Source organism: Panthera pardus, unplaced genomic scaffold (genome assembly GCF_024362965.1).
Source record: "Panthera pardus isolate Hobbes unplaced genomic scaffold, ASM2436296v1 HiC_scaffold_20, whole genome shotgun sequence".
Classification (NCBI taxonomy): domain Eukaryota; kingdom Metazoa; phylum Chordata; class Mammalia; order Carnivora; family Felidae; genus Panthera; species Panthera pardus.
This window is the reverse complement of record NW_026526766.1, coordinates 60,221,278-60,284,185: the sequence shown is the minus strand read 5'-3', so window position 1 is coordinate 60,284,185 and position 62,908 is coordinate 60,221,278. Positions and strand designations below refer to the sequence as shown.

The 62,908-nt window shown below is 50.7% G+C and overlaps 1 protein-coding gene across 3 annotated transcripts; it reads left to right on the top strand.

Moving 5' to 3' along the window:
- The first annotated feature begins 4,840 nt into the window (after nucleotides 1-4,840).
- On the top strand, nucleotides 4,841-58,552 carry CORO2A (coronin 2A). 3 transcript variants are annotated; one of them, XM_019454388.2, is made up of 12 exons: nucleotides 4,841-5,037; nucleotides 32,674-32,874; nucleotides 47,374-47,490; nucleotides 49,983-50,132; nucleotides 51,687-51,866; nucleotides 52,615-52,731; nucleotides 53,520-53,624; nucleotides 54,351-54,447; nucleotides 55,221-55,333; nucleotides 55,682-55,772; nucleotides 56,699-56,943; nucleotides 58,201-58,552. In XM_019454388.2, exons 2-12 carry the CDS (start codon nucleotides 32,674-32,676, stop codon nucleotides 58,330-58,332), a joined length of 1,548 nt encoding a protein of 515 aa, XP_019309933.1. In that variant the 5' UTR covers nucleotides 4,841-5,037; the 3' UTR covers nucleotides 58,333-58,552. The 3 variants fall into 3 exon arrangements, with proteins under 3 accessions (XP_019309933.1, XP_019309932.1, XP_019309934.1); XM_019454387.2 differs by having other exon boundaries at nucleotides 4,846-4,999; XM_019454389.2 differs by lacking the exon at nucleotides 4,841-5,037 and adding an exon at nucleotides 5,504-5,689.
- Nucleotides 58,553-62,908: the final 4,356 nt, after the last annotated feature.

Sequence of the window (62,908 nt, the reverse complement as noted above, 5' to 3'; positions counted from 1 at the left end):
TTTTGAGGGAAGAGGTTCCCAGGGAAAACCCCTGCCTGTACCAAAAGGAACTTGGTGTGGGTGTTGGGCAGAGAACCCTGGGTCAGGCACCCAACGGCTGGCTTCCCTCTACCAACTTCACAGGCCCAGGCAAGAAGAGTCACCTCTTCTCTGAAAAATGGGTGGCTGGAGGGTGAGGAAGAGGTGTTGAGAGGGACATAGCTATAGCCTGTCACCAAGTCAGGGCTGTCTCTTCTGGCACCCACTGCATGCAGGAACTCAGTTTCAGTTCTTCTGGGTTCTTCCGGGCCCTTCCTCAGCAGTCCGCCACCTCCCCCATTCCCCTCTAGGCAGGGAGTCAAGGCTGTATAAGTGATGGGCAGCCCATTTCTCAACAAACCCTTCACTGTGTCAGTACAGGCTCAAGCTGGGCAGTCTCTGGTAGGAAGGAGTGGGGGTGGGGGGGGGGCGGGTGTGTGGTTCTCCAGCAGGAAACTTCCAGCTCTGATCAGAGGTTCCTGTCACTGGGGACCAGGAACCGGCCTGCTCACCCACAAGTGTGAACTTAGAGGGACTGGTGCACCAGGCACCCAGTTCACCCACACCATGTACACAACTCTGGGGAAGAGGCACTCAGAGTTCTTTCCTCCCACATGACATGGGCTACTAGCCGACCCCAGGGCCCCGGGTTTCCCATTAACACTCCACATAGTGTCTTGATAACCTTCCTCATTTTTGCTGAACTTTTACCTTTGCTGAGATCCTTTCACCACCAAAGGGCATCTGTGAGGCGTGATGGTGGCCGGCGGGGGTCCTAGCTGCACCCCCAACAGGCTGGGTGCTGTACCCTTTAAGGGCTATCACTGGGGAGACAAGGGGTCTAGCCTCTCAGAGCTCCCAGGAGATGAGCTGGTTCCTGGCAAGAGGAAAGCACCACCAGCAGCAGGGAGTTGCCTTTTTATAGAAAAACTACCCAGAGGGCTTCAAAAAGGCCCAAGGCTCCAGGAAAGGCCCAGCTGGTCCTTCAGCTCCAGCCCTGAAATTCAAATTCCCTCCCCAGCCAGGGAGGGGCTGGGGTGGGGGGGTGGGGAACAATCCCTGATCAGACAGGGGCTGTCTGATAAATGGCACACCCCTCTCCCTTCTTCCCTTCCTATCTCTCCCCTGCTTCCTCTGCCTCTTTGCTCTCCCTCCCCTCTTCTCCCTCCTCCCTCCTCTTTCCCCTCCTCCTTCTGCCTGTTCTCACCCTTCTTCCTTTGTCCCCTCTTCTCCCTTCCTCCTCTCCCCTCCCCACCCCCAGGCAGAGAAGCTCTGCTCAGAGCTGGGCACCACACCTTGCCCCTCCTGGGCTGGGGGAAGGCAGGTGCTTTGCCATTGACCCAGCACTGTAACCTCTGGTTTACACCACAGAATCACCTAAGCAGCTTTTAAAGAATATTGGTGCCAGGCCGACACAGAGCCTTTTGTGGGGCCTGGGCATTCTGATACACCAGGAGGGTTGGAGATCACAGGACCGAGTCTGCTCCGGCCTCCTCCAGCCCTAAAATGAGATGCTGGAGCCAGGAATGAGAACTGCCTGTCCTGGAGCATTGCTCACCCCAGGCCAAACTCGGTTTAGGAATGAGGAGATGAAGCCTCAGAGGAGTTAACTAACTTGCCCAAAGTCACACAGCTGCTAAGTGTTAAGTCATGCTCAAGCCTTAGAGGTGCTAACTGTAAGACTAGGGAGGGTTAGTTCCAGCTCACCTCAATGTCCCTGGAGCCTAGAACACAGAAGGATTCAATGGAAAGAGCAGGCCCGGCCTATAGCTCCCTGAGTGATGTAGGGCCCTGTGGGATAGCTCCAGGCAAAGGAAGATGGAAGGAAGAACCGTCCACCTGACAGGGAGGCTCTAACAGGGACTGGTGGAGATGGGGGTGTGTGTGTGTGGGGGGGGTGACACCTCGAGAAGGGCTGTGGCTGCTGCTGCTGTCTTCCCTCCCTCCCCCTTCTTCCTAAAGAGCATTTGGGGCCCACCCCTGGTGTCAGATTCCTGGCCTCGCACCACAGCTGTCGCCCCCCCATCCCCAGGGGCTGCTGCCTTCTAGGGCTGGAGGATCTGATCCCTCACAGCCCCACCTTCCTACCCCAGGGGATGGGACCTCTCCACTCAAAGCAGACACTAGGCCCCAAGCATTGTGTAGAGGAGGGGACAGGAGTTACTCAGGGAACCTCCCTGGAGCAATATTGCCAAGAATAAAGGGTCTCCTCAAAGGAGAAGGAAGGGCCTGGAGGGCTGTTTGGAAGACTCCCCCCACCTCCACCCCAAAGTGGGGGATGTACACTGACTTCTGCAGAACACCTGCACTCAGGGCTACTATCCCCCACACTTGGAACCTCACCTCTCAGGCACTGCTCTTTGTTCCTTCATTCTTTTTTCTTTTTTTTTTTTTTTAAAGAAAAAGGTTTGTTTGGTTGGTTTTGTTTTGTTTAGAGAGAGAGTGAGTGCCAGCACAAGCAAGGGAGGGATAGAGAGAGGGGTAGGGAAAGAATCCCAAGCAGTTTTTCCCTCCATGCTGCCATCGCAGAACCCCGACGCAGGGCTCGAACTCAAAAACGGTGAGATCATGACCCAAGCAGAAATCGAGAGTCAGACACTTAACCAACTGAATCACCCAGGTGCCCCTGTTCCCTCATTCTTATTTCAATCTTCCAGGGCATGAGCCATATTGCCCAGAAAGCTCCAGGCAGGGCAGGTAGATGAAGAATTTGCCACCCTTCCTCACATATAGTCTGGTCCTTTACAAGGCATTTACACAACACAGTAGATTAAACAAAGCTGGCCATGCTGACATATAGGGAAGGAAGGGGGCATTGGTCTCCTGGCTATCCCAATCAACAATAAGGCCCAATGTAAGGTGCTGGCAGATGGGCCCAACTTTGAAGCCAAACCTACTGTGTGGTTTTCTAACTAGGGGCCCCTGGGCAGGCTCCCTTGCTCTGGCCTCAGTTTCCCCATGTGTGCAATTCAGAAGATGATCAAGGGTTAGCCTTCCTCAAATGGACCAGCGCTGGGGGAGGGAAGGAGCAGGAGAATGAGGACACCACCACCACCACCACCCCCTCCCCCTGCCCCACACACACACAGGTGCACACACATGCAGCATCCCCAGAAAGGATCCCAGGTTGTGTCTGTAGCAGAGGCTTCCAATGACTTCCTATCAGTCCATATGCCCATGGCCCCCAGGGGTCGCTGTCAAACCAGCCTTTCCCAAACAGTCCCAGCCACCCATCATCATGGCACAGGATGGAGGAATGCAGGCACAAGGCTGGGAGGGCTCATCCACAGGGCATCTGGGGAGGTGTGTCGGTGATGAACGTGGAAAGAAGGATGTGTCGGTTTAGACAGGGGGAGATGATACAGGAAGAGAATTCCTAGCAGAGGGGACCATGTGAGCAAAGACACAGAGGTATGTGTGGGGGAGATGGGGGGAATGCAGGTGAGATGAATTAGGACATTCAGATGCCTTAGCCTTGGAGAGGCTGTGGTGCCCACAACCAGGAGTAATTAAAGATAAAGGCAATATTGAGCCATAAGGAACTCCTACAACATTCTGGTTTCTCCATATGCTTTTCTGAAACATCAAATATCTTGACTCTCTTGCTGATACCTGAAGCACGCATTCCGCTGGACTACTGAATAGTCCAGCTCTGAGAAGCCTGGGTCAGGGCCACAGGGGGGTTGGCTTTGAAGGCCACACTGCAGGGGTGGGGGGGGGAGTGGGGAGGGGACTCTGGATGGGACAGTGGCCCAGTGAACTGAATAAGTTGCAGGCTTTGGCCCTGGCTATTCTTGCCAAGGATATATCCCCGAGCCCCGACTTACTTAGCCACTCTAAGTCTCAATCTTCTTACGTGTAAAATGGGGGTAATCATAGCGGCTAAATACAAGGGTTACTAGGATTAAATGAAATAATATATGTAAAGTACACAGTATTCTGTCGTTCACTCAAAAATTGAGCAGGGTACTGTTCTAGGTGCTCCGGGTTACACGACTGAACAAAACAAAGAGCTCTTCTCAAGAGGGCTGCTGTGGTGAAGTGGCTATGAGCTTGGACTTGGGAGCCGTGCTGCCTGGGGCTGAATTAATAGCTGCGTGATCTTAAGCGAGGTGCTTAATCTGTGCCTCAACTTTCTTATTTGTAAAATTGGTAATAGTGTAACCTCATAGGCTTGTATGACGGTGAGGTGAGGTAATTCATTTACGGTGCCTAGCACAGTGCCTGTCTCAGTAAGTGTTAGGTGGTAGTATTATTAAAAGGAGGGGCCTCACCATCTCCCATTGCCTAGTGTGCTCAGAACCCGAGAGCCAGCGGGCCTGGGCGGCAGCGCCCCCTCCTGGCTGCCGCGAGAACGGAGTCCTCCCGTTACAGAACCTCCCTCCCTGCTTGCTCTTTGCGTCCCCGCCGAAAGGGAAGCCTCAAGAATTTCTCTACCAGCCGGGGTCTACCAAGCGCCACCCCCGGGGGGGGTTGGGGGCTCTGTGCGCTCACTTTGCCGGCCGGTAAATTAAGTCGTCTCATCTAATTCTCAAACAGCACTCGAAGGCAGGAACAGTTACTGTTTCCATTTCACCTAGGGGGAAACGGAGGCTCGGGAGGTCGAGTCCCCTGCCCCGTGCCGTGAAGCGAGGGAGCGGTGGGTCCGCCGGGCCCCAGCCTCCGCCTGGTCGCCGGGCAGCCCGCCCCAATCTCTGCGGCGTGTGCGCGCCTGTTCTGTGCGCGTGCGCGCGCCCCAAGACCAGCCCCGCGGGCCAGGAGCGCGGTCCGGAGGGTGGGGAAGGAGGGGTGCGCCCGGACCCGGGGCGCACGGGCGGGGCTAGTGCCGGGCCCCGGCCCCGCCCATCGGCCCTGCCCTCCCGGCTGCCGCGGGGGGAAAGAGGCGGCGGAGCTGCGCGTGGGGACTCGGCGGGCGGTGAGGAGCGCGGAGCCGGAGCCGGACGCCGCCGCCGCCACCGCCACCTGCGCTGCCGTCATCAAGGTAGGGCGGCCCCGCGCTGCCAGCCGTGCCTTCCCGCGGTACGCGATGTGTGCGCGCTGCGCCTCCCGGCTGCAGCGCCCTGGGAGGGATGCTGGGCTGGGCGAGCCGCGGGGGACCCGGCGGGGCGCGGGGGACGAGACTTCCAGCACCTCCGCGTGAGCTTACAAAGCACCAGCCCTCTCCAGGCCTCAGTTTCCCCACTGGGATAGCGGGCGCAATGGTGGCTCCTTCCGCGCCGCGCCGTTGGGAGAGGCCGCCCTGAGGTCCAAGCTCCCGACGGCTGAGGGGCCGGGATCTGCACCGTTTGCACCCGCCCACCCCTCCCGCCCGCTGTGAGGGCCGCTCACCCTGGGTGTGGCGAGCCGGCCCCAACAGGCCTCCCTTGTGGCTTGGGTGCCCCTCTGGAACCCTGTCTGGACTCTCCCCCTCCTGACTAGGTGACCTGCAGGGCTTCAGCTTCCCCATACGGGAAACAGGAGGGGGCGACCGCCCGAGATGCCTATGGAGCCCGCCTGGGCGTGCAGGGTGGGGCGGTCAGTGTTGGCCCGCCAAGTCGGCCTTGCTGGGGGGAGGCCTCACTGGGGGGCGATGGGACCATCAGCTGCAGACTTGCCTGGGCTAGACCCATGAACCAACCTGGATTTAGAGAATGGAGTGGCACGTCCTCTTCCCCTTCCATTGCCCCACCAGGTATGCTAGGGCTGGATCACGTTGGTGGGGGGGGGGGGGGGTGGACCTCAGAGGCGTGACAGTGCCGAGAGAGCTGTGTCTGGGTGGGGTTGGGTCTGGGACAGAGTATGTGTATGAAGGACTGTGGCTCTAGGCTCTCCGGGTGAAAAAGATCTCTGGCCTCTGGCTCAGTGGCTCGGTAAGATCCCCTCTGGAAGGTCTTGCTTCCCCATTGCACACCTCTTATGATGGGGATCTTACTAGCTGTAAACAGCAGGAAGCTTCTCGTCCTGCTCTGGGCTTACAGATCACATCTTACTCCTCTTCCTCCACCCTGGGCGTATCATTTGGCTTAAATCTGCTCACTTCCAGGCTGACCAGCCCCAGGCCCAGCACTCTTTCTGTTGCCAGAGCCAAAGCGCGCAAAGGCAAGAGGCAGGAGCTGAGGTGTCTGCCCCAGAGCAAGTAGTGGTCAGCCTGGGGCTTGTTCAGAACCCACCTGCATCAGGACTGGAATGTGTCCCCTGCATTCCCTGCACTTCTAGAGCACCTTTGGGTTAGCAGCTGCCTTAGAGGTCTGGAGTGAGAGGAAGGGCCAGAGAAGCCCCCCTCCAGGCCTCCCTGCCTCCAGTGCCTCTTCCCCATCTTCTCCTGTTGCCTGCCCTGACTGAAGGAGTAGTTTCTGAGAACCACGTCTGGTCTCTCTTGTCCACTTCGTGACCTGCCCCCCGCCCAAGAGCTTTCTTACTGCCAAAAGTAGGGAGAGGCTGCCTGGGCAGGTGGTGAGCTCTGTGTCATCAGAGGTATGTGAGCAGAGACTGGATGAGCACTTGCTGGAGTTGAGCTACCTTTGACTGCAAGTCTGGGATTCTCAGGCCGACTGAGAGTGACCGTGACTGTGCCTTCTGGTCATGGTGGAGCCTCACAGAACCTGGAGCTAGACCACAAATGAGTATTATTACCCCCTTGTAAAAACAGACTAAGTATATGTGCTGTCACTCGAACGTAGCTCCAATGCACACGCTTAAGTGCTACCTAAGTCTCCTCTCATCTCTAGGTATGTATGATCTGGGCTCTGTTTTCCTGCTCAGCTAGTGCAAAGAGGCACCCATTTTGGCCTGATTTAGGGGCATGGCAAATTCTGGCTATTAAAAAGTCATCCTATGCTAATAACTGAAAATGTACTGTGGAATTGTGGAATATCCAAGCGGAAAGGGATCTTAAGAGATCATCTCTCCAAATCCCCCTTTGTCTAGATAGGCATCCCCTAGCCCCAGAGGGGATGTGACTTGTCAAAGTTCACACAGCAAACTAGTAGCCAAGCCCAGGGATCCTGATTTTAAGACCAGAGTATTTGTTTATTTGTTAGGAAACGCATACCATGTATATGGTAAGTGAAAGCAGCCTGTATTTATTCCTATAGAATTAGCAAAAATGAATGCAAAAGGTTAAACCTCTTTGTGGGGATTCTCCAGCAGCATTTAATTTTGCAGGGCAATCTGGCAGCCTGTTACAAAAGTCTGTGAAAATGATCCTAACTGCCCTTTGCCCCTAGACTTCTACTTTGAGGACTTTACCCCAAGGAAGTAACTATGTAGAATGATAAATGTAGTGCTGATATTTATAACAGTTTTCCTATAGTGGAGCTCTTGGTGTTTTATCTGAGGTTTAATAAACATTTCATTTGAAAAGTACAGCTTAAAAAATAGTAACACTAAAGCTTACATTGCCAGCGTCTGGCCAACGTAAAAGCAGTGTGGTCCAGAGGAGAGACCACAAGACTAACGTCAGCAGGCATAGATACCAGGATGAACTCTTCATGTACCCCACTGTGTGACCTTGAGTCAGTCCCTTTCCCTTTCTGGACCTCATTCTCCCCATCTGTGAAATGGGGTAGATTGAGGGATTGCTGAATTTCTTTCAGCTCTGACAACCTGCCTTCTGGACCTAACAGACCTCTGTAACTGAATCCTGTATTGGAACAGTGAACATGGTGATAACCAAAGAATGTTCTAGCCTTCCTCCCCCATCATTAAATGAATCCCCTTAGAGGTAAGCAGCTAGCCTTTTCCACCCGGGACGGGGCTTAATCCAACCTTAGACTTTTATTAGTTCTGAATGGCCAGAACCTGGATTGTTTTAGAATATAGCATAGCTTTGTTTTTATTTTCTTTGCCAGATATCAGGGGACAGAGATTTTTCTGGAGGACCAGGAGATAATGCAGCAAGATCCTCTGTTGGCTATTTTAAGTCTATAGGCTGTGACTGCTCTCCCTCAGACTGGATTGGGGGTGTTTGCAGTCCCACCTAGTATGAAGGGCCAGGAATAGTGACTTCACTTTTTGGACAAACATTTATGGGGTACCTACTGAGTACTAGGTCTTGAGGTGCCCCCCAGAGTCCTGCAGGCTGCCATGAGAAATATATTAGGTTGAAGTATGTGAAATGGCCAATATCTGCCTGCTTTTGACTTACAAGAAATGGCAATTTCATTCACTTCAGCCTAAATGGAAAAAGATATCATTGAAGAGCACTGTGCTCCCTGCCATAATTGAGAGATTGGCAGGATACCGTGGAGACTAGGAAAGTGTGATTTTGAGCTTGGAGATGTCCAGGAGGAAGGGCATGGGAACCTCGCCTTGAAGAATCAATAAGAGTAATAGCAGCTAGTATTTATTGAGTACTTACCACTGGCCTGATTCTCTCCTAAGTGGTTTATATTCATTCATTTAGTTATTCAACTGTTCTTTTATTAAGCATCTACATTGTGCTAGGTATTCTCTGGGGTGGGAGCAGGAGTCTTGATAGTAAATAAAATAGACCAAAGAATCTGTCCTAAAGAAACCTAAAATCTAATACAGAAAAAAGACACAATGAGCAAAAAGTAAAGCAGCAGGTGATAAGTGGGACAGGACAAGTAAAACACAGGAGTATGTTTCGAGTGTGTGACAAGGAATGGAAGGAGGGGGTTGCGATTTTAAGTAGGGTGGCTGGGGGGATCACTGAGAAGGTAACTTTTGGGCAAAGTCTGGAAGGAGGTGAGAAAGTGAGCTGGGCTGATTTCTGGAGGAGGAGCCATCCAGGTGGAGGGAACAGCCAGTGCAAAAGCCCTGAGGTAGCACCATGCCTGGTATGTTCATGGAAGAGCAGACTAGAACAGAGTGACAGAGAAGACAGAGGAGACTGGTAAGAGGCACCACTGATGGTCAGGTTGTGGACCCTGCCCTGTACATCAAGGAATCCTCTAAGTTTGGGGGGGGGGTGGGTATTGTTAAATAAATAGGCCTAAGTAAACCGTAAGGGTTTAACAAGTGGGGCTCAAACTCACGACCCTGAGATCAAGAGTCACATGCTCTCCCGACTGAGCCAGCCAGGTGCCCCAAGGGGGGTACTCTTTTACTCCTTTTTTCAGTTTAGAATACACAGATACAGAGACATTAAGTAGCTTGCTAAGACAGTGTCTCACAAAGGAGCTGGATCTTTTAGTAGAGGGCATTGAGGAGCCATGGGAGGCCAAGGCAAGAGCATGGCCAAATTTGAGTGTCAGTGCGATTCCTCTGGGGTACAGAGAGAAGGCTGTGGAAATAATCCAGACCCAGGGTGATGAGTTGGGCCCCGGCAGTGAACCAGTGAATGTAGGGGCAGAGGATCCATGAGCTCAGTGCTGGGAGTGAGAAGGGGGGTCCAGCCCAGGTGAGCAGGAGGAGGAGGAGGAAGCCAGGCTGGTCCTAGGCTTATTTATGTAATAAACATTTAATAGCACTTCTTATGCTCTAGGCACCATCTAAAATTTGACATACATTAACTCATTCAATCCTCAAAGCATCTTGGAGGGTAGATAGTCTCATTATTATTACTACTTTTTAAAATGGGCATATTATATCGTCAATAAAGTTAATTTACAAAGAAAGCATATTTGTTTTTTTCTATCATAAATACTTGATGGTGATGGAGAATTTAGAAAAAAAGGAAAACAGAAAATAAATTACTCATACCTTCTCTTTTCATCTCAGGTAATCAATATAAATATTTTGGTGTATTTACTTTGTCTTTTTTCTACCACTGTCCCCATTTTACAGATGAGGACACTGGAGCCCAGAGAGGCTGGGCAGTTTGCACAGAGTATGACATTTGAACCCGTGTCATCGGACTACAGCGTCCAGGGTCTTAATCACTGTGCTGTGCTACCTGGAATGTCAGTTGTGTGTGAGACACACACCCCTCCACTCACCCCACCCCAGCATATTTCACAGATGGGGAAAGTGAGGCCCAGTGAAAGGCAGGGCCTTGCTCAGCATCTCTCACCCAGTTGGGAGCAGATATGTGAGGTCCCATTGGAATAAGAAATAGGATGCTGAGAACTTGTGCAGGGTTGATGTGACAGCTGCCTTCAGCCTGGCCTTGAGCCCAGAGCTTGCAGGGGGCTGGCAAGCGGCGTGACCCTGCCCAGAGGGAGTGCCGAGGACTGCCAGGGCAGGCCTGTGTTCCCTGAGCTCAAGACTCTCATCCCTCCAGCCGGCCCTGGATGGGAGGTGGCCAGGAGATGGGGAGGGAGAGGCTGGGGCTGTGCCAGGCCTGCAGGCCCCCTGGGAGTTGTCTCTTGTACTCTGACTGTGCATTTATTTCTGGCTCTGGTGCCAGCAAACTCCTGGGGCCGCCTGCTGCTAGGGATGCAGTCCTGGCATCCAGTCCCAGCACAGCTACCAGGTGAGCCTTGGGCCAGGGGCTTGCCCACCCCGCCCCACCTGCAAAACAGCATCATAATGGTGCCAGCTGCAGGATGAAGTGAGGTGTAGGTGGAAAGTGCGGGCACACGGAGGTGCTCAGTAGATGGCCAACCGCTGTTGCTATTTCTAAGGCTACCCCAGGGTGTTGGCTCAGGCTGGGGAATTGAGCCTGCCCCAACCAGATCCCCCTCCACGACACTCCCCTTCACACCTGGCTGAACCAGGTAAGGCCCAGCCAGCGCACGAGGAGACGGAAATGAACCTCGGGCAGTGGCTTGGAGTCCAAGATTGCAGACAACAAAAGACGCAGTGGAACGAAAGAAGCCATACCTCTGAGGAGGGAGACCTGACCTGGCCAGTAACGTGCTCTGTAGGCAAGTCCTGACCCTTCTTTATGCCCCTTGTTCTCACCCATAAAGTGAGGAGAGTATTTCACCCCCACCCCCTCCTGGAAACCCAGGAGCTGTGGGCCCTCAAAGGGGCATCTGACCTAGCCTGGGGTGAGGCTGGAGGTGGGGAAGGCTCCTGGAAGAGGTGATGTCTGAGCTGGGTTGTTAGTGGGATTAGAGTCAGCCAGACTCTGGAGGGGAGGAAAGCAAAGAAGGTCATTGGGTAAATGGCCCACCTCTCTGAGCCTCAGTCTCTTCATCTGTAAAATGGCTCAAATGTCAATACCTGCTTTGCCTAATTTTTAGGGTGGTTGTGAGGCTCAAAATTGGGTAAAGAGCATGGAAGTGCTTTTGAACTATAAAATGCCCCAAGCACCTGTTCATTGTTCTTTATTGTGATGTCTGGAGCCCGCTGGGATTAGGAAGTACAGGGCCAGCATCCTTCGGGGTCTCAGAGGACATCTGGTCTGTTTTAACAGGCCTCCAGTCGAAGTCCAACAGGGACAGACAGCTTCCGTTTACCTCGCACCCCTTGATTTAAGAGCTCAAGAGTATTTCTGTACTGGGGTGTGGCTTTGCTTCCAGGAGGCCTGAGGGCAGCCGTGACCCAATCACAGCCCTTTCCCATGGAAGGGGGACAAGTATCTGCAGAAAGCCATGAGGCCATGAGCATGGGCCGGGCCTCGGGGACCTGGCTGAGGTGGACTAAGGCACCTGCCAAGGGAAGGGATGGAGGACAGGGGAGTGCCGTGAGATCACTGAGAAGAAACCCGTCCGTGTGGAGGGTGGTCTGCAAGGTCACGTTAACTGGAAAAGCAAGGAAGAGAACTGTGTGTGGGGACTGAGCCTGTTAGGGTTTGAATGTGGGAGAAGAATATATCTATGCACCGTGACTACGGATACAGATGGACACACATCAAGCTGGTTGATTATCACTCTCACTTTTGTCTTTTCTATATTTGAAATTTTTATGTGCTATTTGACATTCATTTCTAGAACAATTTTTCTGTATGTAATATATGTTACAATATAATGTAGATAGTATAACAGTCTGACCTCACCAGGCTGGAGGGTTTACCGAGGCACCCAAGGACTTGGATGAGGCCTGAATGACACCCCCCTGCTGGCCTTCTAGGACAGTTGAGAGCAGAGTCCAGGGATGGCTTGATGAAGGAGTCACAGAAGAAGAAGTCTCTGGGTTAGGTTCCAGGACTCTTTGGGACAAAGACTGGGGGTTTTAGGCAGCCGTAAGCACTGTTAGGGCTGTGACCAGACTGCACAAGCCAGGGACCGCAGGCTACATCAGCAGGAGCACAGGGTCAGATCCAGAAAGGTTAGGATTCTACTGGAGTTTGGGCCACCCCCTGAGTGGGACCGGGACAGCAGGGACAGATCCGGAGGGCCAGCTGGCTAGGGAAGGGCCTATCTTCAGAGTTTGTGATGCTTCAGGGTCCCGCCTCAGTATGCCAGACCCCAGCAGACCCTTTTCCCTCAATGATGCACTTTCTTGGTCTTTGGTCCATGGGGCGCTCACACACCTTCCCGTCTCTTTGCAAAGGAAATAAAGAAACTAAGCTATTGTCATGTTTTGTTAAATGCAGAGTACCTTCTGTTATGAGATATACCATTATTTTAAAATCCATTAAGAAAGAAAAACAGCAGACAGTTAAACTATAAATTGCATCCCAGTTTCAGAGATGTTACATGTTAAAAAACTGTGTGTCTTAGAATCAATTAGATATGACATGCAGGAGGCCCCAAACTAGGCTCTTAATGTGCATATATCCATTTAATCCTGTATCAACCTCCTGGCTAGATAGTTTTGTCCTCTTTTTACAGATAAGAAGACAGGGGTCCCAGAGAGGTTTAGTGACTTTTGCAAGGTCACACAGCCACTGGGATCTGAACCCTGCTCTAACTAGACTCCATTACTTTTTCCTCATCCCACCCCACAAAGAAAAGGCTCCTGAGTCCTGGCCCTTGAGAAAAAGAAAGTGTTCACACTGCAGAGTAAACATATTCCAGTTCAGAAATGCCCCAGTGGACTGGTCATTAACGCCCAGGGCTATGAGTGATGGGGGAGTCCTAGAGGGGAACTCAGGAGATAATGGACAGGAAAGAGCTTTGAGAGCTTTTTGGCTGGTTCATTAGCCTCATCCTGTTAAAACCATTACCAGGAGGAGTAGGTTGACCTATGGCCCACGCGCCTGGAGAAAGACCACAGAGACCTGCCCCACACAGATTATCCTAGAGTCTCACCCAGAAAGGCCCATTCGTTCATTTCCTACAAAGTTATTTTTCAATTAACTTTTTTAAATGAGATCTTTATTCGTGTATTGGTTACTGAGTGTGAGGGATACGGAGCAGAGCAAAACAGACATAGGTATTGCCTGGGTAGGCTCACAGACCAGAGAAGATGAGCAGTAATCCTAAAGTCCCACAAAACCTGGAACAGGTGCCTGGGGGAGAAGAGAGGGTATCAAAGCTTGCCGAGCTGAGAATGTGTGTAATTCAGGGTCACTGCAGAACGCTATTCTAAGGGAAGGACTTTTGAGCTGAGATCTGAAGGATGAATACGAGTAATCAGGTGGAGGTGGGAAGGGGAGCATGCTGGACAGAAGAAACAGCCCCGAGGCTGAAGGGGTTGGACCTTTGAGGAATTAAGAGCACTGAGTGTCTACAGCTCTGATTCCTGGGCACAGGAGGCTGGAGAGGTGGAGTGGGCCAGACCCTTTGGGTCCTGGCGTAATGGCCATGGAGTGGCATGCTCAGATTGACATCTTTGGGGGGAAAAAATGATTGGTAGGTAAGACTAAGTGTGCAGGTGAGAGCAGCTGGTAGCAGTGGGAGTGGAGATAAGTGGATGGTTTAAAAGGTTTGGGAGGGGTGACATTAGTGATGGATTTGGCTCTGAGTACAAGGAGGAGGAGGCCACACAGGCGACCCCTGGGATCTGGCTTGCCTGGCTGCACCCTTGCCCTCACAAGACCTGGCTTGCAGAGGAAGGGCCCTGGAGAGAGAAGAGCTGCGCTGGGAAAGCCGTCACCCCATTTGGCACTTCCTGTTTGGGTTTTGTCTGTTTTTTCCCCGGCCCTAAGTAGGTATGCTGGTTTGTCCGGCACCGGAGTTGTGCCGGATAATGGGGAAAGAAGTCAGTGGGTGAAGGTTTCAGGGTGAGGGTGAGGTGATGGGCCGTGGCACCTGTGGGAGGAGAGAGGAGGAGACAGGTGGGGAGGAGGTAGAGGGGGGCCAGTGATGGGTCGTCTCTCAGGTGCAGGCTGTACAACGGTGTCCCGCATTACTGGGCACAGGAAGCAGGCATCATGGCAGATGGATATCTCATGGCCCAGACACCATCCCGGGAGCTGGCCTTTCAGAAACGCTGGATCCAAGCTTGGTGGCAGAGTCAAGGCAGAGCCAAATGGCTTATGTCTCTCTGGAGAGCGGTCTGTGGTCCCAGGCTCTCTCCTTGGGCCTGAACCAGCACCTAACAGGGGTGCTGACGAAGGCCTGCTCACATCTGGCAGGTGACAGGAGGCTGAAGGTGGGGAGGTTGTGGCCAGCAAGGGGGCACCTGAATTAGTGACTATGGAAGCGGGTGGCACACTTTCACATGATGACAGAGTGCAGGGTATGGCCAAGAGAAGGCGTGACTGAGGACAAGGAAAGAAGGTCATTTGGAGATGATATGGTCCTTGTACAGGGGGAGACTGAGGCTGGAGGGGATCTGGGACTTGTCTGAGGTCACACAGCGAGGAAGTGGCTCTCCTGGTGTGCTGTGCTGTGGGTCCCAGATTTCAGAGGGTGGTTCCTTTCCTCAGTCTTCCACGGGGAGACTGCTGCTGAGTCTACACCCTGGGCTGGGTGTCAGGAGGCCTAGGCAGGGGGTCGTGGCCAGGTAGGAGGGAAGGTGTGCGGGAAGCCTCTGAAAGAGGGAGCAGCTAAGCTGAGCCTTGTAGCAGCTGAACGTGCAGAGAGGAGGGAGGGACTTTTTGGCAAAAGAAGCCGCACAGGCCGAGGGCTGGCGAAGGGGCGGATACTGAGCCTATTGGGGATGTAGCGAACATACGGTCCAGTTTGGCTCAATCTAGGGAATAGTATCAGGTACTGGCCAGTTGCCAAGGGCAAGGAGGTGGGAGCAGCCTGCCCTGGCAGGGAAGAGTGTTTTTTCATTGACACTGTTTAGAGTTGCAGGCATATCATGATAATAAAAAGTCAGACTTTTAGTCGGTCTTATTGTTTTTAAGTTCTCTATAGAAAATGCACCCCCTATTGTCTGCACCCAGGCATACTGCCCTTGTGCCCCCATTTTCTCTCCCCACCTTGCCCCACCTCTCTTCTGGGTTTACCCCTCAGATCTCAGCTTTGAATGCCCAACCGAGAAGCCATTGAAGGTTTTGGAATAGGGGATGCTTCCGTCTCATGGTAGCCCAGGGGGGACTCAGTTTAGGAGAAGTCAGAGAGAGGGATTAGAAGGACAGTCTGGAGGAGGCAAGAAGGTTATGGGAGGTGGGGAGGATGAGAGTAGGGGGGAAGAGAGCCGTAGAGACAGGAGCGGGATTTCAGGCACGCCCCAGAAGGCCCAGGACCCAGATCCACAGCTGTCTGCCACCACACCAGGCCTGGGCGGGCACACCTGGGGGGCCACTGGGCTGCAGAGGCTCCAGGTCCTGCTGTATCCAGGGCTGTAGCTAGCAGTCAGAGGCAGAATTCTCAGGCTCCAGATCTTAGCCCCCTAAACAAAACCTTCCAGAGTGTAAGGACAGAAGTAACACCCCTCAGGGGCTACTACCCAGCCTGCAGATGTCAGCAGGACCTCATGGGGTACCCAAACAGCAGTCCGTGAGCTGGGTTTGATGGGTCCCATTTCACAGATGCAGAACCAAGGCTTCAGAGTGAGACAGAGTAACTCCTGGAACCGTGGCCTGCCGACAGCAACACGTCCCTCCGTTGTGCCAGCATTTGTGACTTTGCTGGGACGCACTCCACCCTCAGAGCCAGCAAGTGATTCATGCCACAGGGGACACAGCTGCAGAGGGCTGAGAGGTGCAGGGACCTGCGAACGGCCCAGTAAGAGGCTGGACTGTGGCCAGGACAGGGAAGCATCCAGTGTCAGCATCTAGAACTAGAGGTTTGCGTTCTCTCTGGGATCTGCTACTGACCAGCCAGGTGACCTTGGACAAGTTACATCCCTTCCAGAATCCTTGTATCTTCATCTGAAAAGTGAGGTTAGACCAGATGATCTCTACCGTCCTATGCGGCCTGAAAATCCTCTCTGATAGTTTCCCCAGCTTCTGTTCTGGTGGCCTCCAAAGTGAGGTGTGCATGCTCATTGGGGTGCAGGAAAAAAATAATATCTGACGGGAAAATCACTCAGCTTTGCTCATGTTTCCCAGGCTTACACCTGCTGACGCCACTCAGGGTGTCAGCCTCATGCCTCATGTCTCCAGAAGTCTCGGGAGAGAGGGGGAAAGCCCTCTAAGAAAGGATGACCCCTACTCTTTGATTTGTTTTCAGCAGTTTATTACAATTAATTTAACCTGGTTAATGAATCCAGGTTAATCCAGACTAATTAATCCAGATTGGATTAATGGATTATACTAACCAGTTTTAACTAAACGAATCCTCACAAAATGGACAAGTGGTTTTAGAAGATTCCTATCTGAACAGTGGGTTGGTTGGTGGTGGTTCTAATAATACCAGTAAGAGCTGACAAGAGGTTAACCCTTGGGTTTCCAGCAAGATTCCATCGGCAGCCACAGATAAGGGGAAAAAAAACAATGACAAGCTAATCAAGTCTGATGAGAAATCAGCCCAAGGTGTTTTTAAATTTGAGGGACATTATTTGAAATTTGCAGTCACTCTGATTAATGATGAATCTTGCTGGGGCGCCTGGGTGGCTCAGTCGGTTAAGCGTCCGACTTCAGCTCAGGTCACAACCTCGCGGTCCGTGAGTTCGAGCCCCGCGTCGGGCTCTGGGCTGATGGCTCAGAGCCTGGAGCCTGCTTCAGATTCTGTGTCTCCCTCTCTCTCTGCCCCTCCCCCGTTCATGCTCTGTCTCTCTCTGTCTCAAAAATAAAAAACGTTAAAAAAAAAAAAAAGAAAGAAATACAGACCTGATTTAAAAAAAAAAAAAAATGATGAATCTTGCTTCATGTGTATGTTGTGCCTCACAGCTCCCAATGGTAGTTACTCGTGTATAATATAAAATATTGGCAGGGGTGGGGACTCATTTTTTTTTCTCTTTGAAAGGAGCATATGATTAAAAAAAAAAAAAGTCCCCCTGCTCTAACCTCCTGGTCCTTTTCTATGCAGCTGCCACTTCTAACAAACCACCACATTTGTGATCAAACTTTGTTCAAGTGGGTTGTGATTTCTCCGTTTTTCTACCCATTCCCAGGGCAGCCACCCCATGGCTACCTTTGAGCCCACAGATGCCAGCACAGGGTCTGTCTCCAGCTGGAGACATGGAAAATGTAGGGTGAGTCGATGTGCCCCGATTTACCTTTCCCACTGTGGGGCTGTTGCCGTGTTAACCTTTCTAGCAGCAAAGACTTGGGGGTCTGTCTTCTCTCCTGAACCTAAGGAGCCCCATCTTTCTTAGCCTAAACCACACACTGGAGGAATATAGCCCACGTTCCAAAAGTCTGACCTCCAGGAGGGTCCAGCTAGGGTGAATGACCCCCCAGCTTCACAATTAGATTTTTCTTCCCCTGTCATCCTTGGAATTTGTCCCTCTGAGGACAGCAACACAGATAAGAAACAAAATATTTGGTGTGGTATCCAGACACAGGACCAAAGGAAACTTTGTTTCATGTTTTAGAGGACTCTCCTGGGCTCAGGTGCCAGAAATCTGAATCCCATTCCTGGTTCTTCCCTGTATGGATGGCCCTGGGCAAGCTGACTCAGTTTCTCTTTCTGCACCCCATGAGTTCTTGGGGTCTGGCCAGTGCTGCTATTCTAAGAAGTGAATCTGGGATCTTTGGGGGGACCTGCTCTTCTGAGTGTTTCTCAGCCGCCATCTGGAGGATTTGAGTACAGTCTGGGCTCCGAGCTGGGTGAGAGATGGAGAGCTCCCCACTGGAGCATAACGGGGAGGTGACCAAAATGGGGAGTAGTTAGGAAACTTAGCCACACAAAAAACTCCCCAACCTGAGTAGAACCATCCCAGAGGCACGTGGTCAGGGGCCTCAGATCTCTGAAGGGTTGGCATGGGGCAAAGGCAAAGGATGTGGTTGGTGGGGCTCAAGGGATGGAAGAGGGCAGTAGGGGAAATTGTGGATTTCCTCTTTGTAGAAGGAGGAAGTGTAACAAACAGTTGAGTTGCTCTGTCCCCGGAAGGAGTGCGCTTTCCATCACTAGAATGGTACAAGCCAGGACCCTCAGACTTTTCAGACAGAGTGGTGTGGAAAGGGAGACAGAGCTGGGCTGGATGCCCACCTGGGTCCCTGACACTGGGCAGTCTTGAAATACTTCATCTGTTTTTTGCCCCAAATGTAATAAAATCATTTGAGAGAGGGAGTTAGTGTGCCTGCCTAAGAATTAGATTAGATAAGAATTAGAGCTTAGGACTCTAAATCAGCACGAAGCGGGTGGCAGAGAGACACAAGGCTTTCTCTGTTTCCAGACTGTGAAGATCTAATACTTAAATCTTTAAGTATTGCCACTTAGAGGAGAAAGAAAGGACACGGACACTTTGTGTTTCTGGTTTAGTCTGTAAGTCCTGTGCACCTTATTCATTTTTGCTAAAGGTTCATTTCAATCCCTCAATACAGTCAAATACCTTAGAACAGTGCCCAGCTCACAGTGAGTACTCAGTAGAAGTTGCTATTATTGCTTATTTTGAATTTATCTTGAACTTGCCATGTGCCAGGCAGTGTTCTAAGTACTTGTCAGATATGAACTCATTTCCTATTACCATCCCGCTTCGTGATGACAAAACCTGAGGCCTGGAGAGGTTGATGAGCCTGCCCAAGGTGTCCCAACTGGGTGTGTGGTGAGGCCTGTGTTCGAGCCCAGTAGGTGGTCCCCGACCGTGTCTGTCACCATCCCTGCTGCCTCTCTGTGTAGTCACATCGCGCAATAAAGAAACAAAACACCTTTGCCTCCACTCCCCCTGCAGAGCCTCCCCAAGGCCTCAGGAGGGTGACAAGCAGGGACACACATTCCCATTGCACAGACAAGCACCAGGGCCCAGAGAGGGACAATGACGTGAGTGGGGTCACACGGCAAATGAGGGCAGAGCATCCTGGAGCGGGGCCCCTGGTCTCAGAATGTCTGTGTACCTTCCCTGCACAGAGCGGAGCTCCCAGCTGAAACCGGAGGGAGTCCCGGTTGCAGGCACTGCCTCACAAGGATTTTTCCTTCACCAGGAGCAGCTGGAGCTGGCTCCACAGAGGGACAGTGAGCAGGAGGGAAGTGGATGGCAAGAGCCGCCCCTCTGCCCGGGGAATGGTCCTCCGGGCCCTTCTTGACAGCACCTGGGAGAGCCATGAGGCACCCTACAGCACCCCTTCTGCCCTGAGTGGCCAGGAGTGAAAGAATGTGACCTCCACTGGGGCAGGAGGACCAGCCCCACCCCCCCCACTCCCGTCAGGGAAGGTGTAGCAGAAGCAGAGGTGGAGCTGGCCAAAGGTGCACCGAGAGCCGGGCCGTGATACCTAGGTGCTGCTGGCTCTCTTCTTCCTTTTTCACTGTGGCAGAATATGCATAGCGTAAAATTTGCCATCGTAACCGTCTTCAGTTCTGTGACATGGAGCACATTCACACTGTTGTACAACCAGCACCACGAGGATTTTTGGTTTTATTTTTAATTTTTTTAATGTCTATTTATTTTTGAGAGGGAGAGAGACAGAGAGCGAGCGGGGGGGAGGGGCAGAGAGAGAGGGAGACACAGAATCCGAAGCGGGCTCCAGGCTCTGAGCTGTCAGCACCGGGCCCCACGCGGGGCTCGAACTCACAAACCGCGAGATCATGACCTGAGCCGAAGTCGGACGCTTAACTGACTGAGCCACCCTGGAGTCCCTGGTTTTTAAATTTTGACGTCACAATAGCCTAATGTATTCTTTGACGGTTTTGCTGACACGTATTAATGAAAAGTGTGCGTTAGGTGCTAAAATTATCATACTTGACAAAAAGGACCGTGTGTAGGAGCTTCCCCCATGCCAGGCATGGCTTTGAGGCATTTTAAATTAATAAATTCATTGAATCCTTGCAATTTCCCTATAAGTTAGGTTCTGTTACTGACCCCAGTTTACAGATGAGAAGACAGAGAGGTTTAGTATCTATCCCCAAATCCCTCCCTGGCTCTTGTCTGGGCCCTCCGGTTGCTACCGTTTATTGAGGACTCACTGTGTGCAAGGCTCACTGCTCTGTTCAGCCTTGGCCCCATTTCATAGCAACCTGGCAAAGAGGTAAGTGCCTGTGTGGTTCCAAGATACACAGAAAGCAAGTCTAGGTTTATATCTGGGTCTCTGACTCAGAAGCCTGTGTCTTGACCAGCAGGCCTCGGTGCCTGCTGTTGAGACAGTGAAGCTGTCATCATAATACCCGCCTGGTTCTTGAGTGCTGGCCTCAGCCCATGTTTGTATATTGAGAATATGTGAGCGGTAGAAAGCCAAGAATCACAGCCCCAAGTGGCCCTGAGCTAGGAAGTGGTTGTGTGTTCATGGAATCTTTGTGTATTTGTGTAACCTCAGAAAATTGCTCTGAGCTGAGCACAGCTTGTTGCATCCATGAGATGGGGGTGCTTCTCCCCACCCTCAAGCGGATGTAAATTTTGCCTCCCCCGCAAGGTGGAAATGAATTGAGCAGTGAAAGGGAAGGACTGTGCAGATCGTTGAGCGGGGTTGTAGAGCGGTGGCTCTCAGAGTGGTCCCCGGACCAGCTGCATCATTGTCACCTGGGAAATTGTTAGAAATGCAGGTTCTCAGGCTCCACTGCCGAATTGCTAAATCAGAAACTCTAGGATAGGCACAGCAGTCTGGAAGTTAATCAGCCTTCCAGGTGATTCTGATGAACTCTCAGGTGGAGACCCACTGCTAGACATCATCCCGCAAAGTGTAAATTGAGATACTGTCACCAGTCCCCGCAGAGAGTTTGTCTTGGGCCAGAAGCACGTCTTCAGCCTGGGATGCTGACATCTTTCCTGTCCCCTTCACCCTCACTCCTGTGCTCCCTGGCCCACAGGCCCAGTCTGAACAAATGATTGGGGGGAGCTCAGGGAGGCTGGAAACGGGGAGACGGTGGCCTCATGGTCCTCTCCTGGCCACTGTTGCAGCCAGTACCTAAAGAATTGATTAAGGCTGAGCGTTTATCCCTACGTTAATAAGCAGGGGAGGGAGAAGCAGGAAGGAATTGCCCAATGTGTGCGGCTCCAATGTGTGTGGCTGAGCTGGGAAATGGAGTCCTGGGCTGTCCTGGCATGTGCAGGAAACAGGCAGCCCCTCAGTCATATCTGGAGACTCCTAGCACAGCGAAGTGGGTTGAGGGAAGAAAGGAAGCTATCTCCTGAGGTAAAACCCCAGCTGCTGAGATGTGGCCTCCTGGCTCCACTGCTGAATCAAATTGCTAAGACCTGGGGAGGCAGAGCCGAGTTTGACTCCTGGCCAGCAAATCGGTGGCTCTGCACGCTCCCCTAATCAGGCATGATCTTCTCCTCCCTCCCCCCCCCCCCCCCCCCGCCTCAGAATGAGAGAGAGAACACAAGCAGGGGAGAGGCAGAAAGAGAGGAAGAGAGAGAATCCCAAGCAGACTCAGCGCTGACAGCACAGGATTCGAACCCAGGAACATGAGATCATGTCCTGAGCTGAAACCAAGAGTCAGACGCTTCACCGACTGAGCCACCCAGGCGCCTCCTCCCGAGTCTCAGAACCATCACCCTCTTCCTCTTCACCGTGTTCCACAGCCCCTCCAGCCAACTGGAGCCGGGCGGGAAATAAAACCCACTTCACACACTTATTTCTTCCTTAGACACAAGCCCAAAGTGGAGGAAAGAAAATACTTTCTCCAGCCAAACATTCTAACTACCTAATAGGAAGAGCTAAATACACAGCACCTCTCACCTCACCACACCCCTGGTTACAAACTTTGACATCTTCCCGTGGTCTCAAGGGCCAAGTCCTTGAGCCGGTATTCAGAGCCCTTGCTGGCACCTTGCTGGCCTGGCCCCCACTGCTCCCTTGCGCTTGCCCAGACGCCGGCCAGACTCCACCTTTGTGGTTGCCACGCCACACACCCCCTTCCACCTGGAATGCCCTCCCTTCACTCTGGGCTCAGCTCACTTTACTCAGCCTTTGAGACTGGCCTCAAACCGACCTGCCCAGAGGCCCTCACCGACTCCTGGGATTTCCACCTCCCTGCTGCAGCCTGCTCAGTCCCATTCACCCTGAATTGTGCTCGCTGGTTGCATGTCGGCCTCTCCCATCAACCTGAGCCCTGAGGGGCAGAAGCCCCTGCCAGGGTTATCCTTGCCTTCTCCCACACAGTGCCCAGCACAGGTCAGGCTTCGGGAGGGCCCCAGTAATGCAGGTTGAAGTCACCCTTCAGGCCCCAGGCCCCTGCCACAGGGCAGGTGGGAGCTGACTGGTGGGCCAGAGGCGAGAGCCAGTGACAATAGAATGCAGGCCCCCTGGCAGGTGCCATCCCAGAACTTGGACTATAGGGCTTCTGCTCACTGTGGAACCCTGAGCCAGGCACTCTCCCTGTCTGGGCCTCAGTGTCCCTCTCTGTCCAAAGACAAATTCAGAAGCTTTGCTGGGGAATGGATGGTGAGGAGGAAGTAGAGACTCCAGATTTTCAACCTCCTGAAGGTGGGTTTAGAAAGTCCCCAGTGACCCTTGTCCCTTGAAACTCTCAGATAAGGAGATTGTGGGGCAATAAATCTGCATGGAGTTTTGGTCTGGGCCTGATTTGGGGGAATAAATAGGAAGAAGCTGTGTTCTTTGTCTCCAGAGGAGCCAGGCAAGAAGGGTACCAGGCTGAAACTAAGGACTGGGACAGCTGATAGGCCCTAGCTGATAGGTGACAGCTCTGTCACCCTCACAGTCCTGCCTGGGCTTTGGTGTGTGTGGACTGGAGAGCCCTCAGCAGACCGTCCTCACAGACGGGCAAGGTAGGAATATTACCTGCCTGAGAAAACAAAACCCGAGAGGGGATGAGATCTGCTCAAGGTCGTGGAGTAAATTGGCATCAGAATCAAGATTCTCCAACCTGACCAGCATGCCTGCTATGAAAGTGACAGGCCCAGCCCCCTCCCCCAAATGCCCAGAGAGGGTTCAGGAGAGGCTGGTGGCATAAGTGGAAGCTGGCCCAGGAGCCAGGTCGGTCTTCCCCTGGGTGCCTGCTTGTGGAATCTGACCTGAGTGTGGGCAAAGCAGAGGGGAAGACCCTTCGGACTTGGCGGTCTGATGGGTGAGTGGCTGGATGAATGGATGGAGAAAAGTAGGAAGAAACACAGGCAGCAGGACCAGAGAACGGAAGAGGGCAACCATAGCCGAGCTCTTAGTTGGTACTTGACGTTTGCAAGATAGTTTGCAGCCATTATCTCATTTAATCCTTGGCAAGACTCTGAGGTAGATATTAGGGTACCCTTTTACAGATGCGGATGCTGAGGCCCAGAGACAAGTGGAGGTCCAGGATTTCAACCTGATTCTTCTCTTTTCCTGCCCTGGGCAGCCTCACAGGAGAGAGAGCGCTCCTCCCTGGTGGTGGTACTATTTGAACTGGGCCTAGGAAGTGGGAGTGAGAGGAAGGGCATCCTAGGAGCCCAGCTAAGTGCCAACCATGCGCTTACCTGGGCTGATTAAGTTCGAGGCAGAGCGAAGGGGGCATGATCAAAAATGGCGTGTCTGGGAAAACACTATGCTTTGAGGGGAGAGCAGATAAACCAGTTTGGCTAAAGGGTGAGTCTGTGGAGATGAGGAGAAGCAAGCAGATGTGGAGATGAGGGGAGGCAGTGGAGGCAGAATGTGGGGCCCCACAACCCTAGTCCAGCAGAGAGCTTTCTCCTAAGGACAGAGAGGACCTAAGGTGGGCCTTAGGGGAAATGACAGTGTCAGAGTGAGGGCAGGAAAGGAGCCCTGGGCTGGGGTGAGGGAGAAATGGAGTCGCCCAGAGAAAAGGCTGCCCATGCTTTGCGAGGCTTGAGGGAGGGGGAGAACAGCTGGGGGCCGTGGGGCAGGGGAGGTGAGGCCATTTCAGGAGGTGGCCTGCCTCTCTTCGATGCCAGGGACCTGGCTCTGGGGAGTGTCAGCTGTCAGGAGGAGGGGCTCCTTCGGGCCTAATCTTATCAGGAGGAGAGAGGCATTTTCTTGGTTCTCTCTCTGACTCAATCTGTATTTCCTGGGGCCTGTGGGGAGCCGTCCGTGCTGGACTAGAAGGACCGGAGACCTGGAGGAAGGGAGATGGGGGCAGAGGAGGGTACGCATGGCAGAGAGAACGTGGAGGTAGGACTGTTTTTACTTCTAGCTGCAGGAACCTCTGCCTTCACTGCTGAAGTCTGTGAAAGTCTTCACTGAGGAAGTCTGGTGGGGGGTTGCCCTGAAGCGGTGTCCCCAGTATCCTGTGTGGCCTATGTTAATGGAGAGAACCAAGGGCTGCCCCTGTCTTCCCTTCCACCCCCACCGAGAGCCTCCCCCCCTCCCCCACCCGCCACCTCAGCAAGCGGCTGAGCTAGGCGGCTGGTTTCCACCCCAAGAGTCCTGCCACAGAGACGCACACATAACACTCGTCGGGTTCTTCTTGACCAAGATGGATTATTGGTTAGCTTTTCATGGGTGCTTGTCTGTTCCCTCCATCAACGTGGTGAGCACTGGGGATGAGAACTCTATGCCTCGCGTCTGTTTTGCACTTTCTGGTTTGGGATTTTTACTTAGATCCCCCAAATGTTGGGCCTTCAACACGTACCTCTCACATACTAAATCAAATCTTAGTGTCCTGTAAACATTGGGACCACAACAGTATTTTTTTTTAATGTTTATCTATTTATTCTTTAGAGAGGTGGGGGAAGGGAGAGAGAGAGAGAGAGAGAGAGAGAGGGCTCCAGGCTCTGTGCTGTCAGCACAGAGTCCTATGCGGGGCTCAGACCCATGAACGGCGAGATCATGACCTGAGCTGAAGTCGGACGCTCAATTGACTGAGCCACCCAGGCGCCCCAAGGGACCACAACGGTCTTAACAGCAAACGTGTAGAGCACTCAGTACGCACCCAGCATCACTCCATGTGCTGTGTGGATTCTCTCATTTAATCGTCTGGACAGCCCTGTGAAAGAGTGTGGATCCAGGCCTAAACAGCTTGGCTTCAAATTCCAGCTCAGCCGCCTGCTAGCTGTGTGATTTTGGACAAGTTGCTTTGCCTCTCTGAGCCCCCAGTTGTCTCATCTGTAAAAATGGGGGGATAATAGTACTTGCCATGAGGATTAAGTTAGTACATAGAACATACTTCATACATAGTAAGCAAGTAAGTAAGTTAACTATTATCTATTACTGTGCCTGATTTTACTGGTGAGGAAATAGATACATTAAGTTAGCCTGCCCAAAGTCACACAGGTGTGGTGTACATGATCTGTCAATACACTGTTAATTGAGTACCCAGTAGCCACATGTGGCTATTGAGCAGTTGAAATGTTGGTAATGTGATTGAGGAGGTGCATTTTATATTTTTTGTGTGTGTTTATTTATTTTTGATAGAGAGAGCTGAGCATGAGCAGGGGAGGGGCAGAGAGAGAGAGGGAGACACCGGGGCTCCAGGCTCTGAACTGTCAGCACAGAGCCCAATGCGGGGCTGGAACTCACGAACTGTGAGATCATGACCTGAGTGGAAGTCGGACGCTTAACCCACTGAACCACCCAGGCGCCCCTCTTTTAATCATTTTGACTTTAATTTAGAAGCCACGAGACCCCCGTGTTGGACAGAACTGGTGCAGAGGTCCCACACCCAGTGATCCGATGTAAATGATTCTCATGTGCATTTGAGGTCACAGTCCACAGCCCTGTGCTTTACCAGTTTAAGATCGTGCCGTGTCCTGTCTTCCTGCTCTCAGCCATTTCCTCAAGAGGTGTAAACATGTGGAGAGCAGTGACAGAACTGCCCAGCCCTCGCTGCCCCATCTCAATCCCAACACGGGGCCTGGCCCAGAATAAGCACTAAGCCAATAGCGAGTGGAGATTGCTGATTGAATTAAGCCGGGTTCACCTCCCTTTACAAACCTCGTATTTTTCTGCTTTGAAATGTTCTATGCTCTGGTTCAGGATGTTGGGCTCTTTAGGAAATTGGTTCTAGAGCCTTCTCTTCCACACAGCAAATTGCCAGAGTCAAGGTTATGAGTGACTTAGAATAGAATCATTGCATGTGGGACACCTGGGTGGCTCAGTTGCTTAAGCATCGGACTCTTGATCTCAGCTCAGGCCTTGCTCTCGGGGTCATAAGTTCAAACCCCACATCGGGCTCCACACTGGACATCGAGCCTACTTAAAAAAAAAGAAAAATCATCGCATGTGAATCAGATAATGGTTCTCTGGAGATCTCTGTGGTTGGTGGGGGATGGGGGTGACCAACTTGTCCCCATTTGCCTGGGACTTTCCTTATTTTAGCACTGAAAGTCCTGCATTGGGAATATGCCCCTGTCCCATACCCTACACCTTAGGCAAACCAGGACAGGGAGTCCCCCAAGTTCCGTGGAGAGCAACAAGGCCTCTTCTTGCTCTGAAGAAAGGGAAGAAAACTAAGCCTGCGAAGTGAGACCCTGAGGCTCCACGTCCCTGCATCCCAACCTTTCACTGCAGACCCTGTTACTGGCCTGTGGAAGACGAAAATAGACACTTTGTGCCAAGGAGTGACAAGTACAACAGGGCGTGGCCTCAGACAAGCAGAAATGACTGTGGATAAAATTCTCACTAGCAGGAAGTCGCCAAGACCTGTGGTTTCTTCTTTCTGCCTGGTGGGAAGGACGCCTCCAGGTGAATGGCTGGTGAAGCAGAGACCTATGTCAGCCACAGGGGCCTTGACCTCAGCTGGGCCTTGTTTCCAGAACCAGATATCCCACTTCTGGGGTGGGTCACAGGCCCTGATAAGGATTCAGGACAAAAGAGAATGGTTTCCAGGCAAGTTTGGAGCCAAGGTCAGGATCAGGACAAGCCCTATGATGGGTAATAGTTGGTCAAAGATTGGAGTCAAGATGAGGGACCCGCCCATAATCAGCTGTGTGTTGTGTTAACTCTTGGTCTTTATAGATCACCTTCAAATAGAGTGTTCTTTACTCTTACAGTAATCTTTTCAGTTTTTAAACCGAAGAAACTGTGGTTCTAATTCCCCTCTATTAACTGCACTGATATAAATATGGTGGTTTAGACCTTCTCCCAAGGCAATAGGGGGGCAGCTCACTGGCCACAAGGTCAGGTTTTAAGAGAAAGAAAGTAAAACTCCAAATATTGGATGTGGAACCCCAAACTTACAAAGGGACAAGGGTAGCCAGCAGCACCAGACTCCTACCCACCTCCGACGGCTAAAACCAAATTAGATAATTTCATTCTTTCCCTGAGGCCAGGAACAGACAATTAATGAATAATCTATTATGCTGGTTCGTACCACACCCAATTTGGGTTTGGTTTCATTCACCCTGCAGCTTACCCTCGTCCTGTAATGATGCAGGGCTGGGCTGCGAAGACAGGCCTTTGGGGGCAGGCGGGACAGTCTCTGTCTGTGTGTGTCTCTCCATCTCTTTCTCTACACGTCAGAGAGGAGCATGTGGCAGGAAGAGGGACCCCTGGGTCAAGCCTTGGCTTCTGCTTCCCGCCTCCACTGCCCCTATTAATATGATCTTGGTCAAATCGCTTCCCTGGCACCTCAGTTTTGCCCTCATCAAATGAAACAACTATCTCCACTTACCTGCAGGAGAGCTGCAAGGGATGGGGCAGGGAGCAAGCCATTCCACTGTCAGGCATTAAGAAGTAAACTCAGTGGGACGTTAAACCCAGAGATGACTAAATCTTTTGGTAGAGGGGGCAGGGAATTCGGAGTCCACAAAGCCTAATCCCATGGCTAAACACGCATGGGATAGCAGCAGCAGTGGAAGTGATGCCACCCTTGCTTTGTGCCCCAGCGGGCTGGCCGGCCACACCTAAGAAGGCATGCTGCGACTTTGATGTGGGCCCAGCCTGGCACCAGGCAGGATGGGACTGGTGGCATGGGATAAATCTGGCCCAGATCAGCCGTTCTGGCCCAGCCCATGGGTGAGGGCCCTTGCAGTGCTGAGGGCCCGCTACAGGCTGCATTTCCAGGCAAGTGCCTGCTTGTGGGGGAAATGAGCAGGGGAAACTCTCGCTCTCTGAATTGCTGAGTCCTTAGATTCACGCATGCACAGATACACACGTCCAGGCACAGATGCAATTGAATACCCAAAGAGACGCACACATGTGTGCACAGGAGTACGCGGGCACATAGGATGAACGCAGTGCTCATGCACAGACATGCACACCCAGTGCATACACATTTGCACAAAGTTCACCCACATATATGTGTGCACATGCCCATCCCGTGGGCACAGAGAGAGAGATGGCCTGCCTGGTTTGGCCCCATCCCCCACTTCTCTAAGTTTCCTTCCATGACAACAGATCTGGAAGAAACTTGGCAGTGGAGATAAGGTGCTGGGCGGGGTAGGGCGGGGTAGAGTGGGGAGAGGTGTTGGGGGCAGAGGGACAGAAGGTCGCTGACACAGAGTTTTAGTTTTCTGTCACTGTTTCTCAGCCGCTGGCTTCATCAATGGAGGCAAACAGCCCTCTTTTCAAAAGGTGTCCACGTAGCTTCCTGAGCCATGTTTTAGTTAGTTTTTTTTTTTTTTAATTTTGGTGGGGAGGTGTGCAGAAGGAGAGAGAAAGAGAATCTTAAGTAGGTGACACGGGGCTTGAACTCATGACCGTGAGATCATAACCTGAGCTGAAATCAAGAGTCATATGCTCAACTTACTGAGCCACCCAGGCACCCCTGTTTTACTTTTCTGAAACGTGGGGGTGATAATGGTCATGATGTCTCCTCTTCTGGGCTGAGAATGGGTGTGAAGGAGATTTCCTCATCATGGTCGCTATCTGCAGGAACCTGGAGATGGAGGCTCTGGGGGCAGGACTGCGTCCCCGCCCCCAGCTCCACGGTTTACAAGCTGTGCACCCTTGGGTGGGTTACTTCCCTTCTCTGCCTCCACCTCCACATCTGTAATGGGGAGCAAAGTAGCACCTGCCTGTTAAATTCATGCTGGGAATGGCACCTGGCACATAGCAAGCACCCAAAAACTGTGAGTTGTCATTGCCCAGGAAGTGACTGAGCTGAAGGACAGTCATTGACCATGCCTCTTGAGGCCCCCTGACCCTGACCCTGGGCTGAGAGCCATCCCTCAGGTGTGGGACCAAGCCCCAGGCTGTGAAGGGAGGGCACCAAGAATGGCCAGAGGGGCCAGGACTGATGCTAATGGTCAGTCATGTGGATTTCTGCAGCCGTGATGGACCCTCTCACCCGACAGCCCACAGCACTTGAGCCCGAAAGCTGGCTTATCTCCCCTGCTTGGTTTCTCACTGACATGTCTCCTCTTCTCTATCTCCTCTGCCCTGTTTCAGCCCAGGTGATCCTCACCTGTCACCTGTCCCACCCTTTCTTGCTCTCAGCAATCAAGAGAGTCCTCCTAAAAGTGAGCTCTGCTCGATCCCCTGTTTTAATCGCCTCAGCAACTCCTCATTGCCTTCAGAGTCTGAGTTCTTTTACATGGCTCCTGAGGTGATCTGGGTCCTGCCTCCTCGCCCATCTCTTTCCCGCAGGTTCCTGTGCCCCAGCCACACTAAGCACAGACAGCCATTTCCCAGTTTACCTTTCGTTGGGGCTGCATGGGGCAGTGTGTTAGTCAGGACAGTAGGCTCAGCTCTGGGACAAATGGCCCCACTTTCTAACTGGTTTGCTCTGCAGGTTTATTTCTCTGTCACGCTATGACAGAGTCAGGGACTTCGTTAGGGGGAGATCCTCTGTTCCACAGGACCCCTTGGGGACCCAGGATGATGGAAGCCACATCATGCAGAACATGTGGGCTTTTCATCCCTTCAACCAAGGACAAGAGTTCTGGAGGGTCACAGGCAGGTCTTCATGTTTCAGCCTGAAAGTGGCACACACCACTGCTGTCCCTGATCCATTGGTGCTAGAATCAGTTCCGTGACTGCCCAACAGCAAGGAGGTAGGGACGTGAAGGGAGCAATAGAATGTCTGATGAGCCCCACCACTGGCCACAGACGGGTGTCCACCCCGCCCCACCATGGCAGCTGCTGAAGGTGAGGCAGAGTTGGGAGGCACCTGGAGCTGAGCCTGCTGACGTGCCCCCCTACTTTTCTAACCCCAGCCCTGGCCCAAGGCAGTTCCTCCGCTGCCATCTAATTACCAAGACCCTAGGGACATCTCGGTCCTCGTGATTTCTTTCTGTGAGGACCCCCAGGACTCATTTCCCTCAGGACCCCCTGCAGAGAAAAGCTGTGCTGCTCCTTAGCAAGTGGTGGCTGGCTAAATCTCTTTGTGATTCTGTTTCCCTTATCGAATTGGCCACTAGGAAGCTTGGAGCCGAGTCTGAAGTGCACCTGCACTGTGTGGAGGACCTGGCAACACACGTTCAGTAGCTTAACTACCTCCAAATATCAGGCGATCTCTGTGTCCCCGCATTTTCCCTTGTCCCCATTTCCTTGCCAAGGCTTTTCCATTTGCTCCTATCTTGTGTGCTTTCCATTTCTATACAGCTTCTTACACCCTTTCTGGGATCAGATGGACATTAATTAGTCTGTCCCTGCGTTCTGTGCTGCTTCCTGTAGCTCTGGCAAATGCAGCTCCCAAAAGGAAAGTTAAAATGTCTGAGCTTCACAGGACAGACCTGTCCCGTGAGGCTGATGGGCTTCCCTGTAAAGAGTTTGGCTCATGGGTCAGACCCCTGATCACCGTGACCTCTTGAGGTCAACAGTCTAATCTTGTGGCTTTGAACTGAACACAGAGCAAGTGCCTTCTTTGGTCCTGACCCTGTGGGTGCCCAGCACACACATGCCTGCCCTTGGGAAGTTCCTAGGGCCTGGGGTGGGCAGAGCTCTGGGCTGGGCACTCCTGGAGCAGAGCGCCAGGCCTTTCTCTGAGGAGCCTGCAAGCAGCAGAGGAGATGAGACCTGACACCAGACTCAGGAATCAGAGCCAAGAGTGTCAAGAGCCCGAGGGCAGCAAGGAGACATGGCAGGTTGGGGTGAGAGAGAGGAGAGGAGAACCAGAGATCTGATGCTTGTGGTGTCGTGGAAGACTCCAGAGGAGGACGTGGGAGCTGGAGAAGGGAAGGTGGAGATAGGGAGATGGATACAGGGGATACGGGGTGGGGAAGGGCAGGCCAAGCAGAAAGGAAAGCAAGGGGGAGGGTCCAGAGGACTGGAAATGCAAAAGCAGGTTCAGGGAAGCTGGGGGTTCTTTATCTGGAAAGTACCCTTTAGAAGATGAGCAAGGAAAGTTGAATCTCGGAATATGGGGCAGGACCTCACCAGAAGGCCTTAAATGTTAGGCTGGGTTTGGCCTTGCTCCTGCAGGGCGGCAGTAAATCGGGAGCATCCAAGGGTGACCTCAGGAGGGTGGCGAGGAATATATCCAGGCTTGGTCCAGAAGGATCTCTCTGGTCTAGATGAGGAACATGGACAAGAAGGCCCAGTGGGGTCAGAGACTGGGGTCAGGGGCTTGACCTGGGCAGCAGCAGGGCTGAGAGGCCACGTTGTGTCATGTGTTTGGCCACTGATGAGGCCGAGACCCTCTTCTGCCATTCATGATCTAGCCCTGCTCACCCCTCTAGCTGTGTTCTCGTCACTCACATCATCCAGTTTACGTGTGTGTGTGTGTGTGTGTGTGTGTGTTTAACATCACCTTGCTAATCTTACTAAACCACATGTAGTTTCCCAAACATTCCATGTTTGCTTCTGTCTCTGGGCCTTTGCTTAGGCTGTTCCATCTGCCGGGGATATCTTCCCCCCACCTTACCACTGTCCTGTCAACATAGCCAACTCTTCCTCATCCTTCAAATCACAGCTCACATGTCACTTCCCCTGGGAAGCCTTCCCTGACTGCCGTGTACAAATCTCCATTATTACCTAGAGTACACTGGGTCCCAGTGGCCCGGACTCCTGTAGGGGCCTCGCTCACAGGATTCTTCACTCCTGTAAGGATGGGCTCATGCTTATTCTCTCCAATCCCCAGTGCCAGGCACGGGGCCCAGTCGTCCAGTGGTGCTCAGTAGACAGAGTGAACAAATACAGGTCTGGATGAGGATCTGGAGAAGTTCAGGATGCCTGGATGATAATATTGGGAGTAATTACTACTGTAGATCAAGGGACCTTAATGTATCATGTAATTTAGTCCTCATGACAAGTCTATGAGACAGATGATTTTGTTATCCCCATTTTACAGATGAGGAAACTGAGAACTCAGACTTAAGTCACTTGCCCGCCCAGCTGGTAAGTGGCAGAGCTGGGATTGGAGCCCAGGCAGGCTGGCTCCAGAGGACACAGTGTGACCCACTTAGCTGGGCTGAGTGGCGTGGCACGGCTGGGGTGCCTGCTGAGATGGTGGAGAGGGGGGGAAGGTGGTGAGTTCTGTCTCTTGCGTTTCTGCCTTTTGTTCTTACGCTTGAAGAAATGACAAGCAAACAGGCCAGCAATAACCATACACCGTCTCACCAGATCCACAGAAGTAGCCACAATAACAGTCTGTTCGTTTGGTTGCCCTTCATAGCACATTGTCCACCTAGAACTGACCACTGTGCTGGTCGTGCCCTCTGAAGGTGAGCTCCCTGAGTGTCCCACCATCAGGGCAGCGAGCCTCATGCCCCTTTTGTCCTGTTTGTCTCCCGCAGATGTCATGGCATCCCCAGTACCGGAGCTCCAAGTTCCGCCACGTCTTTGGCAAACCAGCCAGCAAGGAGAATTGCTACGACTCGGTGCCCATCACCCACAGCGTCCACGACAATCACTTCTGCGCCGTGAACCCCCGTTTCATTGCAGTCGTGACCGAGTGCGCTGGTGGGGGAGCCTTCCTCGTCATTCCCTTGAACCAGGTAAGGCTGCCTGCTAAGCCCCAGGTCCCAGCAGCCCTCTGGAGGCTGTACAGACAGAGGGGAAGTAGAAAGAGCCTGGGTTCTGGTCTCTTATGTGGATTCGAATCCTAACCCTGCTTATTACCAGCCATGTGACCTTGAGTCGTTTCACTTCCTTGAGCTTTGGTTTCCTCATTAAGAAAAAAAATACCTATCCTGGGATTTCAGCTTCTAGCTGAAGCTACCTAGCTAGCTTCTAGCTACTCCTAGGACTACTCCCTCACTGCGAAATGATTCACTCCTGAATAAAATGTAATTTGTGATGCATTGCTGGGCTCACAAGATGTTGGGGAAATCTCCAAGGCCACTTCCCCTCCCCAGCAAAAAGAAACAAATCTTGAGCCAAAAAATCTAACTGGGAGAGGTAAGCAGTAAGCAAACAGAAAGAACAAGCTTATCCTGCCGGCACATGTTAACAGTATAGGTTAGACCATATGCAATTGCTGATACTTAATAGTTTTTTAACCCAGAAGTGGGAATTTTGTATAGCTTAACTTAATAGCAGACCTTGTCAGGAAACCGAGCCTGAATCTTCTTAAGGCTGAACCTGCAAAAGAGCTAGAGAGATCCCGGTTGGTAGTGCCTCTGGCTCACAGCAGAGGCAGATAGGAAGTTTCTCCAGAGGAAGGCATCCCCGATGTGGACAGGACTCCTACAGAGTCAGATCAGGGAAATTTGTAATCTGAGATCACCAAGCATGTGAGCCACCACGAGGGAGAGTCAGCTGAGACAACAAACTACAGACTTAGACCCCCCCACAAAGGACTTCAGAAATTAAAGTCATAAATACAAAATGGAATCTCATAGACCAGGTTTTCTGATCCCAGCGGAATTGAATTAGAAATCAACATCAAACGATACATTTTCAACTCCCATTCACTAGTATCTCACCAGGAGACCACAATGAGATACCACACAACCACAGAATTGGCAAAGATGTAAAAATCTAACAATAGGAAGTTGTGGCAAGGACATGGAACAGTGTAAACTCTCAGACACTTCTGGTGACAGTGTTAACTGTCACACGTGGTTTTTTGGGGGTTTTTTGGTGTGTTTTTTTGGTTTTTTGTCACATGTGTTTTGAAGCAAAACATGACAGCTTCTAGTAAAGAGGAAAATACACATACGTTCTGACCCAGAGATTCCACTCCTTGGTATATCCCATGCAATGTGTTTACGTGCATCAGGACACAAATACAAGAATGTGCATAGGAGTGTTGTTAATATTATCACAAAACTGCAAAAACTCAAATGTCCAAGAATTGAATAAATAAATGATAATATCTCCATAATATGGAATCTGCACAGTCATGAAAAGGAACAAAGTATACATACATACGTACCACAACATGGATGAATCTTAATGACAATTTTGAGGAAAAGAAACCAAACAAATTACAAGCGATCTCGCTGTCTTTACCTAAAGATAGATACAGACTAAATTAAATTCTACCTGAAGGGATGTATTAGTAAGTAGAACAATTTTAAGGAAGAGCAAGCAAAGGACTGTCATGAAATCCAGGACGATTGTCACTCCCTGAGGGAGGGGAGTAGTTATGATTGGAGAATATCCATGGAAGGGGGGCGTCTTCTTTGTGTGGTGATAGTTCATGTCTTAACCTGAGAAGATGGCAGATGTATGGGTAATTTATTTTCCAGCAATTCATTAAGCTGAACACTTGGATTTCATGCCTTTTTTTATATGCTATATTTTATACAAACACATACATAAGGATGATACGATGTCCATGTGGTTTTACGGGCAGTTTCTATATAACTTCCAAGGAACTGATTATTCCAATATTTTGCAAACACTTCTAGAGAGAAGAAAAAGAGGAACTTCTCCCCTCCTTGTTCTATGAGCCAATGTAACTTTGATTCCAAAACCAGATAAGGAGAAAACAAGAAAGGAAAATGACAGCGCAGTCTCACTCAAGATGTATGCAGAATGGCTAGCAAACAAAATCCAGCAGTGAATTTACAAAAGGATGCATTCTAACCAAGCTGGATTTATTCCAGAAACTAAGGACAGTTTAATAGTAATAAATCTAGAAATGTAAATCATTACATTAACAAATGAAGGGAGAAAGCCATACAGTCATCTCCATAAATGCAGAAAAATCATTTGATAAAGCTCAGTACCCATTCATGATATAAATTCTTAGCAAATCAGGAAAAGAGCATTTCACTAACATAAACAGGATTTTTAAAAACCTTTTATTTAGATTCACCCATTGCTAACATTCTGCCAGGGTTACTTTTTATCTCTTTTATATCTTTCTCTCCATATGTGTATATATAGAAATTTTATGTCTGGACCAGTTGGGGTCTGGTCCGCCAACTCAGGACGATTCATTGTATTTTGTTGTCATGTGTCTTAGTCTACTTCGTTTCATGATACTAACATTTTTAAGCAGGTAAAGGACAGCTATTTTGTAGAACATTTTAAAATTTGGATTTTTGAAATTGTTTTCTCATGATTAGATTTATATCATACATTTTGGGTAAGAATTTTAAACAAATGGTGTTGAATCCTCAGTTCATATGTCTTGTGACACATGTTGTCAGTTTGTCCCATTATTGGTGATATCAGTGATATTTGATCTCTTTGTTAATATGATGCAAACATTCATAAAGATGGAATGTTAGAAACATCCCTTTAAAATCAGTAGTGAGTTAAAGGTCCTGGCCTGCACAGTAAAGCTAAAAAATAAGTTAAGGTAGAAGGATTGAAATGGAAGACATAAAATCACTCTTCTTTATAGGTATGATTGCCTACATAGAAACCCAAAAGAATATATGGTCAAATTATTAGAAAAATAATAAGGGTTTTTGGAAGGTGGCTGGATACAAAAAAATACAAAATACAAAATGAATTGCATTTTTATATACTAAGAACACTTACAATATGTAAACATTTGCAGTGCAATAAAAGAAGTTTGGATATATAGGAATGAACAAACAAAAGGAGGAAAATACAGAGCATTATTGAAAAACTAGTATTAAAGATCACCTAAATAAATGGAAATGTATATCATGTTCATGAATGGCCTGTCTTTCTCCCTCTCCCAAATCTCCAAGGCATTCTTCTTTTTTGGATATAGTCTGCAGCATATTCCTTTCTTAGGATACCACACCCTGATTACTTTGAATTAGAGTTATTTGTGTTCTTCTGCTAGTACCTCCTAATGCACTTGGAATGGGGGGAGCGGAGAATGGCTACTGTGTTGACCTAAATATCACATGTTGGGCATGCAGTTGGTGCTCATAAATTTTCATTGATTGAACAAATTACCCCATGATTGTTCATCTAAATACATAGGGAGGGTGTCATTGGCAAAAGGAATGGCATCAGCAAAGGCACAGAGGTGGGACTGTACATGGAATGACCAGATGATAATGCAGAGAACAGTCTGGCCAGAACAAATGAACAGTCTGTGTTGAAGGGGAGGAAGGGAAGTACCCTGGGGACGTGGATGGGGCCAGATTAGAAGGGCCTTGAATGCCAGGATGAGAAGTGTGAACTGTATTCTAGAGCTGAAATTTTTCATGCTGGGGAGGGACAAGTATAAAATGGGATTTATGGAAAGACTTAAAGGTCAGAGCTCAAAGGTCTCCTAGGGATGACCCATTTAACCACTTGTTTTTCTCAAGCTCTGGGTGCTTTTAAAAGGCTCTATCCAGGGGCACCTGGGTGGCTCAGTTGGTTAAGCATCCAACTCCCACTCAGGTCATGATCTTGTGGCTTGTGAGTTCAAGCCCCATGTCAGCCTCTGTGCTGACAGCTCAGAGCCTGGAGCCTGCTTTGGACTCTGTGTCTCCCTCTCTCTATGCCCCTTCCCCACTCACACTCTGTCTCTCTCTGTCTCTCAAAAATAAATAAACATTGAAAAACGTTTTTTTTTTTAAGATTCTACCCACTAAACAGACTCTATATTAATGTGTTTTTCAGATTTTTATTGCTCGGTCTTTTTCAGAAATGTCTGTTTCTTTTTTTAATGTTTTATTTATTTATTTTTGAGAGAGACAGAGACAGAGAGGGTGAGCACGCTAGTGGGGGAGGGGCAGAGAGAGAGAATCCCCAAAGAGAAAGAATCCCCAGCAGGCTCCGCACTTGTCATCACAGAGCCCGACATGGGACTCAAACCCACAAACCATGAGATCATGACCTGAGCCAAAATCAAGAGTCAGATGCTTAACTAACTGAGCCACACACCCCCAGAACTAAATTTCTAACTCAGTGAACTACTGAGTATAAGTAGGTACTAACAACTGATTTAAGAAAATAAGTTGGTATGATGTGTTGGAGTGTTACCTGGGTGGGGAGGGTGGACCTGGTTTAGAAAGATAGGATGATCAGAGAAGGTCTTTCTGGAGAGGCAACATTTGAGCAGAGAGCCACATGAAACTCTAGAAGTGGGGTATTCAGGCAGAGTGAATAGCAAGTGCAAAGGCCCTGGGGTGGAAATGGGTTTGGTGTGGGCTCTGGCTTTGGTGTGTTTGAGACACAAACTGGTACAGTGTCACAGGGGCAAGAGCAATGGGAGGTAAGGTCAGAGAGGGGAGCAGCGTCAGGACTGTGAAGGCCTTGGGGACCAGGGCAGGAGTCTGCCTATTCTGAGTCCAGTGAGAAGCCACTGGAAAGTTGAAACCCACTTGTCCTGTACAGCCTGATCCTGGGTAAAATGTGTGATTCCTTTTGGCCTTTTTGAAATATCGTAAATAGCCCAAGGACACATGTTAATTGCTTTTATCACAGACTCTTAGGAATCCAAGCACAACAGGAGGTGGAAGCCACTAATCAGAGCTCACACCTGAGTGTCACAACACAGACTCTGATTCCACGGGTCAGAAGTGGGGCTGGGGAATTTGCGTTCCAACAAGCTCCAGAGTTGCCAGATAAAACACAGAATGCCCAGTTAAACTTGAATCTCTCTCTCTCTTTCTTTTTTTAGAGAGAGAGAGAGAGAGGGAGAAAGAGCGAGCGCGTGTGTGCACCCTTGCATGAGTGGGGGAGGGGCAGAGGGAGAGGGAGAGAGAGAATCTCAAGCAGGCTATGTGCCCAGTGCAGAACCCCACACAGGCCTCGATCTCATGACCTGAGCTGAAATCAAGAGTCAGCTGCTTAACTGACTGAGCCACCCAGGGGCCCCAAAACTTGAATTTCAAATAAACACCGAATAACTTTTTTTTGCTTATTTTTTTCCTTTTTGATTAAACTTTTTTGTTTTGAGATCATTGTAGATTCCACATGCAGTTTTAAGAATAACATAGAGATTCTGTGAACCCTTTACCCAGTTTCCCCCGAAGGTAACATCTTGCAAGACTAGAGTACAATATCAAAACCAAGATATTGACATAGGTACAGTCTAGATACAGAACATTGCCACCACCACAAAGATCCCTACTGTTGCTCTAGCCACTTCCCTCCACCCCCACTCTCTCTATAACCCCTGACAACCACTAATCTGTTCTCTGATTTCTTTTTTTTTTTAATGTTTATTTATTTTTGAGAGAGAAAGAGTGTGAGCAGGCGAGGGGCAGAGAAGAGAGGGAGACACAGAATCCAAAGTAGGGTCCAGGCTCCAAGCTGTCAGCACAGAGCCCGACGCAGGGCTCGAACTCACAAATGATGAGATCATAGCCTGAGCCGAAATCAGAAGCTCATGTTCTCTGTTTCTATCCTTGGGCCATTTTATGTATGTATGTATGTATGTATGTATGTATGTATGTATGTATTTATAATATGAAATTTATTCTCAAATTGGTTTCCATACAACACCCAGTGCTCATCCCAACAGGTGCCCTCCTCAATGCCCATCACCCACCCTCCCCTCCCTCCCACCCCCATCAACCCTCAGTTTGTTCTCAGTTTTTAAGTCTCTTATGGTTTGGCTCCCTCCCTCTCTTTTTTTTTTTCTTCCTTCCCCTCCCCCATGGTCTTGTGTTAAATTTCTCAGGATCCACATAAGAGTGAAAACATATGGTATCTGTCTTTCTCTGCCTGACTTATTTCACTTAGCATAACACTCTCCAGTTCCATCCACGTTGCTACAAAAGGCCGTATTTCACTCTTTCTCATTGCCAAGTAGTATTCCATTGTGTATATAAACCACAATTTCTTTATCCATTCATCAGTTGATGGACATTTTAGGCTCTTTCCATAATTTGGCTATTGTTGAGAGTGCCGCTATAAACATTGGGGTACAGGTGCCCCTATGCATCAGTACTCCTGTATCCCTTGGATAAATTCCTAGCAGTGCTATTGCCGGGTCATAGGGTAGGTCTATTTTTAATTTCCTGAGAAACCTCCACACTGTTTTCCAGGGTGGCTGCACCAGTTTGCATTCCCACCAACAGTGCAAGAGGGTTCCCGTTTCTCCACATCCTCTTCAGCATCTATAGTCTCCTGATTTGTTCATTTTGGCCACTCTGACTGGCGTGAGTTGATGTCTGAGTGTGGTTTTGATTTGTATTTCCCTGATGAGGAGTGACGTAGAGCATCTTTTCATGTGCCTGTTGGCCATCCGGATGTCTTCTTTAGAGAAGTGTCTATTCATGTTTTCTGTATCCTTGGGCCATTTTAAGAATGTCACATAGATGGAACCATACAGTATGTAACCTTTTGGGCTTAGCTTTGGTCACTCCAGAGTAATTTCCTGGAAATCCATCCAGGTTGTTGCATGGATCAATTACTCACTCTTTTCCATTGCTGAGTAATATTCTGTGGTGTGGGTGCTCGCCATTTGTTTAACCAGACACCCATTGAAAGCCACCGAGATTGTTTCCAATTTGGGGCTTTAGGCATATATAGATTTCTGTATGAAGATAAGTCTCTGTTTCTCTGGATAAATGCCCACGAGTGTAGTCGCTAGGTCCTCAAGTAGCTTTACTTTTTTGGATTTTAAGAAACTGCCAAGGTATTTTTTAGTACAAATGAAATATTGCACAGAGCATACTTATACTGAAAACTTTTTTGTCATTTATCTGAAATTTAAATATCCCTGGGTATCCTGTATTTTTATGCATCAATTCTGACATCCATACTCGCAGGTGATGCTGACGCTGCTGGTTTACAAACTACATTTTCAGTCGCTAGTCTCTAATCTAGTTCTTTTTGTAATTATGAAAGAATTTCAAACACAAGAGTAGATAAAAACAATAGTATGACTCTTCTTACCCAGATTCTAGAATTTTAAAGACTTTGCTCATCTTGCTTCGTCCATGTTTTTTTTTTCCCCCTGAGGTATTTTAAACCAAATCCTGGACATTTTGTCGTTTTACCCCTATAAGTTTCAGCATGCAATTCTAAAACCTAGAGACATTTTTTGACATAACTGCAGTGCCAGGATTTGCAGCATTGACAGTATCTTCTGTGTCACCTTATTCCCAGTGCATGTGGCTACGTCCCTGATTGTCTTATAAGTGCCTCTTTGCGTTTGGTTCCTTTGAATCGGGGTCCAGAAAGATCCACGCATTGCATCCGGTTGATATTTTCTTAGGTAACCACAGGCAGCCTGCTCGAGTAGGACCAGAGGAGAGTGGGAGAAGACACGCATGCTGGGCCTTTGACGCAGCACTTCCAGACAGACAGGCCTGTAGGGCCCTTTTTCACGTGGTGACCAAGGACGGTGCTTATGCCGATCCCTTCCTTAACTCCTTCTGTAGGACGTATTGCCCCATTGTACAGATGAGGATGCCGAGGCTCAGGGAGATGACTTCCCCAAGGACCCTGAACCCTAAGGGTAGGACTGGAATGTGGCCCAGACCTGGATGTGGCCACAGGGCCCTGTTCTTGCTTAATTCGTCTATGTGCTGCTTCTCAGCTTGGGCTCTGGTTTATATGGGCTGCTGGTCAGATACCAGGGATGACATCCCAGCCAGGCACAGAAAGGTGTCAGTAAACTAGAGCCGTGAGAAGGAACAGAGGTACAAACTAGCTAATTATTTAATGGAGTGTATACAGGAGCATAAGTATCGGAAGGTGCCTGACCTCGCCACAGCGTCCTAGAATGTATTCTCAGATGGACTAGGCAGCCCCAGGTACTGGGTGATTCTGCAGGCAGCTCCTTCCTCTCACTGTGACCCAGGGCAAGACTGTTTGGAGAGAGACTCTGGCAGCCTGGGCAACAAGGGCTGTGCTCAGGGAACAGGAAGGTGTGGAGACAGGCCTGCCCAGAGCCTGGGGACAGGCCAGGTTGGGCTCCTGAGCCTGGGGCCTGGCCTGCATCAAAGCCACCCCTGGGGGTGTGCAGGGTGGACTTTGCCATGAGGTGTGGTAGGTGGGGAGAACTGAAAACAAGGGCAGGCAGAACCTTGGGGATGGGCCCTGGGAGTGGACCAGATCAGAGGAGTCAGACTGACACTGTGGTGCCCGGGAGAAGGGGAGGGGCACCTCGCTGCTGTGCCAGTAGAGGCCCCACTGATTCTCAAGCTTGTGTCTGACCCTGTCACTCCCCTGCTCGGTCCCCTCCCAGAGCTCCCCATTGCCTGCAGACGAATCCTGCCTTCCTCATCAGGCTTCTGTCTCTGTCCCAACCAACATGTTGAACCTCCAACCTTCTGTGGAACACATTTGTTCCCTCCACACTCAGATTCTTTTTCTAGAAATGTAGGGGGTGGGCTAGTATGGCATGTTGCTTCCTGTTTTGTTTGTTTTGTTTTGTTTTTGAAAGTCTCTTCCAGTTCCAGGGAGGTCCTCAGTGAGAGTCGTGCACAATGCCAATGATAACTACAGGGAGAGGGGAGCAAACGGCAGAGCAGGGAGCGAGAGGAAAGACTCCCAGTTCTCAGGGCTCTGCTGCAGACTGGCTCCGTGGCCCTTAGCACATGACTGTCAACCTCTCTGCTCCCCGACTGCTGCACCTTAAATGGCGATTCTCCCCGGGGTGGTTGGGAGCTAAATCAAATGTGAGCGAAGCATGAAGCATGGGCCTGGCACATAAATGGCCCCCTAAATTATGGTTTCTAAAGAACAACATTTACAAACCTATTCCTTACAGGTGTGGGAATGTGCTCGTTCAAGTTTACTCGTTGGAATACGATCTAGGCATCACTTTATTCACTGAGGGCACCCTGACTCAGTCACCCATCAGTTGTGCAGGGAGAGAAGGGAGTCCCCTGTGGAACAGTTGGGACTCACACTGAGCGCATCCTTGGGCCCCTGAAACATTTTGAGTGACAGTAAAACTGGGTCACTGTGATTAGCTCTGACAAACTTACGCTGGTGAATTTACTGAGAGCCTACCATGTACCAGGCACTGTCTTGAAGTGCTTTACTTGTATGAGCTCATGTAATCACTCGCACCCTGGGAAGTCCTACTACTGTTGCCATTTTGTAGATGAGGAAACTGAGGCATAGACAGCTGAGGTCTCTTGCCCAGGGTCACACGGTTGTTAAGTGCCGTAGCAGGGACTCAAACCCAGGAAGCCTGAGTCAGCGTGCCTGCCTAACCTCTTCTACACTATGCAGCCTACCTCCACCTCTACTCGTGCCTACCACCCCTGCCTCCCATGTCCACCCTGGGCTGTTGGAAGGGTTCCTGGAGGTCGTGACACTGTTGTGGGAATGGCCGCACCCTGTTGAGTGCTGGGCGTTGTGGGGACGGCCGCACCGCTGTCCCATCCCAGCAGCTGAGGTCTGCCTGCCCCAGAGTGTCCTCTACCTGCCCAGCTCAGCCTTCCGGGTCCCACAGTTCCATCCACTCAGGGCCGCCCCACCGAGACTTGGAAGTGGCATCTCTCCGGGCTGAGCACCCAGCTTCTGCACCCAAGCCAGGGTTCCCTGCAGTCTGCGAGGAGGGCGAGTGTACCTCCCCTGATTTAGAGCTGCGTCCCCCATAAATCAGAGGCCTGGCCCTGGCTGACTGCTGGACTAGTGGACTGAAAGGCAGAAGTGGCCTCCTGATTCTAAATGTCCCTGTCATGACAGGGCTTTTAGCAGCTCGGTCAATAGCCCATCAGGCTGGCTAATAATGTCCATTAATGTCAGACCTCAGCATAAAACCCTGTTAGGCAGAGCAACCTGCTGGCCCCAGGGGAGAACAAGCCACCCCTTGTTCTCTGAGAAGGAAGAGAAGTTGTCTGGGGCTGGGGTCTCTGCTTTGGGAGGCCTGGGAGGAGCGCTGCCCCATCTGAGCCATGCCTGGCCCCCCAAGCACCTCCTGAGTCTGAGGCTCAGCTGAGCCTCCACAGTGGTCTGAATGGAGCTCCTGGGCAGCTTGCCTCCTGTCAGCCAAGGCCAGCCTGACAATCAGCTCTTCCCAGAAACCTTCAGGACAAAATTGTGGCAGGGCTCTGGGCCAGAGAGCAACTGGGTGTGCCATAACGAAAGACCCAGCACTGTTCATGCCCTTTGACCCAGGAAATGAGCTAAGAGAAGGAAAGGCTGTGTGCACAAGTGGGGCAGGACACCGACTCAAAGAGGGCTGAGAGCCCTCAAGCACAGCAAGTACAGCACAGATACACCTGGGAGCCAGAGCCCTGGGCTGCAGCCCCACTCTGCCCTCCACATTCTCTGTGACCCTGAGCAAGTCCCTCCAGTTTGGGGCCAGCGAGAGAGCTGTAATCCATTAATGATGCCTGCCATGGGGGCAGGTAAGAGAGTTCGAAGTGTTTTTACCGGTCCTGGTCTCTGAGAGCCCTTCAAGATCTGCAGTTTTAGGGGTGCCTGGGTGGCTCAGTCGGCTGAGCGTCTGACTCTTGATCTCAGCTCACGTGGTGATCTCATGATTTGTGAGTTTGAGCCCCACATTGGGCTTCTCCCTTAACAGCACTGATCCTGCTTGGAATTCTATCTCCCTCTCTCTCTGCCCTTCACCTGCTTCTCGATCTTTCTCTCTCAAAATAAATAAATAAACTTAAAAAAAAAAAAGATTTGCAGTTTTATAACACATTTTTGGCCGATCCTGGAAGGACCCATCTTTTCAGAAAGTTTAGAGTTTTGTGTTAACAAATGTCTTTTGTTTATTGCAAAATCCACACTGTTTTATAGAAAGTTTGCAAAAATTTAAAAAAAGAAACACAGACGATAAAACTACCATTTATCCCACTGTCTACAAATAACCATGAATAACATTTTGGTGCCTTTCCTTCCAGTCTTTTTTCCCTCATTTTTTATACACACGTGGGTATGCATACACACATGTATACACATAATAACAGCTCCTCTTTTTTAAGCACTTACTCTAGGGCACCACTGTTCAGCTTTTCATGCACAATATTTCATTTTACCCTCATAACAGCCCTGTAAGGAAGAGATTATTATTATTCACATTTTACACATGAGGAAAAAAGGGCTTGCAAAATTTGAGCAGGTGCAGGACACGATCAGATTTTAATTTTTGAAAGCTCACCGACAACAGCGGGCAGAATGGCCTGGAGGCAAGGCAAGAGGTCGCTGGCCGGAGCGGTGGTCCTGTCAAGACCTGGGCAGGGCCCGTAGGGACACTTTCTCCCTCCAGGACACTGGCCCCAGGAGCAGGGGGCGTGCACCCCTCTTCTTGTTGAGAAGCCCAAATGGAACTCACACATCACTAACAAATGACACATGTCCAAGTTCTTTGCTTTTCTCTGTCTGAATGTATATATGAGGGTATAATTTTCTTTTCCTAACCATTCGAGGATACATTACCTATACCTTTGACCTTTACCCCTAAATACTTGAGTGTTTCCTAAAAGTACGAATGTTCTCTTATATAACCATATCACGTTATCAACTTCACAAAGTTTAATATTGTAACAATACTTTAGTCTACCTTTCATGTTCCAATTTATCAAATAATGTCCTGTATAGAGTTCCCCCTCCAGTATGGGATCCAGTCAAGGGCGAGGTGTCTAATACCCTTTCCCGAGAGGTAAGAGCTGAACTGGGCAGAGTATGTCTGAAGGGGAGCCCAGGACCACTACCTCTGTTTGCAGAACTACTAAGATGCATGCATAAAGCCTCCATGAGCCAGGGTCTCAGCGTCTGTGTTCGCTAGTTTGCCAGAGTGACCCAGAAGCCCTGTGTCTTTTCCCATAGCAGCTGCAGTCTTATTAAGCCAGGTCCGAGATGCTTCTGCATCTTTGCTGGATCTCAACGAGGCAGGGTCTCAGTGGTTTCTACAGAGTTGGGGAGGTGAGGTTAGGAGAGGCGGTGGGTGTTCCTTGAGCCCACTCTGTTCTTGAAAGACCTTTTGTAAAGATCCTGAGAGCATTGATCCTGCGGGGTCAAATAGTACATCCTGTGCTCCCCAGCCCCTCGCATGGGGCCTGTCCCTACATATGTCATGTAGATTTGCTGAATGAATGGATGTAGGCCATTTTTCTTCTCAGCTGTCTCTACCTCGGGAACGGAAAACTGGACTGCAGAGCATTCTGGTGGGGGCGGGGGTGGTGTTTCGGCATCTGAAGTTGGATGGTGGATGTGGACGAAGCCTGCTTTGGCAGGCAGAGGGCCTGGGGCCTGTTCTGCCGAGCTGTGCGATGTGATGTGTGACATATATGATGTGTGACATGAGTGTGCCGGTCGCTGCCAGCCCCAGGTTTCTGTAACTGAACCGACACGCTTGTGCCATGGCCCAGGAAACCCAGGTCCGTGTGCGGGTCAAGAAGTCTCAGCTTGGGACCTGTGTCCCCCTAGTGCCCAGACAGCGATTCTCAGCAGGCAAAGTGGAAAGGGAAGAAAATGCTCTTTTTTTTTTCTTTTTAATTGAAGTATAATTCACATTCCATAAAATTCACCTTTTTTTTAAAGTTTATTTATTTATTTTGAGAGAGAGCGCGCACCTGTGTGTGCACAAGCAGGAAAGGGCCAGAGAGAAAGGGAGAGCGAGAATCCCAAACAGGCTCCACGCTGTCAGCACAGAGCCCAACACGGGGCTCAGTGTTCAGTCTCACAAACTGTGAGATCATGACCTGAGCTGTAACCAAGAGTCAGATGCTCAATTGACCAAGCCACCCAGGCATCCCTCACCACTTTAAAATGTACAGTTCAGGGGCACCTGGGTGGCTCAGTCAGTTAAGCATCTGATTTCGGCTCAGGTCATGATCTCACGGTTCATGAGTTCGAGTCCCTGTCAGCACAGAGCCTGCTTCAGATCCTCTGTCCCTTTCTCTCTCTCTCTCTGCCCCTGCCCCTGCCCAGCTTGTGCTCTCTCTCTCTCTCTCAAAAATAAATAAACATTTAAAAAAATTTTTTAATAAAATAAAGTATACAATTCAGGAGCACCTCAGTGGCTCATTTGTTGGGCGTTGGACTCTTGATTTTGGCTCAGGTCAGGATCCCAGGGTCATAGGATTGAGCCCTGCATCAGGCTCTCTGAGCACAGAGCCTGCTTAAGATTCTCTCTCTCTCTCCCTCTGCTCCTCTCCCCCACTCGTGCATTCTCTCTCTCTCTCTCAATAAATAAATAAACAAATAAATAAATGAATAGGAAATCGAAGTATCAATAATAAAATACAAATTTAAAAAAATAAAAAATAAGATGTATGATTCAGTGGGGTTGTAAGGTAGTCACATGGTTGTGCAAACATCACCACTGTCTGATTTCATAACAATTTCATCACCTCACAAAGAAACTCCACACCCATTAGCAGTTACTCCTTATTGCCCCCCTCCCCCCACCCCCCCACCCCCCACCCCCGCCCCGGGTCCTGGGCAACCACTAATCTGCTCTCAGTCTCTATGGATTTACCTGCTCTGGATTTTTCAGGGTTCTGAATACTGGGTACCAGAAGATGTATCAATGTGCTCTAACGATGAAACCACATCTGGTCCATCATTTATGCGGAATCATGCAACGTGTGACTTTTTACGTCTGACTTCTTTCCCTCAGCATGTTTCCAGGGTTCATCCATGTTTCAGTGTGTGTCAGTTCTACATTCCCTCTTTGGCTGAAGTAATACTCCATTGTATGATATACTACATTTTGCATAGCCATTCATCCATTGATTGACATTTGGGTTGTTTCCACCTTTTGGCTATTATGAATAATGCTGCTACAAACATCAGTGTTCAGGTTCTTCGTAGGCTTGTGTTTTCATTTTTCATGGGGATATACCTAGGAGTGGAATCGCTAGGTCACGTGGTAACTCTATGTCTAACCCTTTAAGGAACTGCCGGACTGTTTTCCAAAGTGGCTGCCCCATTTTTTCATTCCCATCAGCAGTGTGTGAAGGGAAATATCCTTTTACTGAACACCTACTACGTGCTAGGCACTGTGCTAGACCCTTTCCACACCTCATCTATGATACTCAACATGAACCTTATGAACCTACTGAGGACGGCGCCGAAGCTCAGACAAGTGATGTGACTCCCCCAGCATCACACAGAGAATAGTGGTAGGGCCTAGATTCACACTCCGTTCTGTCCCTTACATTTTCCGGTCTACTCAGTGATTGCTGACTGCCCGACTGACCAGATGCTTAAGTGGAATTAGTCCCCTCTTCTCTCCAACACTCCTGGGCACTGTTTTGCAGACAGGAAAGCTGGACCCCCACTACCCAAAGGTCTGCGGGCACAAAGGGAACGTCTTAGACATCAAGTGGAATCCTTTTAATGATTTTGAGATCGCCTCCTGTTCTGAAGATACCACAGTGAGTATCAGCACATAAGGCGGTTCCCTTTCCCGAAATGAGTGGGATTGGGGCACAGGGAGATGGAATAGTGTCTGTACTTGGCTCTGATGCTCCTGACCCGCTGATCCTTCATGAGGTGAGGTCACTGTGTGGGGAGGGGCTTAGTGAGATTGAGTGGGAGAAGTTCTGGGCTCTGGGACTTGGAGCACCACACCTTTAGGCCTCCTATCTGGGACTTAGTTCCCCCCACTTATAGAATGGACATAATAGCCCCCAAGCAGCTAATGAAGATCCAAAGAGACTCCTATTCCAGTGGAAAAGCCCATCTTTGGGGGGAACTATAAAATGCTTTAAGGAGCATTTTTTATTGCGGTCAGAAAATATTGTGACACTTAATCTCACAGACAGTGGGGAGGGGAGCTTTAAAAGGATAAGAGTGGGATCCTTAGATGAATATGGGCACCACAACTTTCCCAAAAGCTTTAGCCCCACCAACTTTTTTGAGCCCCTGTTCTGGATCAGGGTGATAATCCCTGCTACCCACAATGTTCAGTGTTACTTATTTATAATTTCTTCTGTTCCCACTTCAAAAATGCCGTGAGTATGGCTTAAAACAAAAGACACAGATATGATCAGATGATTAAAATAAGGATAAAGGGCACAGTGACAGTTTATTTTGTGCCCATTGTGTTCCTGACTCTCAACTACACGTTACCATTTAAATCTGTCTTCCTGGCAGCCCCACGAGGTAGGATTTTTTCTTTTTTTTTTTTTTTTTTTATGGAGAAACTGAGGATCTGAGAGGTGAAGCAGTTTGTCCAAAGTCACACAGTCTGAGCAAGGCTTCAGGCTGAGGCTTGATTCTAGAGCCCAGTATGTTTTCACTGAGCTATGCACTTCCCTAAGTGGCAGCAGCCACAGATGGAGGAAGTGAGGAAATAATACTCAGAATGTTGGTTTTGAAGGGTTGCAAGTGTACAATTCCAGGTTTAACTCAGAGCTGCCTGGCAGTCAAGGCAAAAAGGGAAATAGAATGTATTGTAGAAGCCTTACTGTCTGATTAAAAGGAAACAGATCAGTTCGTCAGGAGAAGCAAGTGGAAAATTCTCAGAAGACTTGTGCCAGTCGTATATAGGGGTTGCCGAGGAGCGTAAAGGACAGTATCTGCCAGGATGGTTTCACTGAAGGGGCAGTCAGGCCCTGTGAGAATTGGCTTTGCCTCCAATGGTGGGATGTTGAATATCTGACTCTGTCCCCTGACTCTGACTCTGAGTCCTGAAATACTTGCCTTTTCAGGCCTGCTTTGAAGACTCCCTACAACATCTTCATGAAATTCCTAGCTCTTCTCATCTCCTGCCACCAGTTCCTTCCCAGATGCCCCCAGGGGCAGGAAGAGTGCACACAAGTATCAGGGGTGGCAGTGCCTAACCTCAGGCCCTCCCATGTAGAGTGTTCAGCTGTCTCCTCCCTGTCCCCACCCTGTGGGGCAGGGATGACCCTGTAGCTCTGAGGAGTCTGGGGGGTGGTCTCTGCCCCTCCCACACAGGTCTGCCCGAAGTCCGTCCTCCAGCAGGGGCCAGTTCTGTGCAGTAATAGGATTCACCCAACTCATCGTCTAGAGCCCCTGGCACTCACCTCATGGGGCTGCCTTCCTGGTTTTAAATCCAGATGACCAGGAAATAAATATTTGTCGAATCAAAAACAAAGTCTACCTGAAAACCCTGGGTATCTCTGAGGGAAAAGGGACATACAATCACATAGGGGCCTGAGAATCCCAAAGGACAACAAAGAATATCAGGTTACTGGCCATCCCCTCCGTAACCGGGAGCTTACTTTCTACCAAGGAAGCGCCTTCCATCCTCAACAACACTGCTCTGGAAGGAGGCCCCAGCCCCTCCTCCCAGGCCCTTACTGTGGAATACAGGCTGTGACCCCCCTGCAGCCTGGCCTTCTGACCCTTCATCTTTCCTCTTCCAGGCCATCCAAAGGGGGCACTCCAAAGGAAAGAGCTTCTCCCTACCCTATCCTGCCCCAGAGACTGCACTGGCTCCCTAGTGCCCTGACAATATAGCACAAACTCCTCCTCCTGGCATTTGAGCCTTCCTCCTAGCCTATGCCTTTGGGACAAGGAAGGGGTAGACCAGTGTACTCTGAGAGATATTCTAGGCTGGGAGTCAGATTTGCTCTGACATCCAGCCTGGGAGTCAGGCCTATGGCCCACCCAGCTCCCCACAACTCAGGTCATTAGGATGGCAAGGATTACCAAAAGGGAGATCTGGAGGTCTGGGCTCAGCTCTGGCAATGTCAGCCCCTGTTTGGGCTGGAAGACCTTGGCAAAGCCTCTGTCCCTTTAAGGGTTCCCTGCCCCTCCACTGAGTGAGAGATGGATACAGAGAGCACTCCTCTGGCCCTTCTGCTGGGCACTGCCAGCTCTGTGGCTTAGGGTGGCTGGGGTGCCAAGGTGACCCTCGCTAACAACACTCCCCCACCGGCTGTGTCTCCCCTGAAAGATTAAGATCTGGGACATCCCCACGCAGCTGCTGACGAAGAACCTCACAGTCTTCAGGAAGGAGCTGATGGGCCATGCCCGCAGGGTGGGCCTGGTGGAGTGGCACCCCACAGCCGCCAACATCCTCTTCAGCTCTGGCTATGACTACAAGGTGGGTCCATGCACTCAGTTTCTGGGGCCACCCTAACAAATGACCAAACTGGGCAGCTTAAGACAACAGAACTTTATGTTTACATTGTTCTGGAGACCAAAAATCTGATATCAAGGCATCAGGAGGGCCACGCTCTGTCCTAAGATCTTAGGGAAGAATCCTCCCATGCCTCTTGGGACTTCTGGTGGCTCCACACATTCCTTGGCCTGGAGCTGTATCACTTCAGCCTGCCTCCAGCTTTACATGGCCTTCTCTGTGTTTCTGTGTGTCCTTTGCTCTTTTTATAATGACACCAGTCACTGGTTGTAGGGCCCATGCTAATCCGGTATGACCTTATCATAATTAATTACATCTGCAAAGATCCTGTTTCCTAATAAGGTCACATTCTGAGGCTCCAGGTGGACCTGAATTTGGGGTTGGGGGCGGGGGGGGGAGTACACTGTTCAACCCATTAATCTGCCCAGAGGGGATGGGTTGGGCTGGGCCCTGGCCAGAGAAGCTTCCCATTGCCCTGTTGACGGCCAAGCTGGAAGTCTGTGGGCCTGTGGATTGGGAAAATTCACAGGATAGGAGCCCTAGATTCTATTCCAACTAAGTTTCTGCCTTGCAGTATGAACTGGGAAAGTCCCTTGTCTTCTCTAGGCCTCAGTTTCTCTATCTGTACACAAATGGAGTTGGTGTGACCATAGCCATGGCTTTTAAACTCATCCCTTCACGACATGGGGCTTCACAGAGGCACTTCGGGGGCTTCTGTGATGAAGAAAGGGTGGGATAGGAGTGGCTGGCAGGGCCTCTTCCCTTCTTGTTTTCTTTAAATTTTTTAATGTTTATTTTTATTTTTGAGACAGAGAGACAGAGAGCAAGCAGGGGAGGGGCAGAGAGAGAGGGAGACACAGAATCCGAAGCAGGCTCCAGGCCCTGAGCTGTCAGCACAGTGCCTGATGCGGGGCTCAAACCCACGAACCACGGAGATCATGACCTGAGCCGAAGTCGGACAGTTAACTGACTGAGCCACCCAGGCGCCCCAGGGTCTCTTCCCTCCTGATCAGAAGTGCTCTTTTTTCTGTTTATGTAGGGTGAGTGTGCAGGGCGCTGCGATGATTGTGCACATTATTCTGCACACAGCTCCAGGGGGTGCAATTCATACCATGGGCTATGAGAATGGATTGCCCTGGAGCTGTGCAGTGCACAACCTATGCAGCTAAACATGGCAGTCCTGTTTATCTGTGTGAGGTGGAAACTGCTACTAATAACTGTTTGAAACCCCCTGGTCTAGCTCATCCCCTACCGTCCTCCAGCCATGGATGTTTTGTTGCTCCAAAGCAGATGGTGTTTTCTTTTCACCACCAGACAGCCTGACTCCCGGCTTCCCCTTTTGCCACGTGGCAGCTTCAGCCGGCAGATCCATCCTCCCACCCAAGGCTTCTTGGCCAGACTGCCATCTGTGTCTTCCCTCCTGGGGATACCATGTTTCACTGCAGCCTGGCGGGCTTGCGACTGTGGGAGCCAGGGGCGGGGCAACACTGTGCTCAGAGCCAGCTCATTGCCGTACAGGTGATGGTCTGGAACCTGGACACAACGGAGTCTGTAATCAATAACCCCGTGAGGACAATTTGCTGCCACCAAGACGTGATCCTTTCCATGTCCTTCAACCCCAGTGGCAGCCTGCTGGCCACCACCTGTAAAGACCGCAAGATTCGGATTCTCGACCCCCGGGCAGGGGCCGTCCTCCAGGTGTGTGCTGGGTTGGGATCGGGCTTGGGGACAGAGGAGCAAGGAGTGGTGAGGGGCTGGGGGAGGCTTCAGAGAACAGGGCGGTAATGCCATCAGCATTCTGGCCAAGCCTTCACATGTGCTATAGCTTCTGTCCTCCCGGCTGGGAGGTAGTGGATGTCACCCCCAATCTTCAGATGAAAAAACTGAGGCTGAAGAGAGGTAAGGTGACGTGCCCACACTGAAAGCTGAGCTTTGACCCTGGTCTAACTCCAGAGCTTGTCAATGTGCCTTAGCTCTGTCAAGAGGCATGACACGACTGTCTGTCCACTGTGTGACCTTAGGCAAGCACTTCCCATTCTCTGGGCCACTGTTTCCTTATCTACAACAATGGACCATTAGTCCTTCCTCTTGGAGGACTAAATGAGATAATCCAGATGACCGCCCAGCCCCATGCCTTGCATACAGTGATAGAGTGCTCAGTCATTTTTCAGAAAGAGCATGGAGCTGAGCAGAAGATTGCCTCTATCCTGGCTCAAAAAAAGAATTCTCACCAAAAATAACAGGAGAGACTCAATGTGGATGGGGTGGGAGTGGGGGGGTCTCTGGAAGGCTTCCTGGAGGTGGTCCCTCTGGAAAGATTCTCTAAGCAGAGCTGGAGTGAACAAGGAAGGCATTCCAGGTCCTGCCACAGCACAAGCAAAGGCAGGGAAGCCAGAGACCCTAGCTGCTTGCTGCCCGGGAGTCCCTGACTGTACATACTGTCCAGGAAGCCAGCTACAAGGGGCACCGGGCCAACAAAGTGCTGTTTCTGGGGAACCTGAAGAAGCTGCTGTCCACAGGCACATCCCGGTGGAACCACCGTCAGATGGCCGTGTGGGACCAGGTGAGTCTCCTGTGCGAGCCCGCACCCTGCCCCTCACCATCACCCTTCAGCTGAGTGCTGGCTTCATTCATTCATTCATTCATTCATTCATTCATTCCCTTGCTCATTTCTCAAGCACTTACTTAGCACAGCCTGCCTGGTGTGAAGGACCCAGGGATGAATAACAGGGAGATGCCAGCAGCTGGTGGGGCGAGCCCAGACCTTGTGCATCTTCTCGTTCAAGGAGACAGTGGCCATGGTGTAGGGGGTGGAGGGAGGTGGCCACTTCTGGGACCAGGACAGGGCAGGGGCTGGGGGGAGAGAAAGGAGATGACCTTCTGGGCAGAGGAAACAGCTGGAGCAAGGGCTTGGAAGGAAACACCAAGGCATGTGGGCAGAAGGAGCAGCTGAGGGGGGTGAGGGTGAGGGCCAGGCCAAGCAGTATTGATTGGAAGGATCACTTGGCTAGAGTTTCAAAGACTAGACAAATCACTTTCTCTCTCTATATCTCCATCATATTTCACAACAAATCATAAAACAAGCAGGGGAGGGCTGGTGTGTGATCAGGCATGTGAGAAGCGATCTGTGAAAGGCAAAATGCAGGCAAAAGAAAAGGGGTGGTCTCCCTTCCTCTCTCTCTTTCTCTCTCTCTCTCTCTCTCACGCGCGCGTGCACGCGCATACACACACACACACACACACACACACACACACACACACACACACATCCAGAGCCCCTTGACAGGGATTCTCATCTCCACCCTCCCCAGGAGCGACCCACAGGCCTTTCTGGCTTCCCTTCCCTTACAGGACAACCTCTCCGTGCCTCTCTCAGAGGAGGACCTGGATGGCTCCTCGGGCGTGCTGTTTCCCTTCTACGACGCAGACACCAGCATGCTCTACGTGGTGGGGAAGGTCAGCCTGTCTTGGGAGGGAGGTGGCCGCCTGCACCGCTGAGGCAGGAAGCAGAACTACCCCAGCCCGGCCCTGCCCGTAGCCAGACAGCAGCCTGGCGCCCTCAGCCTGCAGGGCAGGGATAGGGACAGGCGGGAGGTACCGCACACTCTGGCCCTCTGGTGAGCACAGCACCTGGCCCACCTTCCTGGCTCCGCAGGAACACCTAGGGCCATGGCTTTGGTCAGACACCCTAAGCTTGTCCCTCTTCAGCTCTGGATCCAGATGAGGAGGGACCAGTCGGTGTTTCTCAATAAGGGCATCTTCAAATTTGGAGCAGGTCTTCATTAGGTAGGACCATCATTTGGCATCCCAGCTCCTACCCGCCAATGCCAGGAGCAGCCTCCACCCTCCCCAGTTATTATGACGACAACAACCAGAAGTGCCCCAGGGCACCAAGACCCGCCTGATGGCCTCAGCGCCTGCCACTTCTGACCTTTCTGTGAGGCTGGCAGTGAGATTCGTGCCTGTGCTCCCCCACCAAGCTTCTGCCTTGGAGGCGCATGGGTGGGCTTTGGGTCATGGTTGGGGGGATGGGATGTCACAATGAGGCCCCCCAGTGCCTTGGCGACAGTCCCCTGGTGCTTTCTTGTGTGAAGAGGCTTTGCCAGCTCACCGCTGCGCGGCGACAGGGGCCGGGAGCGGGCCGGTGGGAACTGGCTCTGAGCGCACCCTCCTGCTCCTCAGGGAGATGGAAACATCCGCTACTATGAAGTGAGTGCCGACAAACCTCACCTGAACTACCTGACGGAATACCGCTCCTACAACCCCCAGAAGGGGATTGGTGAGTGTGGTGTGGCGCACTGAGGCCACGTGGGACCTGGGGAGATAGGAACGAGTCAGAGGAGGGGCCTGCCCTGGAGGGGCCCACATCTGGGAGGGGAGATGATAGATCAACACTGACTCTACGGGAGGCCTGATGGAGGTGTACAGGAGGTCCTCCAGGAACGTGCAGCTGGAAGTCAAGGAGGGCTTCTCAGAGGAGGCAAAACTTGAGGAGCCAAAGGGAGAACAGAGCACCGCATGGGGAGAGCATGAAGGTGTTGTAGGCCAAGGTAGAACAGTTACAACAGTAGCCAGGATGTAAGAGAGACTGACCGAGGAGAGCCCCTACTTTTTAAGTGTGTTTGCAAAAAACAAAACAAGATGCGACTATATGTGGGCTATACGAAATCCACTTCAACATGAAGACACAGATTGAGTGCAGAGGGAAGGAGAAAGATACCACGCTAACACTAATCAGAAAACGAGGGTAGAGCTCTGTTCAGAGCAGCTGGGGCCAAGCTGTGGGGTGGTCACGGAGGGCCTTGAGCAGAGCATGCTTCCTATAAAAGCCAAGCTAAAATCACCGAAGTCCTTGAAGGTGAGGACAGAGTCTCATTTCCCCAGCACCGTGTAGGTATTCATTCATGAACTGTTTGTAGAGGGAACGGTGGCGGGAGGAGGTACTCTCTGCTCACGTCCGGGTGTGCGACCTGGCTTTGCCACTCACACCGGGGCCCCTGTGACCGCAGCCCAGCCAGAACCTCTTAGCCCTCCTTTACCATCTGCCCGCAGGTGTCATGCCAAAGAGAGGTCTCGACGTGTCCTCCTGCGAGATCTTCCGCTTCTATAAGCTGATTACAACCAAAAACCTCATCGAACCTGTATCCATGATTGTACCCCGGCGGGTAAGGGTGGTGGCAGCCATCTGTGAGGGAGGCAGGAACCCCTCCTGGAGAGAACAGGCCCCAGACCTGGAGCCTGGAGCCCAGGCCCCTGGGGCAACAGCAGGGAGGCTGAGGACCACTCCTCAAGGGGAAGGCCTTCCTCATTGTCAGTGCAGTGTTGCTGCCTAAGTCTCGCCCTATCTCTGCTCTTGAGTTGCTGTGTGACCTTGGCCATGCCCCTTTGCTCTCTGGGCCTTGGTTTCCTCAACTCACAGGTGGGGAAAGCCCGGACCCCAGCTCCCTAAGGGCCCTCCCGTCTGGGCAGCCCCTTTGCCATCCCAGCCCTCACTGTCCTGGCTTCTCCTGCAGTCGGAGTCTTACCAAGAGGACATCTACCCACCCACGGCAGGAACCCAGCCCTCTCTGTCGGCCCAGGAGTGGCTCTGTGGGATGAATAAAGGTGAGGGAGGCTGAGAAGAGACCCGGCGCAAACGTGCGGGGAAATAGAGTGTCTAGTGGCTGAGCTCAGCTAGGGTGTCTAGCTGAGCGGGGTCTGGCCTCTAGTTGTGTTCGCCCGTAACCCTGGACAGGTGGTCCTCAACAGTTGGTCCCCAGGGACTAGGATGGTCCGAGAAGGGAGGCATTGCCCCAAGTGGCTCAGGAAACTCTTTTCCAAATCAAGGAATTTTGTTCCATGGAAAACTTCTTGAAACTCCAGGCTGTGCAGAGTGACTGGAGAGTCTCAGCCGGATGTCCCCTGCCTTTCCTCCCATCCACATGGGTGCATTGCTCTTCGACCTGAGAGACCCTCTGGGCAGCAGCTGCCCCACCCCACCTCAGGCCCTCCTTCCCTGTGCTGACACCCTCCCTGTTCTCTCCACCTGAGGGCCAGCCCAGGGGAGGCTGTGTGTGGTCCCTAGCCCTGCCCCAGCAGCTGCCTGTATGACTGGGACGTCCCTGTCCTTCTGCCTCTCCGCTTTGGGCAACACTTGCTCTGCTGCTCTCTGGGCCTGTTGCCTCCTCTGTGACTCTGATACCTGCCTCCCCTGCTTCTCAGGGCTGCTGGGAGGATTCATGAACTGGTAGACGGCAGAGCACAATGCGTGTGGGACTGTCCCCACAGAGCAAGGGCAGAGCTTCACTGGAGGCACTCACGGTGTTTAGGGGCAGCTCCAGGGGGTGCACTGTGCTGCTCCTACAAACCGGTCATCACCTAGATCACACGTGTGCGTGTGTGTGTGTGTGCTCTCCTGGTGCCCTGGTGTGCAGGCTGGTGTCTGCGTGTGGCCAGAGCTCCATTTCCATCACGTGACTGTGCGTGTCTGCGTGTGGCAGCATCTGCTCATGGACACTCAGTCCTCATGCAGCCCTTTCCTTCCCTCCCAGGGCCGGTCCTGGTGTCCCTAAGGCCAGGCTCCGAGCAGCTGAGCTCCCAGCCACCGCTCCCAGAGAGACCCCCCTCCCTCAACCGGACAGAACAGTTGGTTTTAGAAGATGGCCAGAGGCCCTTCTCCCTGCCGGAGGGGAAGATGCCAAGGAGGGCAGCAGAACACAGGCTGGAAGAGAAGAAAACCCGGCTCACAAACGGCTTTGACGTCTTCGAGTGTCCCCCACCAAAGACAGAGAACGAGGTGTGAACGAGGGGTGGGGGCTGTGCTTGGAAGGTGGGGAGAAAATGAGGCGTGAGAAAAACAACCAGCTGTGTGCCCTGGCCTGGCCACTTAACTCACTTTGTTAATTCATTCAGCAGACAGGCAGTGAGCGCCATCTGTATGCCAAGATGGTGGGTTTGCATATAGATAGATGGTGGTGGAAGACCATCTATGAAATGCAGAGGGTTTGATCTGGCATCAAAGTCCTTTCCAGTTCTGACACTAGGATTTTCTGTGCTTTCGGAGTCAACTTGTGTTAAGTGCCTACCGTGTGCTGGGTCCTGCAGTAGGCACTGTGATATATAACCTCCCTGAATTCTCTCCAGAGCCCTGGGAGTCAGTAGGTAGTGGGTGAAAACACAGGGACTGGCATCTCACAGCGGAATTCTGATCCTGGCTCTGCTCAGTACTGACTGTGGGACCTCAGACCCAGGGGCAGCCGAGTCTCTCTTAGCCTCAGTCCCCACAGTGGTACAATGGAGTGCTGACACCCCCCTCGGAGGGGTGTCATTAGCATCCAGTGGCATCCGGAGATCCTTAGGTGGGGGGCACCCAACGTCCAGTTGCATTCTATACAGCGTAGCAACTATGTTAATGCCGAGGTTCGTTTTCTGGCCCCCTAGTTCCTAGAGGAGGAAATTGAAGCTCAGGGAGGGTAAGTAACTTGCCTGAGGCCACCGATTTTAGCAGTGGTGAAAAGTCCAATCTCCAGACTTCAGGGCCAAGTATCCTTTTCTCTGTGCCACAGGGGGTCTAAGGATGCAAAAAAAAAAAAAAAAAAAAAAGTCTGAAAGATCAAGTCTTTTAAAATTTCATTTCTTGGGTAAAGAAAAGGTTTTTTAAATTTTTTTTTAATGTTTATTTATTTTTGAGAGAGAGAAAGAAACATAGTGTGAGCCGGGGAAGGGCCGAGACAGAGAGAGACACAGAATCCAAAGCAGGCTCCAGGCTCTGAGCCGTCAGCACAGAGCCCGACGCGGGGCTTAAACCCACAAACTGTGGATCATGACCACAAACATGTGGATCGAACGCTTAACTGACTGAGCCACCCAGGCACCCCAGACAAGGTTTTATAAAAGATCTGTGCAATGGTTGCTCCCTCAGGCCTCAGCCGTAGTAATCACCTCCATCTTTCTGAGTGAAAAGGGAGCAACGTTTTGTCCTTCCTGCTGGTGTTCTGGCCCCTCCCATCCTGGGGCACCGAGTGACATTTCTCTCTGTTCTGTACTTTCCCAGCTGCTGCAGATGTTTTATCGGCAACAGGAGGAGATCCGGAGGCTCCGGGAGCTGGTGACCCAGCGCGAGGTCCAGGCCAAACAGTTGGAACTGGAGATCAAAAACTTGCGGATGGGCTCAGAGAGGTTCTGAGCAGAGATGTCTGCCCTCCTCGCCCTCAGGGACACCACTCGGCTCCATGGGGAGGTCCAGAACCAAACCACAAGTCCCCCAACAACAACCACTATTTCTATATTTTTTACCAGAAAACGAAACTCTTGGTCGCTGGAAGATTCTAGTGGGAGGGACGTGGTGCCGTTTTTCTATTTGCCTTCTCAAAACAACACTGTCTGAATTGACTCTTTGTAGACGATATCTTGCCTTCTGGTTAATTCTGTTTTTAAGGGTCCACGATGAGCTGTAACTTCTCAAGGGAAAGAACATTGTACAAAGTTAGAGCTGGAAGGCCCTAGGAGATTTTCAAACTGGGGTCCATAGAACGAGAGGAAGGCTAAGCAGGAGGGCTGTGCTCCCCCCCCCACCCCGTTCCAACCACACAGCTCCCCTTCTCTCTGATTTATATATTGGCTTCTATGGAATACATAATTCTGCTTCTGAAAAAACATTTAGAAGTTTGAAAAACTGTGATCTGGCCCAACTTCCTCATTTTACAGGTGGGGAAACTGAGGCCCAGAGACAGGCAAGTGATCAGGGTCTGCAGAGGGTTCATGGCAGGGCTGGGTCAAGCTTCTGGTCTGTCGGGTCGGTCTTTCTGCTGCTTCTAGTCTGAAGCAGCCCTCAGCCCACAGGGCAGAAATCCATTTGTTTTGGCCTCTTCTGTGCCCCTGACTCGCTCTGTACCTCTTTCAAGTTACTCCCTCTCTGGTCTCAATTTCTCCATCTGAACTAGGGGACCCTGGCGTGTGCTGCCCTCTACAGGATCTGCCACCTGAGACAAGAAACCTTGGTCTTGACCTGAGGAAAACTAACTATATAAGGTGATGATCTGGGTCTGCTATAGGAACTCACAAGACCTTGGTGAAAGGGCAGAGGGAGTTTAACCTCTGGGAAATAAGTCAAGGTTTGGCCCAGTTCTAGAACACGGATAGGAGACCAAAACCGTCCTCTCTTGAACCAGAATCAGCCAAATGTGGGCAGACACTATCTCTCGTGTGGGGAAGCAGGCATCAGGGTGGTGCCTATGACCACTGACTGCCACCACCAAAGCCCTCAGGTCCCAGAGCCTGCCTGCTCCAGGAGGGTACAGGCAGGCTTCAGTCCAAGAGGTAGGAAGTCCCGACACTTGGCAGGATGCCAGCAGAGCCTCTGGCCACCCACTCATGTGGGCTTCTGGAGAGGGATGACTGCATTAGGCAAGGAAGTAGGGCCAAATGGCCTTGAAGTCCCCTGCCAGCCTGAGAGTTTTTATGTGTCCCTCCTTTGTGAACCTGTGTTCTGAGCCTGTTCTCTAAGGTTCTTTCTCGGTGGTCAGTACAGCAGCCCAGCTAGAGATGGGGAACGTTGGAAGTCAAATGCCCCCCCTCCCAACCTTACCGAGCAGGTGCAGATGATGGGTTTTGCCCACTGGACAAGGTGATCGTGGAGCTAAGATGGGGACTGCAGGAGCCCACCTGGCCTGGTAGGTTTCAACCCAAGCTGTACATTAGGGTCCTCTTGAGAGTGTTCGAGAAATACAGATGCCCCGTCCCAGCCCTAGACCAGCTGAAGCTGAATCTCCAGAGCAGGGCCTGGCTTTGTGTATGTTTTTAGAAGTTCCCAGGTGATTCTGCAATACCCTGAGGCTGGAGACCCACTGCATTAGCCCATCTGTACCTATGTGTGGTACAGAGGGGGACAAGGAGCACCAGATAGGCTCTGGGACTCCAACCCCACCCTCTAAGTCCGGGTTGGAAGCATCATCCCACATCTCTCTGGGCACCCCCCCCCGGCTGCAACTCGATGAGGTTTCTGTGCCCGAGTGCCCCCTCCCCTAGCCATGGCTTGGTCCCCTTGTCTGACTGCACACCCCAGCTGCCCACGTTCCCTATCTTGTTTACTCAGTCACTGGGGCTCGCCAAAGGCCAAATCCCAGGCACTGCCAGGGAAGCAGAGCTCCACTGGATGGGGTTACCTCTCCCACCTCATTTGTGGCCAGCACTTCACAGTTTACAAAGCCCTCCCACCTCCACTCACTGGCACATCTAACTCTAATTCTAACATGGGCCAGAATTAATTCCTGTGGTCAGAATAATGATACTATCCCCATGTCCTTGTCAGAGAATGAAGAAGCATCGTGCCCACAGGCACTGGCTGCAAAGAGCTGGAGGTGGGGCTGAGCCTGGGGAGGGACCCGAATGCCTCCTCTGCACATAACCTTCTCGAGCTCTCCCTACCCCTCAGGGACCCAGACCTCATGCTTAAAAACAATATGAAGGCATCCATGAACAAAACTGTTTTTGGGTTGTTTTGTTTTGTTTTTACAACTAGGATTATTTAAATGAATTTAAGTGATTTCACAGCAAGGGAGAGGGATAGGTAATTTTTATCAAATATTTTTTTAAGCCATTTTTTAAAAATTGTGTTTTTGTTTATATTCTTGACTGATGAAGTAGAACTTGCCCAGCATCTGCAGGGTCGGGCCCTCACACTCAGGGCAAGTAGAATGTGCACTCATTTCTTTACTCCATACTCTGGGAGCCCCCTGTTGACTCAGGAACTTTCTGAGAACAAAGACAGCACTGGGAGATGAGCATTGAGGGCTACCCACCTTAGCTCTACGATAATTATTCTTCCTGATTGTATCATAGAGGGAAGAAGGAAGTAAAAAATAGATCTATGCTTTTAATATGAACCCGTGCCTGAAATAGTTTGATTGTTTTAATGTTGTTTCTGAAATTCCTTTTACCTTTGTAAAAAAAATTAAGAAATAAAAGTGAAAATAGATGTGAAATCGTGCAATGGCAAGAATGTAACAAAATAATAAACATCTGCCTAAATATTTTAATACATGGAGCTTTCCTTTTCTTGATTGGTTCCACAAATACCAGTTAAGTATCTCCTTGTTTGGGCCAGAGACCAGGCCGGGAAACAAATACAACAGACTTGGTCCCTGACCTCTGAAGTTTTCAGTCATGGTTGGATGGAAGGGGAGGGCCAGGATAGGGAAAGTGTGGGCTGCTCTGGGAGGAGAAGCAAGGAAGGCTTCCTGGGGGAGGTGATATTTCGGCAGACCCCTGAAAGATAAATAGAAGCAAGCAGGGCAAAAGGTATTTGGGAAAGAGAGGTCCCAAACAGAGAAAACTGCCTATTCCCTGGTCTGAAAACAAGTGAAGGGTGGAGTACAGACAGGGCAGGGATCAAGGGTATTAGAGCCAAGGATAGGAAATGAGAATTTTTTTCCAATTTTATTGAGATATTCCAATCTTATTGACAAGTTGTATATATTTAGGTTGCATGTGATTTTTTAAGGTGTACAAGCGTGATGATTTAATATATGTATACCTTATGAAATGATTACCACATTCAAGTTAATTAACACATCTGTTATATCACATAGTTACCATTTTTTGTGTGTGGTGAGAACATGAGATCTACTCTCAACAAATTTCAAGTATACAGTACAGTATTACTAACTATAGTCAGCATGCTATACATTAGATCTCCAGAACATAAGCATCTTACTTTTTAAAATTTTTTTTAATGTTTATTTTTGACAGAGAGACAGAGCATGAGCAGGGGAGGGGCAGAGAGAGAGGGAGACACAGAATCTGAAACAGGCTCCAGGCTCTGAGCTGTCAGCACAGAGCCCCACGCGGGTCTCGAACTCAGGGACAGCAAGGTCATGACCTGAGCCAAAGTCTGACACTCAACCGACTGAGCCACCCAGGCGCCCCAAACTTAGGCATCTTATAACTAAAAGTTTGTACCCTCCCCCCCCCCCCCCCCCCCCCGCAACCCCTGGCAACCGCCTTTCTGCTCTGTTTTTAGGAGTTCAACTGTTTGTTTTTGGTTTTTTTAGATTCCACATAAGCGAAACCAAATAGTATTTGTTTTTCTGTCTGGCTTATTTCACTTAGCATAATGTCCTCCAAGCTCATCCATGTGGCAACTGGCAGGATTTCCTTTTTTGGGTCTGAATAACATTTCACTGTATATACACACAGCACATCGTTATCCATTCATTCATGGAAGGACATTGGTTATTTCCACGTCTTGGTTATTGTGAATAATTTTGCAAGGTGCCCGCCAGTGCAGATATCTCTTTCAGTTACTGACTTCATAATCTTTCGGTATATATACCCAAAAGGGAGATTGCTGGATCATACGGTAGTTCCATTTTTAATTTTTTGAGGAACCTCCATACTGTTTTCCATGATGGCTGTACGAATTTACACGGGTGGACTGGGAGACAGCCTGGGGGCAACGGGAGTTTCCAAAGTGATTCTGCCAGTTGTGGGAATGGTGGTTTCTCCTGGGGAAAGAGCAGAGAGAATCAAGGGAAAGTGAAAAGTGTCGGTAACGCACATCACCTGGAGAGGCCTCCGCCAACTTTGGCCCCACCCACAGGGCTGCAGTTTTCTGAGCATGACTGGACTCGCATCACTGAGCCGGGAAGCTCACCCCCTTTCAGTCAGCCCACGAGAAGCGAACCCCATTTCGGCGGCGGCCCCCTCAGCGCCACTGAAGCTGCCGGGACAGGCGGAGCGGGGGAGGGCACCCCGCGGGGCCG

Coding starts and splice junctions, on each gene's coding strand:
- CORO2A (XM_019454388.2), top strand. CDS start 32,674: ATGTCATGGCATCCCCAGTACCGGAGCTCCAAGTTCCGCCACGTCTTT. Junction 50,133..51,686: donor GCTCTGGCTATGACTACAAG/GTGGGTCCATGC, acceptor ATTGCCGTACAG/GTGATGGTCTGGAACCTGGA. Junction 55,773..56,698: donor GCTCTGTGGGATGAATAAAG/GTGAGGGAGGCT, acceptor CTTCCCTCCCAG/GGCCGGTCCTGGTGTCCCTA.